Source organism: Camelina sativa, chromosome 3, assembly GCF_030686135.1.
Source record: "Camelina sativa cultivar CO46 ecotype springtype chromosome 3, ASM3068613v1".
NCBI lineage: Eukaryota > Viridiplantae > Streptophyta > Magnoliopsida > Brassicales > Brassicaceae > Camelina > Camelina sativa.
This window is the reverse complement of record NC_141882.1, coordinates 13,068,795-13,138,101: the sequence shown is the minus strand read 5'-3', so window position 1 is coordinate 13,138,101 and position 69,307 is coordinate 13,068,795. Positions and strand designations below refer to the sequence as shown.

The window sequence follows — 69,307 nt, the reverse complement described above, 5'->3', positions numbered from 1 at the left end:
TTCTAGGAACAATAATCCTGGACTTACCTGACCAGAACTAAGCACAAGGATCTTGTCGCAGTCGATGATGGTATTCAATCTGTGAGCGATAACAAGCATTGTGCAAGACTTAAATTCCTCACGGATGGTCCTCTGTATCAGAGAATCTGTTCTGACATCAACAGATGCAGTTGCTTCATCGAGAACAAGGATCTTAGATCTTCTTAACAATGCACGCGCTAGACTTAGCAGTTGCCTTTGCCCCACGCTGAAGTTCTCACCTCCCTCAGAGACCTTTACAGAACAGTTTCATCAATAATCTTTATAACAAGTCAAAACATTCTTCTACCTAATGTATGTCACTTAAGGTAAACTTCACCTCTGCATCTAGGCCAAAAGGATTCCTGTTGATGACATCTTTTATATGCGCCCTTTGTAGAGCCTCCCAGAGTTCAGCATCATTGTGCTCACTAAATGGATCGATATTGAATCTCACCGTCCCTAACAAGAAGAATTGTTTCTCAGAAAGCAGGATCATACTTACAATATCATCTTAAAATTACACACACGAACCTGAGAAAAGAACTGGTGACTGGGGTATGATACTTAGGGCCCTGCGCAAATCTGTCAGTCCAAACTTTGACACATCATAATCATCAATTATGATTCTTCCCTTTTCCAATTCCACAATACGATATAATGCATTCAGCATGGAGGACTTCCCTGTCCCAGTTCTTCCAACCACTCCTACTTTCTCACTGGGAGAAACAGAAAAGGTCAGTCCATGCAATACTGGAGGAAGCCCGGGTCTGTACCGCAGGTGAACGTCTTCAAACTCAATGGATCCTCTTGAAGGCCAGCCAGATACTGGACGATTGTTCTCGATTATCTCTGAAGCCTCAGAAGCAAGATCAATGTAGTTACCAACACGCTCAACAGAATTTAAGCTGTTCTCTGCCTTGCTAGCTTGCCTTAGAACACCACTTAAAAGAGTAGTGATATTCAGAGTGTAACTAAGAAGGAGACCCATCGTAGATGCAAAAACAGCTTGGTTCTCTACATTCCCATATCGCATTACCGCAAAAGTTGCAGTTAACCAAATCATGACACCCCCAAGAGTCTCTGATCTTATAGTGAGCCAACGATTTGAGCTAGTATTTGCAAGAGTGAACCTTATGTTGTTGTCCATGGATTTTCCAAAAATCTTGGCAATCCGCTCATAGGCTTTGTAGGCTCGGATGCTTGGCAAACCATTCAAAGCTTCTCCAAATTGTGCATAAATAGGTGATCTAGTAACGGAATCCAAACGTCTAACTTCGCGGGATGTGCTCTACAAATTATAAAAGTGATATTAATTCCAAGTGGATCATACAGTTTGATATACATTTTGCAGTGTTTTTTGCATAGAACAATCAAATAGAAGCACACACAGACATGAAATAGAAAATTACCTGATAGTAGATATATGTTGCATAAAACATTATTAGGAGTGGCAATATTGCCCACAATGAAATTGTACTGACAGTACCTATCAGTGCAAATGTCGAGAGGAGTTGCCACAGCTGGTTCATGAACATGTTCATTAGGTTGGCCACGTTTCTATCTATATCACCAATATCCTTAGAAAATCTGTTTATTACACGTCCAGTTGGGTTTGTTTCGAAGAAGAGCATAGGAGCTCTTAGGATAGAATTCAGCATCGTGTCATGGAGTCTTTTGGCGGCATGTAAACTTGACATCAGCAGCCAAAAAGAGTTGGTAAACGTGACAGCCACCTGATAAAATGACCATTAAAATCGTTAATTTCGTGTAATATGTCAGAAGTACAGATCTCAGTCTTTTATGGACACAAACCTGACCAAATCCGAGAAGAGCATATACGACAATGTAGAAACCGGAACTATGACTCTTTGACGTTATTTGATCAGTCCAAATACTTAACCACGTGCTACTTAAAACTCTGAGAACTTCAGTTGTTAAATAGCATGCAAAGAGAATCATAACTACCCATACGCCGCCTACTGCCTTTTTATACCTGAAAATTTGGAAAGTACCTTAGCCATTTGTTTGTATTAAACATAAAGCAATGTACATCTAAAGATATAAAGCAAGTGATGCCAGTTTTATTTTTCATTTGGAATGACTATATCTGGTAAATTTCTAGCCGTAGAAAGATGTTGAGCTAAGTACCTCATCAGAACATCCCAACTAATGATGCCAGTTTCCCGCTCTTCTCGCTTTACAAGCATGGATCTTCCCTGTTTCCCTAGCTTGGTCCTGTCTAGATATCCTTCATTCACATCAATTGTGACAGTAGGATCCGGCTTCAAGCTTTTGTCGTCTTTTTTATTCCCCGCTTGCGTTGCATCCATTTTACCAGAATTCTCCATTAGTGTCTGGAACAAACTCCCATTTTTTGACAGCTCTGCAAAGGTTCCCTCCTCCTTAATCGTTCCTTCGGAGACTAAAATTATTCTATCCATCAAAGGAAGAAAATGTAGCTGATTTGTGATAAGAACCCTCGTCTTCCCCTTCAGCTCATCCTTCATGCAGCGATCAAAGACCTGTTACATGATTCAGGGAAGCCTGTCGTTAGATGTACCAAAAAGGAGTACTGAGAAATTAAATATTAAATCATGTAAATGTCTGAACACTCATTATTTATCATACAATTTATGCCAGCCTTATGAATTTCTCAGTTATGTAATGGATCAACCATAAGAATACCTGGTGAGCAACATGAGCATCTAAAGCACTCAAGGGATCATCGAATATGTAAACATCTGTACTTGAGTAGACTGCCCTAGCCATTGAAACTCTCTGCTTCTGCCCTCCACTAATATTCACCCCACGTTCTCCAATCTCAGTAAGATCACCGCCCTGAATAATTGAAATTTTTAAGAAGTTACTAAGTAATGTTATCAACTTATATGTTATTAACTTGTGTAAGCCTGTCATTCCACTTAACTGGAAGCAAATCAAGATCGTGTTGTAAGGCAGTCACATCAATAGCCCTCCTATATCTCTCAGACTCAAAATCTGACCCAAATAAAATGTTTTCACGTACCTGCAATACATAGACACTTGTATTGGGGAACTTCTTGCATAACTAATTAACCAAATGAAAATAAAGCTACCGAAAGTTATAATACAGTTTAGGTTCCCAGAGCAAGCGAGAAGTAAAAGGCGACTCACAGTGGCATTGAAGATCCATGAAACTTGAGGAACATAAGCTCAGCCTCTAATAACAACGCTAGAGGTTTCCGCATGAGATAACTCCCCCAGCATTGCCGAAATAAGTGATGTCTTACCTTCTCCAGTTCCACCTACAATGGCAATCATGCTGCCCATTGGTATTTCCAAATTCATATTGGATAATGTGGGCTTTGTTGCCTGGGAAATTTCGAGCAAAACACAGTGTATATTGCAGAAAGTTATAAAATGTGCATCGTAGAAGCTAATATTGCATCTTTTGAGGATTCACCTTTGAATCCCATGAAAAATATCCATTCTTAATAGAAATGGCTGGAGCTCCTGGTTGAAGAGGTGGGTTTTGTGCTAGAATTCTCTCTTCACTTAAAAGTAGTTCCTCAATGCGTTGCAGTGAAACATTTGCGTTAACAGCCTAAGTAGAATAATAGCAAACAGAAGATAACTAAATATGAATCTATTTGCAAATGAGAGACCAAATATAACTGAGGAGGGGATAACTGTTAAAATAACCTGACTTATAAGATTTGGTAGCATGTTGAGAGGAGATCTTAGCACTGCGAATAGAGAAAGAGATGTAAATGCCCTTGCTGGTGTCAAATCTCCTCCAAGCAGAACGAAAACCCCAAATGAAACCACGGTCACAACTACTGGAATGCTGTTTAGTATAAAACTATTGAACTGGAAGAGGGAAAACGTTTATAGGGAAGAAATGTTAAGCATTTAAGCAAAACTAGTTTATCCTTATTTAAGGACTAAGTAATATATGGAACTAAGGGCAAACAGGATGAAACCATGAGATTAAAGGTTTCCCTCAAAATGTCAGGCATTAAAAAATCGAAGATAAGGATTCATACTGCCGATAGTAACTGTGCTTTACGAAACCATGAGAGCTCTTCATTTCTAATTCCTTGAATTCGAGACTCGAAGCTCTTCTCCCATGCATAACATCTAACAAAGTTGGAGAATGCCAAGAGAATATATTATATGAAGAATAAATGGTTTAAGAATGTACCGTTCATAAAAGCTAAAAGAGAAGTAATTAAGATTATCATACTTTACAATATCCATAGATGCCAAAATCTCATTTATGATACTGACTCTTTTGTCAGTCCACTGGAGTCCTTCTTTAGTCAGTTCCCGCATTCTTCTTACAATCAGAGTCTATTTATCAAGAAACAGAATAGGCGGACTTGTATGTAAACAGATGCAATTACCACAACTTGTACAATTGAAAACTAGTCAAAAGCACATAACGAAGCTGGATACCTGGAGAGGAATAAGGAGAAACAGAATCAATGAGCCCAAAATTGAAGCAACTCCTAGTTGTTGATAGAGAAGAATCATAGACAAAATGATGCGAAAGGGAGCTGACCATAAACCATGGAGCTGTTCTGCTAATAGCTGAAAACTCAGGAGACTATGTTAGCAGTTACAAATCCATAGTTGTGCAAAAGTAGAGTTTTGAACAAACTGAGAAAGAAGATGGTTCCATTTTAACTAAACCTAATTATACCTGAAGTGCATTAGCATCAGTCGTTATCATGTTTATGATCTTCCCAGATGCAAAATTCTTGCGAGCTTCATGAGTTAGTCTTATTGATTTGTGGAATATAGCTGCAACCTACAAGGAAATGAGCACAATTAGTTGGAGAATATAAACATGACAAAAGTGATCATAGAAGTCGGAGAGAAATGGATGTTTTACAAATTTTACCAAAGTTGACCTCAACCGAAATCCCACTCGCCCAACATGTTGAAAGTACTGAGATTGACAGAGCACTCCAAGTGTCTGAAACAAAATCGAAACAGAATAGCTTTTCAGAGGTTCCAACAAGAAAGACAACACTGGTGAATTATTTTTGTGTGTATTCACTGAGGAAGAGTAGAAAAACACGACAGAAAATGTAAGTGACAAATAGTATTTTAGAGATCAGAGACGAATTTTGTGATACATACCACCCCAACGAAAATTAAGAAAGCATAGACATAGCCAACCCAAGCTGGCTCACCTTCTAGCATTGACTACATAAAATGATCAAAGATTTGTATAAGTTAGATCAATAAATATTGTCTGGATGTAAGGTCAGAGAGATCCCTGATATAGAGACAACAGAATGTTCATAAATTATCTGTCATTTAAAAATGTGAGAGAAGAATCAGGGAAATCTGCAGAGTGAAGCAGCTTTTAAATATAGCTCATCAACACATGTATGAGAAATATGTCGCTGCTACGTTGTTTTCTCAAATTTTTAAAAAGCTATTATGTAGATGTAAAACCTCCGAAAAGATGTGTAGTGACCATTGAGTACGTGAGAGACATAAATCATGGGTCAGAAAGAAAGCTTACCTGCAGTAGATGGCTCAATATAACCGGTCCAACAAATTGAGAAAGATCATGTCCAACCTACAACACGCTAAAGAACATGTATCAATTGCTTGAGAGTTTTCAATTACAGGACTGAACATTACTGTCGATGCAGGTCAGACCTGATGCACGAGAAAATAACAATCAAGAGCATTTTAGGATCTATTTAAGTAACCAACAGAGAGACAGAACACAAGTTTAAGCAACCATGATTTGAAGACCACAGAATGTAAACAAGATGATCTTTACCTTGAAAATACCACCAAACCAGAATCTACAAAAACGGGAAAGAAAAAATTAGTGCCATTATTTATGATGTGTGGCTTTAAGGAAAAGTACAGTGGAATAGACAGTTTTTAATGAAATCATCAGCTTTTACCTTCGACCAAGGCTACTATTTAGTGCTCGGAGTAGCCATGGCTTAGGCCTCCGTGATTCTTCAGTCCAGCACCTTTGGAATCTGTCAAATAACTTATCCAATGAATAAGAATGTTACTTGATTCCAGACAAAACAATTAACATATATATAAAAGAAGGCAGAAGCAAAGCAGCACTACTTCTAGACCTTTTTATCAGAGTTTCTGTTTGGTCCCATTTGTCTAATTGCCAAACATCCTTCTCGGTTATAGGCTTTCTGTAGCCTAACTGCAGAAGCGGCGTCATCCAGCTAAAGTATATTCCTTTGGTTTCTCAGAAGTAAACAAGAAATCCAAATTAGTGGAACAAAAAGAAACCATGGCGATTATATATATTTGCCTAAATTTCGATAAATTTCGTTTATCAATTCAAGGGCTACCTACCGGATAATATGCTGGCATATCGCTCTGGACATATGTGATCTCCCCTAGGAAGTGCAGTATATTCAACATTCTCTAACGGTTCATTGTTTAGAATATGGTAACCTGGATAAGGATCCAGTTCAGGAATGTAAACAAGGAGAAGAGCTCCGAAGAGTGTCTGCAACAGACAACAAATGAAAGTCTGAAGCTTTGTTCTGAGAACAATGAACTACAAGCTTAAACATAAGGATCTTGTTCTGACAAACCTGGCAACATATTGAACTGATACATAGATATAGAGCAGTTCTGCAAGGGCAAATAAAGGAAAATTTAATGCTACAGTTATCAATTCCCAAAAAAAATTTCAGAAAATTGTAAGAAATGCGAACAAACTCTTAAGATTTCAATGTCAAATCACCCAATTGAGTTTGAAATATACAGTAACTAACCTATCAAGTGAGTTCTTGAGAGGCAACACAAGGTCCAGCAGGACAGCATCAGCAACCAAAACATAAACAACACCAAATCTCACATACCATCGAAACTCTTTGACGTATTGTTTGGTTTCAAGTCCAATCAAAACAAGCATGGAGAACCAAGCGAATGCCTCAACCATTAAGGATGCAAACTGCCATTGAATAACACCAGATTCATACTTTGATTTCAGAATTTTTTTGAAAGAAGCATATGAATTTAGTCTCCCATATGATTAAGAATCAGAGTCACTCTTTCAAAGTCACCTCAAAGGGAGGAAGATCAGTCTCTTTTCACCCACGTCAAAAAGAGAAATCCTCATGACCAATCTCAGAACAGGCTCAATGAAAGAGTAACAAGCCAAAATCCCAAGCACACAATGATAGTACACGTTCCTCGAAACATAAACCTGAGCTGCTTTGGCATTGTCCAAGGTGATCCATATCCGGTAGAAACAGAGACTCAGTAGCACTAGGTGAGAAGCAATCATCACTAGTGAGTCAATAGCACACGGCGTGTAGGCACCAAACGCACCATCCGGTGCTTTCTCCCAAAATCCTTGTGCGATTGGCTTGCAGTACCAATCCAAGGCAAGATCAAAACCCATCTTCTTCTTTTCTTCAATCAAAACTTGAATGAATACTCAAACTGGGAAAAAAAAAACAAACGGCATTAGCTTAATACTTTCACCAAGGCAACCATCGTAAGGGGAAAGCATCAATCATCGAACTCATTTCCCAAAAGCTAAAACCTTTACGAAAGCCCATTAGCAGACCCAAATCGTTGACCAAACAAAAACAAAGCTTTACCCTTTTGCTATTGTTCCTAAAATATCCAAAAAAAAAAATCGGAGCTTTGCCGATGATCTCTTCTTTGTAATAACATAATGAGACGTTTTACAAACATTTCTACTTCTTCTTCTTCTATAAAGAAGATTACATAAGGGAGATTTGCATCAATTCATAGCTTTCATAGATTGTACAAAGGAAAATTTGCATACTACTACTAGAATAACAAAAGACAGCATATAATTCTTGACAAGCATATCTCCCAAAATCTAAAACCTTTACGAAAGTCCATTAGCTATACAAGTGATCCTAAAAGACCCAAATCGTTGACCAACCAAAAAAAAAAAAAAAGCTTTGGAGGAAGAAGAAAACGGGAGAGAAAGAGAGAGAGAGCGAGAGATCGATGCATGATTTGGACTTGGAAAAAGCTTTACCTTTTGCTTGCTTGCTTCGTGATTGTTCTCAACAAAAATAGGAGCTTTGCCGATGATCTCTTCTCTGAGTAATAACATAATTCAAGTTTCTTTTTATCCATTTAGTCTCTTAATGCGCCTCTAGAAAGACGACTAGCTCTCTTAACTCTTAAGTCTTAACAAAACAAAATGTTGTGTTATTATTATTCTTTTTTTGGAATGTGTTTTACATAATGTTTTTAAGTACATATATTTTTATAATCCAGTTATAGTTCTATGATTTTGGAAATAGTATATTTTTTGGACGCCCACGTTATCTAAATGTCGATATATATTATATTTGTCTTGAATTAATGATAACTTTACATTTGTATGTACTAATGTACATTGTAATATAGAGAATTCATTATTTATATTAAAGAAAAATAGCTATCCCCAACCAAAAGAGGGAACCCTAAATTTAATACCGGCGAATGTTTTCAGTGAGTAGATTGCCTGCCAAGTTCCTGATGAAGGAGGACGATGAGAAAGACAGAAGACAAGTTCCTCTTGACCTAGAGATTGAGATACTCACTAGACTACCTGCCAAGTCTCTTATGAAGTTCCAATGCGTATCGAAGATTTGGTCTTCCATCATCCGAAGCCAAAGTTTCGTCAGTTCTCACTACGCTATGTCCTCCACGATCCGATCATCGCGGTTTCTAATCGCTTTGGGTGCATCAGACAGGTGTACGTTGGTCTTCTCCTCTTCCTACGAATGTGAGAAATCTTCTTCTTTGGCAACCAACCTCGATAATGACAATACCAGTGAACTTTACCGCGGGCGCCTACTATGCTTCCGTCCATGGCTTAATCGGGTTTACTAAGAGTCGTACGTTCATTCTCTGTAACCCCAGCACCAACAAATACACTAATCCTACCATGTGCCGGGCCACGCACATTCTGGGGATACGATCCTGTTGGAGATCAATTCAAAGCATTGACCATGGTGTCTCATCCTTACTGGCCTCCTGATTTTCTCCGGCACGAGGTTTTAACACTTGGAGGAGGGGGAGGGCCTTCTTCATGGACACGCACTAAGGTTACCAGCCCGCCTTATTTCGCTGTTACCAAATCAGTATGCATCAACGGTATTGTGTATTATGGTGCTTGGTCCCCAAGAAATAGAAAGGATCCGGTGATTATGTGTTTTGATGTCAGATTTGAGACGATCAGTTTTATCAAAGCGCCTTTGCCTGTTGTTTGCTGGGAGGGCGAATCAATTCTCATCGAATACAAAGGGAAGCTAGCTTCCGTTGCAAGAAACCCTTATGCTGATTTCCGTAGTTTTGATTTATGGATACTAGAGGATGTGACGACACATGATTGGTCCAAGCAAACGTCTGAGCTTCCTTTCTCTTTGGGGCCAGGTAGGTGTATGACTTCCCCGGGCACCAACAAGGCTGGTGAAATCATTTTCGCACCAAAAACCCTCTCAGCTTATGTTGAACCATTTTACATTTACTATTACAATGTTGGCAGAAAAGACATCAGAAGCGTTAGGCTCCTAGGAATTGCTGACGATGAAGAGTTTAGGCGCCGTTACGGAATCACAGGGGAATGTTACGTCTCCATCTCACCCCAACACGTCGAAAGTATTGCTTCTCCGTAATTTGGTTTATGTATCCCTTTCTTCAAGGATCTCAATTTTTAATTTCTCCATCGCAGCATCTACCCAAAAGTTGTTGGTCATATGTACACAAGAGTATTAAAAGACGTGTTCTTCATGCTAGCACATCTTTTAGGTTTACCTCTATATTATTTAGCATAAGACTATCTCCTTGTAACTTTGGCACTCTGGTAAATGCTAATGATGCGTATTCCATCATCATGAAAAGTGACTATTGCAACTTCCATTGTCGTTTGTCACAAACCGAACTTATATACTCATTTTGGAAGGCTGGTGACCATTTTATCCACACAGACTCATTCCAGTCCCTCTCTTTTCAAACACCAAGTTGCAAAGGTACTGAGCATTTGCTTGTCCGGTGCTATGAACCATCCTGAAGAAGGCACTTGTATCTCTTGATAGCAATTCTTGTGGACTATCATATTCCAAAACCTAAAAAAATATTGACATTTCCCATAGTTTTTATTATGTAACGAATCCCTTTATCCATATTTGGACGAGAAGATATAATAAAGTGAGTTCCATGAATTGTAATCCTGGCATTACCTGACCGGAGCTAAGCACAAGGATTTTGTCACAGTCGACGATGGTATTCAATCTGTGAGCGATAACAAGCATTGTGCAAAGCTTGAACTCCTCGCGGATGGTCCTCTGTATCAGAGAATCTGTTCTGACATCAACAGATGCAGTTGCTTCATCGAGAACAAGGATCTTAGATCTTCTTAGCAATGCACGTGCTAGACTTAGCAGTTGCCTTTGCCCCACGCTGAAATTCTCACCTCCCTCAGAGACCTTCACAGAGTGATGAGCGTTTGGTCAATAATCTCAATCATAACAAAACTAACACAAACAATGCTAATAAAAGCCCTGATTGAACTACACCTCTGCATCAAGGCTGCTGATGACATATTTTATATGGGCCCTTTGTAGAGCCTCCCAGAGGTCAGCATCATTGTGCTCACTAAATGGATCGATATTGAATCTCACCGTCCCTAAATTAAAGAAATGATTCTCATAATGAATACCAGAATGCAGGAATATACTTACAAGTTACAATGTTGTCTTAAATTAAACATGAACCTGAGAAAAGAACTGGTGATTGTGGTATGATACTTAGGACCCTGCGTAAATCAGTCAGTCCGAACTTAGCCACATCACTATCATCAATCATAATTCTTCCCTTTTCTATTTCCACGATCCGAAATAATGCGTTCAGCATGGAAGATTTTCCTGCACCAGTTCTTCCTACCACTCCTACTTTCTCACCTGGAGAAACAAAAAAGGACAGTCCATGCAATACTAGAGGAAGCCCGGGTCTGTACCGCAGGTGAACGTCTTCAAACTCAATGGATCCTCTTGAAGGCCAGCCAGATACTGGACGATTGTTCTCGATTATCTCTGAAGCCTCAGAAGCAAGATCAATGTAGTTACCGACACGCTCAACAGAATTCAAGCTGTTCTCTGCTCTGCTAGCTTGCCTTAAAACACCACTTAACAGAGTAGTGATATTCAAAGTGTAACTAAGCAGGAGTCCCATCGTAGATGCAAAAGCAGCTTGGTTCTCTGCATTCCCATTTTGCAGAACCGCAAACGTTGCAGTCAACCAAATCATGATACCCCCAAGAGTCTCCAATCTTATAGTGAGCCAACGATTTGAGCTCGTATTTGCAAGAGTGAACCTTATGTTGTTGTCCATGGATCTTCCATTAATCTTTGCCATCCGGTCATAGGCTTTATAGGCTCGAATGCTTGACAAACCATTCAAAGCTTCTCCAAACTGAGCATAAATAGGTGATCTAGTAATGGAATCCAAACGTCTAACTTCGCGGGATGTGCTCTACAAATCACAAAATGATGTCAAGTCCAAGAGGATCATATGGTTTAACAGCAATTCTCCATGTATTTGAAGAAGGAAGTACCTGATAGTAGAGATATGCTGCATAGAACAGTATTAGGAGTGGCATTATTGCCCACAATGAAATTGTACTGACAGTCCCTATTAGTGCAAATGTTGAGAGGAGTTGCCATAGCTGGTTCATGAACATATTCATTAGGTTGGCCACGTTTCTATCTATATCACCAATATCCTTAGAAAATCTGTTTATTACACGTCCAATTGGATTAGTGTGGAAGAAGAGCATAGGAGCTCGAAGAATAGAACTCAGCATCGCGTCATGGAGTGTTTTGGCGGCACGTAAACTTGATGTGATCAGCCAAAAGGAGATGGTAAACGTGACAGCCACCTGAAACAATGACCATAAAAGTCGTCAACTTCGTGTGATTTGTCAAAATTAAATATCTCAGTCTTTTACAGAAACAAACCTGACCAAATCCGAGAAGTGCATATACGACAATGTAGAAACCGGGACTATAACTCTTTGACGTGCTTTGTTCTGTCCAAAAACTTAACCATGTGCTACTTGAAACTCGGAGAACTTCAGTAGATAAATAGCATGCCAATAGAATCATAACTACCCATAAGCCACCTACTGCTTCTTTATACCTGAAAGTTAAAAAGCATCTTATAATCATCTGTGTGTATAAAGAATAAAGAAATGTTATATATTTCGAGTCGGATGAATGTTGAGTTAAGTACCTCATCAGAACATTCCAACTAACGATGCCAGTTTCCCGTTCTTCTTGCTTGACAAGCACGGATCTTCTCCGTTTCCCTTGCTTGGTACTGCCCTGATTTCTTTCACTCACATCAATCGTGACAGTAGGACTCGGCTTCAAAATGTTCTCGTCATTTGTATTGACCTCTTGGGCATCCATTTTTCCAGCATTTTCCATTAGTTTCTTGAACAAACTCCCACTTTTTGACAGCTCTGCAAAGGTTCCTTCCTCTTTAATCATTCCTTCGGAGACTAAAATTATTCTATCCATTAAAGGAAGAAAATGTAGCTGATTTGTGACAAGAACCCTCGTTTTCTCCTTCAGCTCATTCTTCATACAGCTATCAAAGACCTGTTAGTTGATTCAGTTAAGCCTGTCCTTAGATGCACCTTAAATAATTACTCAGAAATAAAATACTGTATCTGTTAGCTTGAGGAGATTATGATTTATATAATGGATCAACCATATGAATACCTGGTGAGCAACTTGAGCATCTAAAGCACTCAAGGGATCATCGAATATGTATACATCTGAATTTGAGTAGACTGCCCTAGCCATTGAAACTCTCTGCTTTTGCCCTCCACTAATATTCACCCCACGTTCTCCAATCTCAGTAAAATCACGGCCCTGATTATAAGCAAAATTCAGGAAGTTACTAAGAAATGTTATATAAACTCAGGCTGTGTAAGTTTTTCTTCCACTTAACTGAAAGCAAATCAAGATCTTGTTGTAAGGCAGTCGCATCAATAGCCCTCCAATATCTTTCAGACTCAAAATCTGACCCAAATAAAATGTTGTCACGCACCTGCAATATATTAACACATGCATCGGGTACAATTCCAGCCAAACGAACTGACCAAATGGAAAAGAAAGGCGACTCACAGTGGCATTGAAGATCCATGAAACTTGAGGAACATAAGCTACAGAGCCTCTAATAACAACGGTTGAGGTTTCAGCATGAGATAACTCCCCCAGCATTGCCGAAATAAGTGATGTCTTACCTTCTCCAGTTCCACCGACAATTGCAACCAAGCTGCCCACCGGTATCTCCAAATTTATATCGGCTAATGTGGGCTTGGTTGCCTGAATATTCGAGCAAATGTTGTGGTCAGAATGTCATGTATACTGTGCATTGCAGAAGCTAGTATTGCATCTCAACATAATTTCAAAAAGAGAGGAATATTTTGAGGATTCACCTTTGTATCCCATGAAAAATATCCATTCTTAATAGAAATGGCTGGAGCTCCAGGTTGAAGAGGTGGGTTTTGTGCTAAAATTCTCTCTTCACTTAAAAGTAGTTCCTCAATGCGTTGTAGTGAAACATTTGCGTTGACAACCTAAGTAGAGAAGTAGAAAAGATAATTGAATATGAAGAGTGATCCATGGGCATATGATGGATCAAATGCAGACTAGTAAATTAATAGTTAAAATATAACTGAGGTATATGAAACAGCTGAGGAGGGTATGATTGTTAAAATAACCTGACTTAGTAGATTTGGTAGCATGTTAAGAGGAAATCTTAGAACTGCGAATAGAGAAAGAGATGTGAATGCCCTTGCTGGTGTCAAATCTCCTCCAAGCAGAACAAAAACCCCAAATGAAACCACAGTCACAACTACGGGGATGCTGTTCAGTATAAAACTGTTGAACTGGAAGAGCAAAACACGTTTGGGGATTAAGTTATTTAATGTGGAAGACATATCCCTAAATGTAAGTCATATACGGAAGTTAGTGCATACAAGATACGTAAATCCTGTCGAAATGTGTTAGAGAAATGGCAGGTAGTATAAAAACAAAGATAAGGAGTCATACAGCTGATAGTAACTGCGCCTTTACGAAACCATGAGAGCTCTTCGTTTCTAATTTCTTGAATCCGAGACTCAAAGCTCTTCTCCCATGCATAGCATCTAACAAAGTTGGAAAATTCCAACGGAAAATAGTAGAATAACTAGTTTAATAATGTATCATTCAAAAAAGCTGAAACAGAAGTAATGAAGATTATCAATCATACTTTACAGTATCCATTGATGCCAAAATCTCATTTGTGATACCGACTCTTTTGTCAGTCCACTGGAGTCCTTCTTTAGTCAGTTTCCTCATTTTGCTTATAATCAGAGTCTGTTTATCAAGAAATAGAATATGTGGACTTGTTGTATGTGAAACATATGCATTTACCACAAAACTTGTACAATATTAAAACAGGGTTATCAACAGAATGAAGCTAAATACCTGGAGAGGAATTAAGAGAAACAGAATCAGCGAACCAAAAAGTGAAGCAACTCCTAGTTGTTGATAGAGAAGAATCATAGACACAATGATGCGAAATGGAGCAGACCACAAGCCGTGTAGCTGTTGCGATAGTTGCTGAAATAATCAGGAGACTACGTTAGCAGTTACAAATCCACAGTTGTTCAAAAGTAGTATATATCAGATTAAGAAAGTTAGACGGGACGTTTAACTGAACCTAAGTATACCTGAAGTGAATTAGCATCCGTTGTTATCATGTTTGTGACCTTCCCTGAAGCAAAATTCTTGCGAGCTTCGTGAGTTAGTCTTAGAGATTTGTGGAATATAGCTGCAACCTACAAAGTAACTAGCATAATATTAGTTGGAGAATAAACATGACTAAAGTGATCATACAAGTCGCAAACATTTACCAGAGTTGATCTCAACCGAAATCCCACCCGCCAAACATTCTGAAAATATTGGGCTTCACAAAGCACTCCAAATGTCTGAAATGAAATTGAAATGGAGACAAAATTATGGTAGAAAACCAAACATGACAGTTTGGAGAAAAGGTAATGAGCCAATATAATTTTAGAAATCAGTAACAAATTTTGTGATACATACCACCCCAATGAATATTATGAAAGCATAGACATATCCAACCCAAGCTGGATCACCTTCTTGCATTGACTACATAAAATGATCAAAGATTTCTATAAGTTAGATTCAATAAACGAAGGAGGTCTGCAGAGTACAAGCAGCCTATTAAATAGAGCTCATCACTCATGTATGAGAACTATATGTCACTGCGTTATTTACTCATTTTTATATATGTAAAACCTTAAAAAACAATGAGTAATGACCGTTGAGTACATCATGTACATGTTACACATAAGTCAGAGGCCAGAAACAACTATGCAATATTTTTTTTAGTAAAAATTAAGCAGAAAGAGACCTTACCCGCAATAGATGGCTCAGTATCACTGGTCCAACAAATTGAGAAAGATCATTTCCAATCTACAACACGCTAAACAATGCATAAATTGCTTGAGGGTTGTCAAATACAGAATTGAACATAACTGTGGATGCAGGTAAAACCTGATGCACAGGAAAATAACAATCAAAAGCTTTTCTGGAATCTCTTTTAGCCAGCCGAGATGCAAGATCACAAGTTTAAGCAACCATCATTCAAACAGCACGACAACTAAACCACAGTATCCTTACCTTGAAAATACCAGCCAACCAGAACCTACAAAGATGGAAAAGAGAAACTTAATGCCAGTGTCGATAATGTGTGGCTTTAAGTAAAAACTACATGGAATACACGGTTTTTAGAAAAACCGTCAGCTTTTACCTTCCACCAAGGCTACTATTTAGTGCTCGGAGAAGCCATGGCTTAAGTCTCCGTGATTCTTCAGTCCAGCACCTTTGGAATCTGTCAAAGCACTCATCCAGTGAATACGAATGTTCTTGATTCTAAACGAAATCTTCTATCATGTATATAAAGAAGATATATACTGCAGAAAGCAAAAGCCAAGCAGCAACACTTCTGTACCTTGTGATCAGAGTTTCTGTTTGGTCCCATTTGTCTAATTGCCAAACATCCTTCTCAGTTATTGGCTTTCTGTAGCCTAACTGCATAAGCGGCGTGATCCAACCAAAGTATATTCCTAAGACAAGAAATCCAAATCAGTAGAATAATAGACTGAGCATTAAATAATTTTTTTTCATCATTTCCGGGGATACCTACTGGAAAATATGCTGGCATGTCGCTCAGGACAAATGTGATCTCCCTCGCGAAGTGCATCATATTCAACATTGTCTAATGGTTCATCGTTTAGAATATGGTAACCCGGATAAGGATCAAGATCAGGAATGTATATAAAAAGAAGAGTTCCAAAAAGAGCCTGAAACAGAAACCATATGAAACAAGACCTAGATTGTTAGCACATGGCTCGCCTCCTCTAAAAGCGAGCTATCTATAAGGTAGATATTTCTGTAAGTTTGAAGATTTTGGATGTGATTTCTGAGAACAATAAACTGCAAACTTATACATAAGGAAGTTGTTCTAACAAACCTGGGAGCATCTAGAACTGATACAGAGATATAGAGCAGTTCTGCAATAGCAAACAGAGGAAATCCTATTATGAAATTCAGGGCTATCCACCAAATCGAGTTCATTTCTATGAAATATACAATAACAAACCTATTGATTGAGTTCTTGAGAGGCAACACAAGGTCCAGCAGGACAGCATCAGCAACCAAAACATAAACAACACCGAATCTCAGGTACCATCGGAACTCTTTGACATATTGTTTAGTTTCAAGCCCAACCAAAACAAGCATGGAGAGCCAAGCGAATGCCTCTACCATCAACGATGCAACCTGCCAATGAATAACACCAGAATCCTATTTTATTTCTTTCCTACAACTTTCATATCAACAAGAAGGGCTTATGAAGTTAATCTCCACACAACCATATGATTACAAATCAAAGTTACTCATTGAAAGTCACCTCAAAGGGAGGAAGACCACGAGTCTCTTCATCGATGTCAAATAGTGAAATCCCCATGACCAATCTCAGAATAGGCTCAATAACACAGTAACACGCCAATATTCCAAGCACACAGTTATAGTATTTCTTCCTCAAAAGATATATCTGAGCTTTGGTATTGTAGAAGATGATCCATATCCGGTAGAGACACAAACCCAGAAGAACAAAGTGAGAAACAAGCATCACTAGTGAGTCAATGGCACACGGCGTGTAAGCTCTAAAGGCACCATCCACTGCTTTTCCCCAAATTCCATCTGCAACTGGCTTGCAGTACCAATTCAAAGCTTCAAACCCCATCTTTTTTCAATCAAACCTTCATTATACAAAGTGGAAGAAAACAAAAAAAAAAAAGGCATTTCCTTAATACTATACAAAAAGGCTAATACAACAACACACACACACACAGTTTCATGCCCAAATTTAAAACCTTAACCAAGGCAACTGTCATAGATTATTACAAGCAAGAATTGACACCAGTAGAATAACAAAGTGGCGTTTTTTTTTTTTTGACAAGCCACTTAATGTTAAGGTTCCAAAAGCAAAAAAGTTAATTGTAAACCTTTACGAAAGTCCATTAGCAGTAGTACCCAAACCAACTTGAACGCTACTAATACAGAGAGATGAATTAGGGAGAAGAAGAAAAGTATTACACTTTTTGGCTTCGTGATATTTTCCAAGAAGACCCAAAAAATTGAAGCTTTTGCCAATAGTGAGAAGACTAATGTGTAGGAAAAGCCAACCCAACCCGAAAAGCACTCTAAAAGCAGCGTAACGACGAACCAGTCAGTGGTTAGTGGAGGGAGTGTTTGGTTCTTCTTCATAACTAATCCAAACCCACTTTAAAAAGAAGAAAAAAAGGATTCTCTTAGATAAGACGCATTGCGAATTCCGATCTCTACATGTGTCTGTTAGTGTAACTCTGTATTCACGTGTGTGATTGATTTATGAGAAAAAAAAAAACATTTATTTATTAGTCACACCACCATTGACGTTTGTCAGAAATGGGAGATTAGGTATGGAGACGAAAATTAATCATTAAGCAATGTGAAATATTTAATTAAACAAATTTTTTTCAATTGGATTTTCTTGTTTTATAAGTCATGGCTTACGTGCACAAACCCCAATCAAATCAACTTTTATGTATATTTTGGCTATATGCATATGTAAACTACAAGGTAGTATCGCATGCGCGGGGATAATACTTTCTTCTTTTTAGAAAAAAAAAAAAAACAAATTATTTGTAATTCTATTTTTGTTTGTTTTCACAATTTTCCAAATCCTTTTGGATTTTATATATAATTTTTGTGGAAAATGCCATTGACAAAACATGGTCCTGTATTTTTCCAATTAACATTGGCTCGTTTGAGTTACTTTGTATCGAGAAATTATGTCCAATGGTTGGTTAGCAACTTAGCCATGAGTTCAAACCAATGTTTTTTTTTTCTTTTCAAATTTGCGTTAAAGATGAATTCCAACTGTGTCTATATCATCCAATCCTCGGGTAACTAAACACTCTTTCTCAAAGAAGCGTAGCCTAAATATATATAGTTACACCACAACAAAATGGGCATTTTTGTTTCGTGTATCCAAAGCAACACAAATCAAAGTTCATCAAAATGGGACTTTTTAAGGTCCAAGTAAATTGTAAGCCTTTCATCGTTTGTTTACATCTCGACATTGTCCCAGTCAAACGATTTCCCTTCTAAATTGTAATCTGGGTGTTGCATTCGGTTCTTCGCCAATCTGCTCATCACCGCAAGCCCTGATAGTATATTACACAAAATTATTAGATCAAGATACTTTCAACATTTCGTAATAGCCGAATCTTAAGAATAACGTTTACCTTCGACCATTTTGTAAAGTGATGGCCACCACCGCTCTCTAGAGATGTCACTTTGGTTAAGAGAGTCTTCAATCTCTTTATCATGCTTCCCTTCAAGAACACTGCGTAGAGTGACGACGGCGTCCTTTGTTCTCTTCAAAACACTGCTACCATCTTCTATAATAAGGCTCTCAAGGTCGTTGTGAGATGAAGTCAGGCTCACAGACAAAGCAAACTCAGCAGCTGCAGCCCAACGAGAAGAAGCTTGCCATTTCCTCTGACCTTCTAAAGGTTGTGATGATTCATCTCTTGTCCGTTTGTTCTCAAGTACTATACTACGCAAGTACTCAGCATTTGCAGCTCCTGTGCTTTGAACCATCTTCGAGAAAGAACTTTCTCCGTTTGAAAGAAGATTCTCTGGTGTACTGAATTCCTGAACCTGAGGTGTTAAGAAATTTCAATTTATATTAGTTGAAGACATAAAAGCAGATCTCAAAAGTAGGGTTTGATTGATGCAAATAGTGTAGGACGATGAAGTCTGCGTACTTTTCCAGAATCAAGGACGAGAACTTTGTCGCAGTCGATGATAGTATTGAGACGATGAGCGATAATTAGCATCGTGCATGACTTGAATTCTTCTCGGATGGTCTTTTGGATGAGAACATCAGTTCTAACGTCAACAGCAGCAGTTGCTTCATCAAGAACAAGTATCTTAGATCTTCGCAACAATGCACGTGCAAGACTCAACAACTGTCTCTGTCCAACACTGAAATTCTCTCCTGCCTCAGATACCTGATCAAAACATACTATGTTATTACCGAACACAATAGACATGCTAAAAAGAAAATGTTTAACTGAAGTACCTCAGCATCAAGACCAAGAGGATTTCTGCGTATAGTATCTTTCAAGTGTGCCCTCTCAAGCGATTCCCAAAGATCAGCATCATTGTGTTCACTAAATGGGTCAAGATTGAATCTCACAGTACCTAGATACAAATGACATTAAGAAAGATAAAACATCAGAAGCAGAAGTTTTAATAAAGAAATACCAGAAGCAATGGGAGACGTACCTGAGAAAAGAACTGGCGCTTGTGGTATAATTCCGAGCACTTTACGTAGGTCCATCAGTCCAAATCTGCCAATGTCACATTCATCGATCAAGATCCTTCCTTTTTCCAGCTCCACAATCCGGAATAAGGCATTCAAGAGGCTTGATTTCCCAGCGCCTGTCCTTCCAACAATTCCCACCTTATCCATTGGAGAAATCAAGAACGAAACCCCATGAAGAACAGGAGGTAACTCAGGGCGGTAACGAAGAATAACATCCTCAAATTTTATGGATCCAGATGATGGCCATCCGGGAGGTGGACGATTGTTTTCAATGACCAATGGAGCCTCTGATGGTATCTCGATATAATTTCCAACACGCTCAACCGAGTTTAAACTATTCTCAGCTAGACTCGCAAGTCTCAGTACAGCTGTTAAGGAGCTGGTGATACTTAAAGCATAACTGAGAAGCAAACCCATTGTAGATGCAAATGCTTGTTGGTTCTCTGCTCTTCCATTCTGCATGACGGCTAATGACGCAGTCAACCAAACCATGAGACCTCCCAAAACTTCTAAACGGATTCCCAGCCACCGATTTGCAGCCATGTTTACAAGTGTGAATCTAATGTTATTATCCATTGATCTTCCATTAATTTCAGCCATCCTATCATAAGCTTTATAAGCTCGGATACTAGATAGTCCATTCAATGCCTCTCCAAATTGAGCATAAACCGGTGATCTTGTAGTAGAATCCATACGTTTAATTTCACGAGATGTGTTCTGCAAAAAGGAAAAAAACAGGGTTAACACACAACAGATATGATTGGACTTTTTTTGCTGACAGTTGAGATTAAAGGACCGATGTACCAAAGACAGGCAAACTTTTATAATCATGAAAACTCAAGTCTAATGTGGAAAACGCAGCCTATAATAGAAGACTTGACACTATCAGTGTTCTTTTTGGTCTCAGTTTTCGATGTCTCAATCTGTATTCTTTGAAAGGTTTATGAATTGAGAAATCATTGCGTCTAAAAGGTATTTTACCTGGTAATAAAGATAAGCTCCATAGAACACAATCAACAGTGGCATGATGGCCCACAGGGACAGAGTGCTGACAATGCCAATCAAGATAACAGTTGAAAGAAGCTGTGCGATTGAACCCATAAACATGTTTACAAAGACTGCCACAGTTCGATCAATATCACCCATATCTTTTGCGAATCGATTGATTATCCTTCCTAATGGATTGGTTTGAAAGAAGACCATTGGAGCCCTTAGTATGGAACCAAGCATAGCATCATGCATCTTTTTAGCTGCATATAGACTGGACATAATCAACCAATATGAATTGATCAATGTCACAGAGACCTGAAAACAAAAAGAAACAAGTATTAGCACAAACATTCTGCTCTATGTATCCTTTTCTTCTCCATTTTGTTTTTCCGATACTTTGGCGCAGAAGAAGCATGGTGTACATTTTTCTTAACTAATCTGCTTTCTAATGTTCAGTTATATATTGTTTTGCGATCATGAGTCGTTAAGATAACGACTCAAACATTTACCAAATGCAGCTCATACCTGTCCAAAAGAAAGAAGCGCATAGACAATATTATAGAATAGGGGTCCATGAGTCTTTTGAGTTCCTGCATCAGTCCACTCACTCAACCAAGTGCTGCTTGAAACCCGAAATACTTGAGTCAAGACGTAACATATAAGGAGCATCATCACTACCCATGCACCTCCAAGTGCATTCTGGTACCTGGAAAAAAATCACTACTCATTAATATGGCCTTTAATTACGAAGCTTAGCAAGGAAACATGACTAGGAGGTGTCAAACAATTTATAGAAAAAAAAGACACCACAGATAAATTGACATATTGCTGAACCAATAAGAATGCGTCATATTTACTGATATTTCCACTTGGATAAACAATAAATAGAAAGAAAAACCGCAGTAACACAAAAAGAAAGAGCAAAATTCCAAAGGCCAACTAACCTCTCCAGGACTTTCCAACTCACAACTCCAGTTTCACGTTCTTCCCGCTTAACAAGCACAGAGTTTCCTTCTTTGGATTTCTTTGTCTCGCTTCCATCCTTCTGCACATTATTAGTGTTTCCATTCTCAACTGGTCTTACAGACGTTTGATCTGCTTCAGCTTCTCCACTTTCTTCTGAATATTCTTCAACCTTCCCAGCATTTTCCATTAACCTTTGGAACAATGGGCCACTATTGCATAATTCTTCATATGTTCCTTCCTCTTTTATAGTTCCCTCATGGACAAGTAGAATTTTATCCACTTGTGATAGGAAGTGGAGCTGGTTTGTAACAAGTACTCTCGTTTTCTGTCCTAGTTCTCTTTTTATGCATTTTTCAAAAACCTATACATAACAGCCAGTTCTAAATATCAGGTGGCAAACAATAAGAATATTCATGCAGATTGGAAACAAACGTTATAGAATTCGAGATTTAAAGATAACAAAGTATTGTTCTATCTGAAAGAGTCTTTGGCTAGTTTACCTGCTGACCAACATGCGCATCAAGGGCACTCAATGGGTCATCTAAGATGCACACATCGGAATTTGAGTAAACGGCCCTAGCCATAGAAACCCTCTGCTTTTGTCCCCCACTGATGTTAACACCTCTTTCTCCAATCTCCGTGAGATCACCACCCTATAAATTAAGAGAAAGAATAGGAAATATACTTAGATACCTGAGAACTAGAAAAGAGAAGTCAATGCTATCAATGGATCTGATGCAATTCTCAATTTGTTTCGATTTACATCGCACCAACAAATGTTAAGTTTCGTTTCACATAAGGAATTTTTGATGCACATGGCAAAATTCTGCACAAAACTTACGGGAAGTAACTCGAGGTCATGTGTCAGTGCTGTCACATCAATCACCCTTTCATATTTTTCTTGGTCAAAAGGAGCCCCAAACAATATATTGTCACGTACCTACGGATGTAAATTACAATCATCAGCTCAAAATCACTTGAGATAAAACACTAGTAAAACCAACAATATATGAACTTACTGTTGCGTTAAAGATCCATGAAACTTGTGGAACATAAGCGACTGATCCTCTAAGAGTAACTGTAGCATCAGATCTTGCAGGAAGTTCCCCTAGCATAGCAGATATTAGGGAGGTTTTTCCTTCTCCGGTACTGCCAACTACCGCAACTAGGCTGCCAAGAGGTATGTCCAAGTTGATGTTTGACAAGGTTGGCCTATCCGCCTGTATATGTATACTTCTAGCTCACTTTTTGTCCTTCAACGACAATATGTAATAACGAAAACTAGAAGACGTAAGAAAATGGGATAAAATAAACAAAGAAGACCTTTGGATCCCAGGAGAAGTATCCATTTCTTATTGAGATAGCTGGCTGTCCAGGTACAATGGGAGGATTCGGTAAGAGAACTCTCTCTTCAGTCGATAGTACCTCCTCCAAACGGTTCAAGGATACATTAGCATTTACCATCTACAAAAGTAAAACTTGGTCAGCATCTGCGAAACAAAATTATGACAATGACTGGTCTAGAAAAAGAGGTAGAGGTTAAATATAAAAGAACAATTAGAAGCAATCATTACTACTGATGCCACACTATTCATACTGGACACGAATACATGGTTCAAAGGAAAATCACCTGAGTTATAATGTTCGGAAGCATAAATAAAGGAAACCGAAGCACAGAGAATAGAGAAAGTGACGTAAACGCTCTTGCAGGTGTCAGATCTCCTCCAAGCAATGAGAACACACCAAATGAAACAACAGTCACGAAGACAGGAATGCTGTTTAGTATGAACATATTGAACTGCAGAACAAATAGAAGACCAAAAATGAGTCAGAAATTAACATGAAAAGAGGAAATCGAAATACATTTAAGGCAATATATGTTATATAGAATGCTGCTACACATGGCCGATACAACTAAAACAATGTTCACTGAACTAGAAAAGTACATAAAATGCCCTCAACACATCTTGATTCTTGTGGATACCATTCTCAAAATGGTCAAAGTCATTTAACTAGACGAGCAGCTTGGATTTGTCTTTATATACAACCATACTGTTACGAGAACGACCAGTATATGACCAAGAAAACTATTGCACACTATGCATACAGTCTATAGAAGCAATTAATATAATACACTGCACTCAAGCCTTACCGCTGACAGGAGTTGTGCTTTTCGGAACCAAGATAATTCATCATCACGTACAGTTTGAACCTTGGACTGAAAACTGTTTTCCCAAGCATAACACCTACGTTATATGGGTTTAGTGAGTTAAAGAATTGCCTCAAACATCCAACTATGCAAAAAAGAAACACCAGGTTCCAGTGTTCTAAAGTATCGTACTTCACTGTATCCATTGCGGCTAAAACCTCATTCATTAGGCCAATTCTCTTGTCAGTACGCTGCAACCCTTCTTTTGTTAACTTCTGTGTTTTGCTTATAATAACAGTCTGGATCAAAAAAACAAGAAAATGAATCATAGTCGTTGATCTGAAAAAGAATTGAAGTGATGAGAGAGAAGCAGAGAAAATTAAGAAACAAATGAGCACTCAAAATCAAAATAAGATCATGAGGAATTATAAAGATATAAGAACCTGAATAGGGAACATCAGAACAAGAAACAATGCACCGATGATCGAGGCAACACCCAATTGTTGGTAGAGGAGAACCAGCGCTACAATTATACGGAATGGCGCTGACCACATGGTATGAAGTGATTGGCAGATTTGCTGTCACAAACAGGAGAAAATTTAGGAATAAGACCAGCTATCAGCTAGGTAAACACTTCGAATTCAAGCCGAAGCTTTGATAAAAGCATTACTCAAAGGTAACTTTTTGACTACATATCAAGCAAAATTAAAGGTTTATTGGCTAACAAAGGAAATTCCAACTCCTACAACCGCATTAAAAGAATCTTATAATTAGCTTTCAGAAACAGTGAATAACTTACAGGAAGAGGATTATCTTGGTAAACTGCATTTGAGACTCATATTTTGAGGTAGATTCACAACTATGCAGTAAAACTTAATACTGAAAAACAGACAAAGCCAAGAAAGGAAAAGGCAACAAAGATATATACCTGCAGCGACTCAGCATCAGTTGTCATTAAGTTTGTTATTTTTCCTGTTTGAAACTTCTTACGGCCCTCATTAGTTAGCCTCAATGACTTCCGGAACACAGCAGCAATCTATTAAGGGAGACAGTCATCAGCATAAATAAGCAATCTAAAAGCATCTGTTATAGTTTTCAACAAACAAATCAGTACAGGTTTTGAATGAAAACATGAGAAGCATAGCAACAACAGAAGAAACTAAGTAGCAAGGATAATTGATGTGTAACTTCATCTTACCAGTGCAGATCTTAGCCGGTAACCAACACGCATCACATTTTGGAAATATTGAGCTTCACATAGAACCCCCAATACCTGAAATTGTCAAAATCAACATCAAACACTTGCATAGATATATCCTTTGAAGTCCATGCAAGAGATAGAAAAAAAAGGAAGCGGAGAAAATGTAATTTGTTGCAAATTACATACCACTCCAACAAAGATTGAGATTGCATAGATGTAACCTATCCACGCTGGTTCATTAAGTTGCATTGACTGCAAAAAATTTTAAGACCACATTAAGAGAGATCGTCAGAACATAATATCCAAAGGATGATAGGATTGTGAATCTACCAAGAACGTTTAAACACTAATTTTAGCCGGTAGAAATATGAATCCATCTGAGCGATCCATGTGAATGGCCAAATTACATAGCATTGTGTTATATAGGGGGTGTATTGAAACAATGATTTTGGAGGATTTGATGGGATTTAAAAAATTTGGAATTTTGATAGATTTTAGGGGAGTTGTTATGATTTAGGGTAAAATTCTTTCAAATCCCACCTAAAACCATGAGATTTGTATTTCTGTATTTTTAACTAAACAAATCTTCCAAAATCCTCCAGAATCCCTAAAACTTATTAAAATCCAAATCCACAAACTGTTTTGAATAACAGTGGATTTCAAAGTAGATTTTTAAATCATCAGTTGAATAACAGTGGATTTCATGAGACTTTTTAAAATCTATGATTGAATAACATAGGATTTGTAACTTTTACACAAATCACTTAAAATGTCAAGTTCAAACACAATGTGAACTGGGAAAAAAAGAAAAGGGCAAAGGAACAAACCTTTAGGAGCTCATTCAGTAGAAGAGGCCCCACGAATTGTGAACAGTCATTCCCAATCTGTGATACAATTAAGATTAAAAGGTCAAAACACTTGATTAACTAATTACAAAGCACATCATTTAGGAAATATAAGACCTCCGAAGCCATCAATATTATTAAATAGACAAAGAAAAAGACTGTTACTAAATAATGTAAAAAAAAAACACACACACACAAGCAAGAGAAACAAAAGTACCTTCCAGAACCCACCCCACCAAAACCTACAAAATGCAGAAACAGGTTTCCATAAGACAAACAGTTCATAAGGATGATAAATATACTTAAACTCACAGCCATAAGATAAGAGGTTTATCAGTTTCTAGTTGTTCATAATGCATTAACAATTACAACTAAATGCTTCCATTTGAAAATTACATATCATGACAAAGCCCAAACAATCAATTCATATTCCAAAGATACGAGAACACATGACTGCAAAGATGATTCTCTTTACCTTCCCCCAAGGCTGCTATTCAGTGCTCTCAAGAGCCACGGTTTGGGCTTTTGTAGTTCCTTATCCCAGGACATCTGGAAGCTAAAAAAGAGATGAAATTTTATCACGCAACCATGCCAGTCATAGACAGGATTATAACAAATATGATTTATAAAATAAAATAAAAAAACCTCCTCATGAGAGTTTCAGTTTTATCCCAAGTGTCCAGATGCCATACATCCTTCTCCGTGAGAGGCCGTTTCGATCCCAGAGTCATCAACGGATTCAACCATGAAAAGAAGATTCCTATGGGGTAAAAATATATTGGTAAGGTACGTAATAGTCAAAGTTCAACAAATGTTGAAGAATTTACTATACAAAATGTTGCGGCTTAGTCAAAGTGATGATCACTAAGCAAAAACTTCGGTCTCACAGTCACATTCCACTGTTCCTAACTTCATTTCTATAAAGAACGGAAGCAGAAGTTAAAAAGAAACTGAAAATACTATAGACAACTCGCTGTTTAAATGTGAAAACATTTATAATGACCGGTTACAACTATTAGCACTCCATTAGAAATTTCTAGATTCAGGGAAATATTTAAGCTCAGAAGAAATTCCAACTTAGATAGGTAGTAAGTGAAAAGAGATCAGAGATGTTGTGGTGTTCTCACAATAAAATAGAAATGCATATAGATAACTAAATTCAAACGGTGGGAATGAGAAATGTAGAGTGACATACTGTCAAATAAATTTGCATGCCGCTCAGGACATATATTTTCTCCTCCAGGAAGCTCTTCATACTCAGAATCCTCCGAATTTTCAGTCGCCACTGGTGTATAACCAGGGTGGGGATCCAAATTAGGGAAATACACAAACAAGAGAATTCCAAATGCAACCTGGATCCAAAAGCCACCCTCAAGGTCATTATCAAAAGACAGCTGTATCATCTATAGCCTGATTTAGACACAGCAGATGGTACCGAGCAGTTAAGAGAATGCAAAAAGAAAAGAGTCTAAATGTGCAAACCTGAACTGCCACCTCGCTTATGTAAAGATACAGTTTAAAACTGCAAAAAAAAAACAAAACGTGACATTATACACTATAAGTTCATCTTGCAGACCAAATGCAACGACTTTCCATAAACCACATAGATTGCAAACTTTACCAACCTGCTATAGTACTCCTTGACTGAAAGAACAAGATTTAACAACACCATGTCTCCCACAAGAGCGTAAATGACAGCAAATCTGACATACCAACGGAGTTCATGGATATACGTTTTAGTTTCCACAACAGTCATAACCAATGCAGAACCCCAAGCAAAAGCTTCAAGGACCAACATGAACGCCTATCAAAGAAAGCACAAAAAAACAGCATATCTTTTAGACAAAACGTACAGAACAACAACAACAAAAAAAAAAAAAAAAAAAAAAAAGCAAAGGAAGTGATTACACGAACCTCATACGTAGGGAAACCAGCTCCATCCAGATCTAAGACAGAGATCCTCATAACCAATCTAAACAAAGGCTCACCAGTACCATAAGCAGCCAAAAGAGCAAGAAAATAGTTATACCATTTAGACCTCAAGCAGAACTTGACAACTTTGTGATCCTTGGAAGTGAGCCATAAGCGATAAAGACACAGAATCAAGAGAACAAGATGAGAGATGCCAAGCACGAAAGAGTCAATAGCACAAGGAGTGTATCCACCAAATGCATAATCCACTGTTTTTGTCCACACACCATTCTGCACCGGCTTACAATACCAATCCAACGGCTCAAACCCCATCTTCTTCTTCCTCAATACACAATTAAAAATCCCTCTGCTTTCAAAGATTATTATCCTCTCAAAACACTACACATCACAAGTAACTAACAATCCTCCAATCTGCAATTTAAAAAAAAAAAAGAATATAGAAATCAATGATTTTGTGGTTATGAACTCAATGAATACAAATGGCGAGAAATAAAGTTGGGAAAAAAAGCTTCACTGGTTATCATATAATAAGTGGAGATAGAAAACTTTAATCCCAAAAAAGGAAGAACAGAGACAAGCACCACGCAAAAGTAAGCAGTTTTAAGCATAGATTCTCATAAAACTCTTGAGAATTAACAAAAACAAAGTCATCAAATAGAAGATGATAACATCCAAGTTTCTATCACCAGAAACTAAAAAAAAAAAAATCTACAAAAAGTCAGATGGCTCCCTCTCTCTCTCTATCCATGAACAGTATTGTATCGTAATCGATTCGTTTTATGATTCACTGTTACAACAGACTTTATCAATCGATAATACGCAAGCGAAATGGAGAAAAACGAAAACATCGAGAGTGCAATCTCGCCGCCGGAGATTTGGAAAAAAAATATCAATCAGGAAAGACGTAAACGGAAGAACCTCATTTTTGGCCGGAGAAAAGGTGACTCTCTCTCTCTCTCTCTCTCTGGCGTAAGCTCTCCTTTGGCAGATTCTGAGAGAAATGAGATTTTACAGAGAAGATGAAAGAAAAAAAAAATGAATGCGTCACTGCTTACACTAACAGAGATCCATCCATATATATTTGGAGATTTTTGCCCGAAAAGTCAAAAAAGCTTCATGAGTAAAACAATCACCACCTTTTTTCTGCTTATTTTTTTTTTAATTTTCTTACACTCATTTAAAATAAAATATATATAGATATATTAATAATGATGATATTACTCCAGATGACTTTATGTATATATATAATGATTTTATCCAATTTTTAGTATATTTTGAAAATGACAAAGTATTAGTACTAATTGTTTTGCCCAAAAAAGAGTACTAATATAGTGAGTAATTATAATTCATTTAATATGAATACCCAATATAAAAAATGTAGATGTTGTAGAGTAACGAGACCAATTGGTTGATGGTCCAAGTGTACAAACAATTTCACTCGACAAATGATAGTATTAGATTTACTTGTTAAGTCATAATCCAAATCCAACGAACAATTTTGACGATTAGTGTGTTTCTTAAATCTTACTTAGCTATCAAATGAAATCAATCATATTCTTATAAGAAACAAATAATGACTGAGAATACTTTTCCTAATCAATAAGGTCATAAAATAATGGCAGCGCATGTAAACAAAGTCGAAAGCACGACTTCTCTCTAGCTTTACAAGTACTACTAGACCAAAAATATTTCAACTCTCTGTCCCAAACACAAGACAATTAAAATAATTGTATTTTTTCCTTTTTCAAAACAAATGATCAGAAAACTAATAGAAATTCTCTTCCGAAATCAAAGTAGATATAGTGCACACGAGCAGATGTACCTTTTATATCAACGTTTCTATAGTGTAGTTGGCCAACAAGAGACGAAATCAACTCGAATGTTTTATCAAATTGTCACTAACCTATCATTTCAGTTATATTAATTACTTAAGTTAATTATTAATATCTTTTCGTAAAGAAGATCGATATGCCATTAAACAACTTAACAGCCCACGAAGTAAATTTTCTTTGAAAACATACGTTACTGTTCTTTTAGATTATATGGCGATTAAAATATAGATATACCAAAAAAATTACAACATAAATAAAATTTCTTAAAAAAACATATATAGACCACTCTAATTTGCAAATTTAACATAATTAGTGCTTAAAAACAAATCGCTGATGAAAATATAAGTTAGTTAGCCATTTCTGTCAGTGTGTAAATGATGTATATATACTATCTTTAACGAAAAGACAATATAATGATAACTCCAACTATGCAATATGCATCATTGGCTCATAACAGTGGTCGGTGGATAAGTAAAAGATCTCCAAAGGTGAATATGCAAATGGTCCACACGGAAGATGATGTCTCGCAATGAATGAGAGAAGGAAAGATCGGAGAACACAAGTGCAACTATCATTTTCATCATTTTTTTTTGTCATTTGAATTTATATTAGAAACTGAACAGATTATATCTGTTCAATACAAAAAGATGAAGACATCAAAATCACCTAAGACTAAGTCCAAACAAGCAAAGCATAAATTAACAAGTTACACACTTCCAGAGCCATAAGCCGGCAATATACACACTTCCGAAAATAAAAATACAAAAACTAACAACCTAGAAACATAGGTCACTAGGGAATAAACAAAAACCAAAACACTAAAACTGCCCAGCTGATCAAGAAAGAAACTCACTAATCCTTCCCATAGAACCTGTAAACGCCGGAGAGTACCAATTAGACCGGAAATGCTATAAACCATTATATCACACCGTCGACAAACCGACAATAATGTGGATTTTGAAATCTAAAAACAAATCATTAAATGAATAAAATGAGATTTTAACAAATATTTTTAAAATCATATAACCAATAACATATAATTTTAATAAGTATTTTCAAATCAATGATTGAATAACACATGTTTTTTGTTTGGATTTCCAAATCCATTAAAATCATACAAACAATAACTAATCTTACTTAGCTATCAAATGATATCATATATATTCTTAAAAGAAACAAACAATGACTGAGTAGACTTTTCCTAATCCATACGATCATAAAATAATGGCAGTGCATGTAACAAAGTTGAAAGTACGACTTCTCTAGCTTACCACTTTACCAGTAGTAGACCAAGATATTTCAACTCTCTGTCCCAAGGTTTCCAAGATATATGGTCACACGAAAATTAAAAGAATTGTCTATTTATTTTTTTTGAATAAAATGTAAAATTTATTCGAAAAAGCGTTTTACATCAGCAGTAATTCAAAATAAGTTTTACATCAAAATTGTTTTTTTTTTTCTTTTTTTCCTTAACAAATCAGAAAACTAATAAAAATTCTCTTCGGAAACAAAGTACACGAGCAGAGAGCTCCTTTTAAATCAATGTTTCTGTAGTATTTAGTTATTCTGGCCAACAAGTGACGAAATCAACTCGAATGTTTTATGAAATTGTCACTAACCTATTCTTTCAATTATATTGGTTACTAAGTGAACTATTTTATTTTTTCGTAAAGAAGATCGACGATGACATTCAACAACTTAACAGCCCATGAAGTAAATTATCTTTGAAAACATACAAATATGTTAGTGTTTCTTAGATTATATATATGGCGATTAAAATAGATATATCAAAAATTTACTACTGAATGAAATAATTTAAAAAAAAAAAAACGCATATGTAGACCACTCTACATATTTTGCAATTTAACATGATTAGTGCTTAAAAACATACCGCTGTTTATAAGTTTAGTTAGTGATTTAACATAATTTTGCTGCTCATTTTGTTTAGAAATTTTGTATTGTATATAAAATTTTAATTGTCAATATATTATCTTCAACTAAAAGGAAAATTACCAAAAGACAATAATAACTCAAATATGCAATATGCATCATTGGCTCATAACAGTTGTCAGTGGATAAAATTAAAGATCTCCAAAGGTGAATACGCAAATGGTCCACACGGAAGATGATGTCTCGCAATGAATGAGAGAAGGAAGGATCATAGAACACAAGTGCAACTATCTTTTTAATCATCTTCGCTTTCTCTTTTTGGCAATTGCCTTTTTCCATTTGAATGCCTCAAACTCACACAATTTTTGTCTTTTTCCCCCTTAAATTTTACTCTCTCCGTTTCATAATATAATATGTTTTCAACTTTTTAAGTAATTTTTAGATTATTTTTCTATTTTTTATTATTTATTTTATACAGTTTTGTTTATGATTTGTTGAACTTTTTAAAAATGATTATTTCTTAATCTGCGTGCTTTCACTCAAAATATCTTATATTTTGAAATAGAGAGAGTATAACACTATTTATTACAAAAAAAAATTTAAAAATAAAATTGTCGGATTCAATTTACTACTTGACTTTATTCTCTGAGTTCAAGTACCAATTTATAAATGCATTGCTTCTCATTTTTTTCAGTTACAAAATATATTACGAGTTGGCCAATAGTTTTTAGGGATTCTTGTTCAGATCTTTTAAAACGCCTCGACGCTAGATCCGACTTTGACTCAACATATGCTTTGTTTGCACATGCACTATACTAACTAAAATCACTGAATAACAAAAAAAAAAGTATGTAATAGTAGTACTCATGATTTACTCATCACACATACGACCTCGACATCGATGATCGATTGCGTACAATAAAGTCTTTTTCCAAATTTATTTATCTATTTGTTTCAAATTATATATCTTTACCGGAAGTATCCAACTAATTCAAGTTTAAGCAGAATATGTATACACTAAAAGGTCAAACTGGTAACTGTAAATTGTATACTTTTTAGTTTCAAGATCCAATACCAAGGTGCCACCACGCGAGCATGTTGTCTTTTGGCAAGTTTCTTATGGAAATTTTGGTTGATTTTATCTACGACATGAGAACTGAGAAGTTTACTACAAATAAAAATGTATGGGCCTAGCCTTAATTATGATTGGGTCGAAGTCGAATTTTAAAGCTACAATATTAATTCGATACAAATAATAAACAAGAAAATGGAAAATAGATGTGAAAACCAAGTCGAATATTTGATGAATGTTAATTGTAATTAATCTGAATATCATACAATAATCATCCAAGTAAATTGGCATTCAAATGTACTCCATTAGAGGCGACCTAGGAATAATATCTTTGTGGCTCACGAAGGATCTTCCAATGTAGACTCCTTTGCCATCGCCTTGATTACAAGTTGACACTTCCCTAACTGCAAGTTCTAGGGATTCATGAGGATATTCACTGATATTCTCAAACAGGAAACGGTTATGTGCTTTGCAGACATACTAAAGTATCTATGAAAAAATGTCCTCGCCTATTCGCAAATTTGTCATTTCCCGAATAAGTTAAAATTACAGAAGAGGAAATGTCTAGAGAAGATAGTCCCTGAATAATGGAAAAGCCAAGTGTGTAACTCGTTAAAGTTAACTATATACAGTATGTTATATACTACATTAGTCACCTAGGCGGCTTATTTAACATAGGATTCTAAAACTATAGCTTCAACAAATCTTTTAAAAGCCAAAATAAACGAAGTAACCTTATAAGTTAACGACTCTTGTAAGTAAAATTATTATTATTAAGTCTGTAATTTTTATAATCTTTGAATATGGAAACAAGTGGAGCGCTAGAGTACTAAAAACTAATGATGGAGGAGACACAAGAAAGCAATAGTAGTATGATACTACTAGTATCGTTTGACTATGTTATAGGGGAACCTCATTTTCCTATTGCCGAAACGACTACTGTAAGTATGTAACAGTAACCATCAATTCGAACTATAACACAATGCAGATTTAATGCCTAACAAAATGAAAACAATTAAGCATAAGAATAGCTCAAAAAACTTTGAAAAACTAAAGTGAACTCTAGTTTTAGGCTTTTGGCGACACTTAACCGAACACATTTATCAACTTTGTTGGAAGATTATCTCCAGACTCCATCATCCGTTATCAGATGACAAACAAATTAAACATGGATCAACAAGCCAAAAAAAAAATCTGAAAACCTTCGTGAAACCCTTTTTCTTCATGATTTGTAAAATGCTAGACCCTCAAAATATTATATGACACTGGATTGCAATGTTTATATCTTGTTGGTGTTCCAAGGAGAGTATTAGACTATATGAAATTCAGCTTTCTCTTTGCAAAATGACACTATGCATCAAATCCTCTGACAAGAAAATTCCTTGAAACAAAAGCTTCAAGATCTAACTAAGACATATACTAGCTAGCTAGGGTTCGAAGAAAAACAAACACATCAATTAAAGAGAATGAAATGCGATCCAAACATTATAAACATAAAGACTTGCAACTCTCATTAGACCTCCCTCCGGTTCATGAGAACATTTGTTATAAAAATCTACAAATTTTACATATTCATCAAATAAAAGAGCTTCAACAAATTTTAGATAGCACCAATGTTTTTGAGGCCGAGCACGACTCCAACGCCGATAACATGACCAACGGTACCACAAGCCAATGTGTCGGCGAGGGTGAACCCGGCCGGGTCACCTGTCTGTAGACCCGAGTCACGTGCCTCCAGCCTAAGTCCAGCTGTCGCCTTTCTATTGGCTGATGGCGCTAGTCCGAACCTCCCGGCGAACAGCATCAGCGTCGTCGATGTTACCATTATCTAATCAAAACATAATTAGTCATTGCTTAAAACTTAACTACTGTCCATTTTATTTTGTTTTATCTCTTTCGTTACCAGATTTGTTGATGAACCAATGAAGTCACACTTGGCACCCAAAGCTCCATTACCCTTGCGTCTCATGGGCTGAACACTTGCCTAGTAGCGTTTAAAACAAAACAAAAACATTTCATATAATTAACCATTTCATATAATATCAGCATCTAAAGATTGAATCAAGAAAAAAATGAAAATTACTAACCAGGCCTTGAACAGGAGCTGCGGAGATTTTAGTGGCTCGAAGACCATTGAACTGTGGCAATGTAGTCATCATAGTGCTCGTCATACTCTTAAGTTGAATCTCAAACTCTTTTTATTTTCTTGTGCACTCAGATTTTTGTATTTCTTGTTTTTTCGCAGTTTTGTTCTTCTTACAGTCTTTAAAATGATTTAGGCAGGAATCATCGTGTGGCCTTGGCGATCACAGAAATGGATTCTGTTTAGGTTACTTCTTGCTGACTCGTCGACTGTCTATTGGCGGATTTTAACTCTGGATAAGGGTGTCTCATCGTCTTCTTTCAGAAAGATCCTTTCTTATATGGGCTTCACATGCAGGCCCATTTATTACTTAATTAAATCTAAGCACATATACTTGAACTTTGCATTACCTTGTGGGACTTCAACTTCAAGTGGACCGTGGTCTCAAGTCTCAACAACTGAACAACACATGAGTGGTGGCAATGGGAAAGAGACTAGTGTCTACTGTAGGGTTTAGTGGTATTTTTATAATTGTTTCAAGAGAAGAAGGGTAAGACTGAGAATAGGAAGGATGTCTTATCGTTGACGTGCGGACGAACTTGCCTTGAAGGACACTTTCGAGTTTGGTCAATTCATTACCCTATTGTTTGTGAATTAAGTTTTTTCAAACCAATCATCGTACATGAACTATTTTGTTTTGGTCAAATCCATACCTTCTAACATTAATATAACTTAGAAATTCTTATCTACAACTATCATCAACCTTAATAAGCCACTTGAAGTCCACAAGATTTTCATACAGAATCATCAACTTATCCACAATATTATTTTAAGATAGTATAACTATAAACTAGCATAATCATGATTAATCTTTCGAAAAGATGATTATGCTAGTTTTAACTTATAGTAAGCCAATAGTAACATTTTTATAAACTAGCATAATCCTTTTTAAAAAATATTAATTTCTCACCGAATTTTAAATTGATCAACTATGTTAAACCAGTTGGTCGGAAATGGACGTCAATTTACATGCATTTATTTATACAATGAGATATGTTTGTTTCTTTATTTTCATCTAGTCAGCCAGGAACATTTTTTATTTTATTTTTTTGAACAAAGTAAGCCAATAACATTTTTTTGTTGGATTTTATTGGATTTTCTGTAACGTATCCAGTAGCAAGCCAACAGCAATAATTCTAAATCATAAATAAGTGGACCCGTTTATTAGAAGGAAAATGAAGTTATATAACCTAACACAAAAGCCGACACAGTAGACTCTTCTAAGAGTTGATTTGTCCTTAACACATAATCATTAATCAACTCCATAATTCTATGTAAATATAGCAGCCGCAGTTGTTTAAGTCCTTAAGCTGCCAAAGAATAAATTGTAGAAAACTAACATCATGGCGTATTTTTATTACTTTGACCAACTAAATCATTTTTGAGAAAATGAAATGTGTTTTGACTTAATTAAACCGTTCTAAGAGAGGAAATTTAGAAAATTATATCATCGACCTAGAGCTTTTGGATCTGGTCAGTTTACCTGAACCGGGGATCTGATTCTATTAGCAACCAACCACTTTGCTTACTTGCCCGCTAAACCGAAGATATTATACCGGGTCAAACATTTATTCTTCGTCTAATCTGAGTATCTTCCTAGAAGTAACATATATGCGCGTGTGAGTTTATATGTTTCTTCATTTATATAACACATAGAGATCATTTGTAAAGCACATCGAACACACATCAATTCTTTTATCATCATCTTCATCATAACCTGAAATATATACTCATATAAATGGAGAACGCATTGGTCAAAACACCATTGAGAAAGCTAAGGAGAAGAAGAACAAAACGGGTCTGGAGATTGAAGTTGAAGCTGAAATTGGCATGGAAGTCTATCAAGATCCGGGTCAAGTCACATCTCCCAGGTTTCTTGGTTACCAAGAAACACCTCTTGCACATTAAATCACGAAAGGAAGAACAAGATTTGTCTCAAGTGGCCCGGAGGATCTGCAAAATCTCCAACGACTCGACCAAATCGCTAGCGTTTTTACTTCAGCTTCCTAAATACTCAGCCGCGGATTTCTTAGACCGCGGAGATTTGATGACTCCGGCTGCGTCTCCAAGGGAGAACATATCCAAAATGTGGCGTGAGCTTCACGGTAGCAACAATTGGGAGAATCTTCTCAATCCTCTGCATCCATGGCTTAGGAGAGAAGTAACCAAATATGGAGAATTTGTTGAATCCGTCTACGATTCACTCGATTTCGATCCTTTATCCGAGTTCTGCGGAAGCTCTAGATTCAACAGGAACAAACTCTTCGAAGAGCTTGGTTTGACCAAACATGGTTACAAGGTAACCAAATTCATCTACGCGATGTCTCATGTCGATGTTCCTCAGTGGTTCTTAAGCTCATCTATGGGAGAGACATGGAGCAAAGATTCGAACTGGATGGGGTTTTTAGCTGTGAGTGGAGACAGAGAGTCGTTAAGGATCGGTCGGAGAGATATTGTTGTGGCGTGGCGTGGAACTGTGACTCCCACGGAATGGTTCATGGATCTTAGAACAAGTAAAGAGCCGTTCGATTGCAAGGAAGAACATGGCAAGAACGTGGTCAAGGTCCAAAGTGGGTTTTTTAGTATCTATAACTCCAAAAGCGAACTCACACGATACAATAAAGAGAGCGCATCTGAGCAGACGATGGAGGAAGTGAAGCGGCTAGTGAAGTTTTTTAAGGATAGAGGCGAAGAAGTGAGCCTAACCGTGACCGGTCATAGCCTTGGAGGCGCCCTGGCGCTTATGAATGCTTATGAAGCGGCTAGAGATGTTCCGGGTTTATCTGGTAACGTTTCTGTGTTCTCGTTTGGTGCGCCAAGAGTAGGTAACTTGGCGTTCAAGGAAAGGCTAAACAGTTTAGGTGTCAAGGTGTTACGTGTGGTGAACAAGCAAGATATTGTCCCTAAGCTTCCTGGTATCGTGTTCAACAAAGTACTAAACAAAATTAACCCGATAACTTCAAGGCTCAATTGGGTCTACAGGCACGTCGGAACACAGCTTAAGCTCGATGTATTCAGTTCGCCTTACGTAAAACGCGATTCGGACTTAGCGAGGTCTCATAATCTCGAGGTTTATCTCCATGTTTTGGATGGCTTCCACAGCAAGAAATCAGGGTTTAGGGTTAACGCGAGGAGAGACGTTGCTTCAGTGAACAAGAGCACAGATATGTTGTTGGATCATCTAAGAATACCTGAGTGTTGGTACCAAGTGGCACATAAGGGTTTGATCCTCAACAAACAGACCGGCAGGTGGGTGAAGCCCGTCCGTGCGTCAGAAGATATCCCCTCTCCGTTATCGACCGGCCCAAAACCGATTCATAGCTTATGAGAAATAAATCAGTTTGCATTCCATTTATTTGTTTAATTCTTGAATCGTTTTGTCTTTGTGAGTTTTGGTTAGAACATTTCTACTCCATCAACATAGATCAAACTGTGACAATAATGTATATATGTTTGAAGCTATATTAAATACAATTTGCAACAGAACGTGTCAGTGAGACAGATTAAACCTTAGTTACAGTCTTACTCTAAACCAACAAAACAATCTAACAACAACGACAATATTTTACGGATTCAACCATGGGAATGATCTTTAACACTCTCTCTTGAATTCAAAAGTCAAATTTTTTTCAAAAACTTTCAACCATGATATGAAGATCACATATCTCAATATAAAAATACGTTTGAAGAAGTGGGCGCCTATTTTGGTAAATTTCCGGAAAAAGAAATGCTAAATTGCTTTAAGAATTGTCTGTCTTATACTGATGTGATGAACCAACCAGATTCGATCTTTATCTTTTTTATAAAAATATCAATAGCAGTAGAAGAATCATGATCATGATGATGAAAATCAAGTTGATGTTTAAAAGTAGCTTACAAAGTTACATGTTACAACAACCCAAGAACACATACAAAGAAGAATCCTAAGCAAACCCTAAAATTCACACACACAACAACAATAAAGAGCTTCTAGAAAAAACCAACAACAAATCAAATCTATGAGATAATTTGGGGTTGCCTCTTCAAATTTTTTAAGCGGCTGATATTGCATTGAAGTCTTGATAACGAGACATTGCGCCTTTGAACTCGTGTTCGTCTGGTTTGTGAGTGCTCAAGCTATGAGGAATGTATGCTCTGAAAATCTCCTCCAGGTCTGGACTCTGCTTCAGCTCACGGCAAGCCACCTCAAGAGCTGTGTGTTCGAACCCTCCGTAAAACTTCTGGCGGCACACGTAACCGAAGATGAGAGAGATGATGATCAGAGGGATCACGAGGGCCGTGTAGAAGAATGTCTTGGCTCCTAAGTAACCAAACATAACTACTTGGAATAGAAACAAAGCTGCTAGTATGCGCTGGTGAATATGCGGCCACATTCTTCCATAGCTCTCATATGATGGGACGTACACTTTCAACGCCTGTCATACATAAGCCCAAATAAAATCGTTTAAGATCACATTTTTAAACCCTAAGTTTTTATGGGTATAGTAATTAAGGAGAGAGTCTGACCTGATTCCTAAGGACGAGCCAGCCTAAACCGAAGTAGGTGACGCCGAATACGAGGATAAGAGGAGCAATAACGGAATAGCAGAACGTGATTGTGAGGATGAGCAAGTCTCCTGGAACCCTAGTCGCATAGCTCAAGTCTCCCGGGTACCAAGCTTCTTTCACCTCTGCTTCAGTTTTGCAGAGAAACTTCTTTTTCAAATGGAAGATTATCAAAGGTATGATCCGAGACAGCTCAAGGCCATAACCGATAAAGAACCTGAAAACAACATAAGAGTTAGAGAACAAACGAACAATGTATATACTGTTTAAGTTAAAAGGAGCAAAAAAAAAAAATCTCACTTGAGAGCAACATAGGTCAAGAAGAAAGTCGCACTCTTAGGGAGGCTAGTAGCCAAAAGGTTAATGACCATGTCGAGTTTGGGATTTTTCGCGATATCCTTCACTGTGTTAAACAAAGTACCAGCAAGGGTAACTCCGATGAAGACATTAAAGACCGAGAAGTAAAAGTACTTCCCCGAAGCAGCCCTAATGGCATGGCTCTGCGAAGGAATCCCCTCAGCTTTGGAAAGAAACAAGAGAAGCTTAGGCAACATCGCCAAGAAAACGAGGAGAGCAATCTGAGGAAGGAAAGACTCCAAAACAGTTCTTACGGAGGTTAACTCCACAATTGGCTTTATGAATGGAATAATCTTCTGAAGATTCTTAAGAGTGGTGATAGCAGAGACGAACGCAATTGGGATCATGTAAAACAGAATGGTGACTGCAACAAACAAGTAGATGAAGTACTGCCTGATTATTCTACCGAAGAGCTTGATATTGAGATTCTTCCATATGAGCTGGCGAGGCTCAGGAGCTTCCATCACAGTCCATTTATCAACCATCTGGCAATGCAAAGACTGAGCGGCTGATGCAGCAGTAATCCTATTGTTGAAGAAAACAATTGCTGCAGTTTGCTGCTTTTCAGCAAGAACAGCTTTCTGCTCTGTTTCTAGCTTGGCTACAGACTCGTTGATTAGCTCGGTGTAATACTCAATGCTGTCTACTTGTTTACCAACTAGTCCACACATGCCGGTTTTATTCGTGGGTCGGTTATTAGTGGCTTCATTTATCGCTTCTGCACGCGCAAGTTTCTTCTTGTACCCTTCCAACTTTTCCCATATCTTATTAACCTACAAATCAAACGAAGAGCAAAGATTAAAATTGTTTTAACAATATGATGCATAAAACATTAGTGCAGAACAAACAGATAGATACCTTGCTGTTTTCTGTTACGACAAGGGATCTGTAGAATGTCTCAGGGTATATTTCTCTGAAATAAGAGTCAATGAACTCTTTCTGTGTCTGTCCGTCAGGCGGATGAGGCATATCCCTAACAAGAATAGCGAACTGCTCGGGTTTTACATCAGTGGACATGAGAGCTTGAGCTCTTAATGTAGAGACATGCTTATAAGCTTTCCACAAGAAGAAATAAGTGACCAAAGATATCCAGTAAACAGCTCCTAGGAACGCCCAAAGCCTCGGACTTTTTTTCTGTTCAGTTGAAAGGATACACATTTTTTGCTTTAGAAGATCAAAACCGCAATATCTGAAAATGAAGTCTTTGTTTGTGATTGTGATTACTTACTGTGATGTTAGCCATTGATAGATTATCAATTTGGCTAAATGTTCCTTTGCTTGTGGTATCTGTGGCGTTCTTTGAACGGGTCTTTAAATTGTGGTCTGTTGCGGCTATAGGTAGTAGAGTCGGTAAGAGAAGAAGACCGGAACAAGCAAATATCCCAAGAGCTGCGTCAAACAAAAAAAGCCAGTTTCAAGACATCAGAAACACTTTGTCATGTTCTTGTGAACATCAACTGAAGTACTGAACCATATCAACATGACAACATCTACAAGAAAAGGTACTTAATTTAAGGAGAGATACAAACATAACACAGCATAGCAAAACAGAATCGTCAGAGACAACAACAAAAACATCATTTTGAAACTTTTCTCCCCAAATTGTCCCCAAAGATTGAAACTTTCTTAGGTTAAATCTCAAACCCAAATCAAAACCAACAGAAATTAGCAGATATCCACAAGATCCTTCAATAGTAACCACTCTATGAACAAACTAAAGTTGCCCAGAGAGAGAGAGGGAGAGAGAGATCGAACCAGTGCTCAAGAAGACAAAGTGGACGGCAGTGTCGACACCGGAAACGTTAACAATATCTTGTTCAGAAGAAGTGAAAGCTTCACGCATCCAAGCCAAAGGGTTTCGAGTCAAGGAGGTGCCTTCCCAAGGTTCCAACCCTTTAATGATCCGATTCGGGTAGTAAATCGTAACATTACCGGGTTTTCGAGAAAGCCAAGTGAAGAGAAGCATGAGAACGACGAAGATAGCCGCGGATGTCCCTAAGGACACAAGAAAAGATCCGAATTCCATCTGGGTTTTGCCAGATGCAAGCTCTCTGTTTTCTTTCTAAAATCCTCTCAAAGTAGCAGTTTTTAAAAGAACAAAAGAAGGAAAGTAACCGTTTTTAAGAGAAAGAGAGGAAGTGTGTAATGTTGTTGTTCTTGCTTCTTCGGGTAATTACCAGCCTTACAGGTGAGAGAGGACAGGCTTTTTTTCTTCCTTTGTCCTTTTATCTTTGATGTATCATTTCACAGAAAAGAAAAAGAAAGAAGATATTTTTTCTAATAATTGTTTAATCTTGTGTAATTGGGTTTGTTTATGGAGGAATCAAAAAAATTGTGAGTAGATTAAGAGATTAAATGGTGGGGAGAGGGAGAGGTGTGAGAAGAGAGTGAAGAGCGTGTTTAAGTGAGAAGGCCGACAGGTGTTGACGAAAGAGACACCAAAGGAGCTGGATTCAACCCTACTTCAGGGCACCCCTCTCTCTCTTTCTTTACCCATCCATTTTGTTCCTTTTTTTTTCTTTCACAAATTTTCCTCTTTTTGTACTTTTGAAGTTTCTATTCCCTTCTATTTTCTATTGTTGTTGTCTTGAAAGTTGAAACCTATTTTTACTTGTAAAATCCTTGGTTATTACTATTACTTTCTAGTTGTGAATTTACTCATATGTTTTTCTTTTATTTTTCTCCATGTGGAAGTTCAGAAAAAACTCTTTAAATGCTAGTTTGGTATAAATTTCCATTTTGTTCTTTTCTTTTTAACTTTTATTTTTTCAAAGGTGAATTAGCTGTATGACCAAAATTAAAAATTATAGAAAAATATAGCATACTATTTAAAAAAATTAAGAAAATAACATAAAAGGTAATTAAAATTACCATTTTAGTGTTAGGTTTGGTGATAGTAATGATAATGGGGTGGTGGCTGGCTGGAGGTAGGGTGGTTGGAGATGTGCAGTGGTGGTGGTCGGAGGTGGAGTGGAGGCCAGAGGTTGGGCGGTGGTGGTGGCCGGAGGTTGGCCGGATGTTGGCCGGAAGTCGGCCGAATGTTGGCTGGAGGTCGGCCAGAAGTTGGTCGGATGTCGGTCGGAGGTTGGCCAGAAGTGGTGGTGGCCGGAAGTCAAAAGTAGCTAGAGATGGTGGAGGGGATGATAGTGGTTAAAAATAAAAAATAAAATAATTAGAAAGGGCAAAAACTGTCATTAATACATAAGTACAAAAAATATAATTGATTTATAGTTAGAATGGTTAGTTTGGGAATTATAATTTTTTTTTTGTTATACAACTCAATTCGCCTTTTCTCAATAGTAAATTATTCTTAGGATTTTCCTCTTTTTGTACTTTTAAAGTCTATACTCCCTTATATTTTCTAGTGTTGATTCGAGAAAACGTTTTTAACGTTTTTTACTTGTATAATTACTTACTAGTCTTACTCATAAATTAGCTATCACTTACTACCAAAACATGTTTTACATATCCCTTAGATAGTTTAAAATACATATAGTAGCGAATATACATTTATTTTGTAAAATTTAAAGATTATGAATTTTTGTAATAAAAAGTTAAAAACACATAATCATATATATAAAAGTAAGGTTTTGGTCTCTCCTTATTGGTTGATTTGCATTAATTACTATTTTTTTCTTTTCTTTTTACTCATTTATAATAATTACAAATTTATATATAATGATAATTAGATGTGATGGTGATTAAGTTTACAAATTTAATCAATAGTCAATAAATTGTCCCCCAATACATATCTGATAACTCCACAATTTCCATTTATATTTTTTCCTTTGTCATAACTCTAAACTCCACTATTTGCTTTTAATTTTCTCTTTTGTAACTCCAAAAATATTCATATCTTTTCTAAAAAACGTAACTCCTTATATGGATAGTCAACCACCTCTCTTTAGTGTGATTCAATTTATGTATAGTTACAAAAACGTAACTTCTTCTACATTCCCAAAATTCAACAATAAATTAGAATTAACTATCACACTTTTTTATTTAATTATAACTCCTATAATTTTTAATCCTATAAATACTCATTCTTTCATTCTTTCATTCTCTCATTTTCTCATTTTCTCATTTTTCTCATTTTCTCATATTGTATTTTTGTGCTTTTTGTTGTTGTATGTGTTAGAAAACCAAATTAAATATCATTGTAAAATTTTAATTCTAAATTTTAATTTTAGAGACTATATGATATGTATCTTATATTGTTTTTGATTTTTTGAAGATCGATATATGTTGTATGTTTTAGTTCCATCATCTTATAAGTAATCATTCTTTCATCATCTTCTACTATATTCATGTACAGTAGAACCTCTATAAATTAATATTCGGTAAATTAATAACCTCTATAAATTAATAAATTTCTCCAGTCCCAAGTTGGGACTAGTGTAATTTTGGACATTATTCGATAAAATAATAAATTAATAACTTTTTAAAAAATCCCATGTAAAAATATGGTCCCATCAATATCATAAATTAATAATCAAATAAACTAGTATATATATATATCTATATATATATATATATATCTAAGAATATCTAGTGAAATATGAATCTATTGTTGTTTGTTTGTTTTTGAATTTGCATTCTTGTTGGAGAGCATCTCTAATCTTTCTGACTGCATCAAAAACTTCTGGTGTTGTCTTCTTAAATCGCATCCAAAAATTGTAGAGAGTTCTTGACGCGATAATTGCTTCCTTACGTGTAACTGGTTCTAAAGATATCGTCATATCTTCTTCAACTTCATCATCACCTTGAAAAATAGTAGCAGCAATTTCTTCTAAACTCTGAATTTCTGATCATTGCACAACAAGAGAACTAAGTTGGAAAGATCTATCTCCATTATTTATTTTTGATCTTTGAATATTTTCTAACATTTTCATGCGTGTTTTATTTTCTTTTTTAATTATGCAATATTTAATGAAATAATTTATTGTAATACATTTGTCAGCTATTTTTTCTTATCTCGAATAAATTTTTGTAATTCATTTTAATATATAAATTATATAAAGATCGTTATAATGTTTTTCAGAAACAAAAAGAATTTGGTTAAAAGAATTTGGTTCTTAAGATTACATAATAAAATCATATGTTTCATGAAAGTTAAATTTAGTTAGAGTATAGAATTATAATGAAACCTAGCACTAGCTCATACTTATATGAAGTAAAAAGAATTAAAATAAAAATCTTATTAAATCATAGAAATATGAAACCATTAGTATGAAATCTAGCACTATAATTTAAATTGATGAGTAAACGTTTTTTTTAAAAGATAGAAGTTATCCTTAGGAGGTTTCAAAAAAAAATCTTTAGATTGAAGTTCATATAATTTTCTAAAAAAACAAATTTTGCTATAAAATAATATAAATGAGCTATTATTTGTGAGTTTGTATCAACAAACAAACAAATTATGTGTGAGTGTATATCAACAAAATACTTTGTAAAAGTAATATATAGCATATATTTATTAATGTATGCGTACATAAATAAAATAATTAAGTCAAAACTACTAAATTATGAGCAAATGCAAGATATTAAATCTTAAAAGTCTTTTAAATTGTTTCTAATCATATTTCTATTAGAAAACAATTTCCGTGGGGTAGTGCGGCTTTTTTATCTAGTTATGGGAAAAACGGAAACATATATATTTCTAAAAAATCAAATGGAAATACATAACGCATTTTCTCATAGTAATTTAAATGAACATAACTTCCAGAGTTTTAAACAAACGAAGTTAACACGACTTAATATGTCTATATTAATTTCCTTGCCGTAAGTTTGTCATACTGTACATTTCAATGCTTCTTAGTTCTTATATGCATTGATTCACTAAATCTCCCTCTCACGTTACTGGTATCTTTATCAAAGTTGTTTTTTCAAGTAATGTACACTTCAATTCAAGCTACACATGATATATATGTTTATTTTAACAGCTATTTCGCATTGAAAATCACATATGTAGTTTGTTCTCACACTGAAAATCAGTTTGTATAACTTTTAAACATCTGATAGTTTGCTCTTCCGTTGAGACAAAATGTGCTTAAAATGCATCATCGGTGACATGTGTCATTATATTCCATTTAGACGCAAATCCGTTCTTGACATGTTTACAAATTCACTATAGTTGATGGAAATATTTTTATCGATTGTTCAAATTGGCGCATTATAGTTTATATTGTCACTTTTAGAATTAGTTTCATAAGTGATAGTAATTCATTTGTATCATTCGATAACCAATAAGTGATGATATTTTTGTAGAAAATAGATAATTATATTTTCTCTCTTTATTTCTTTTTTTTGAATAAGCTAGTTAGGTACTACTAGTCACCTTATACACTATACACTAGGTACTCTATAAATTAATACTCTTTAAATTATTATTCGCTATAAATTTGTCCGGTTCCGAGTTGGGCCGGTGTAAAAAATAAAATTATTTGATAAAATAATAAGATAATAATTTTTTGAAAATCCTATGTAAAAATATGGTCCCAACAATATCATAAATTAATAATGATATACACTAAATATATATATATATATATATAAGAAAATTTAGTGAAATATGACTTTATTATTGTTTGTCTATTCTTATATCTGCATTATAGTTGGAACTCATATATAATCTTTTTCATTGTATTAAAAAGTTTTGATGTTGTCTTCTCAAATCACATCAAAAAATTGAGTAGAGTCCTAGATTCGATAATTGTCTTTTTACATGTAATTGTTTCTAAAAGCACCGCAATATGTTTTTCGACTTCGTCATTACCATGGAAGATAACACCAACAATTTCTTCTAAAGCTTAAACTTCTAACATTTATCATTTTCACCTAGACAATTAAGTAAACTATTAACATCAATCCTATTACGATAGTCAATATTATAAATTAAAAAAATTCTATAAAAATGTGTATCATAACAAAAGTATCTTATTTTGTAATATAAAGTTTTCAAAATTATATATATAAAAAATCTCTTCATAAGTTAATATTTTATTAATTTATCGATAATTAAATTTTTTTATAAATTAATAAAAATTTCATAGTCCCGACCTTATTAATTTATAGAGGTTTTACTGTATATCATTTATTTAAGAAAATCATACACAAATTTGTCGAATCTGTTAGTAGATCTATGACCATATGGGTTGAGTGTGACTAGAAGACATAAAAATAGATAAAGCTTTTAATTTCTCTATTATTCGTCCATTCATCTGAAGATGTATTGGATGGTTGAAGTAGTGTATGTGTGATTCAAGACATGATACAAGATTGTTGTTGTTTTAGGTGAGTGAGAAGTTTCTAGAAGGTTTGAGAAGGCAATATTGAAGGAAGATTTGATGATGAATTTAAGAGGAAAATTACTATTTCTTTGGTTGATTAAATTGAAATTTTACAAATAAAAGGAAAATAGCAAAAAGGAAAAAATCCTTTTCTTATGGAATTTGGAAATCTTCTCCTATGGTGATTAGGAAGTATTGATGGATATATAAGGAGGTTTTGGGCATGTCCAAGAGAAGGAAGAGAGCTGAGGCATAAAGATAAATCCTAGGGAGCTTTCTGTGTTTGTGTGCGGCTTAGTTTCGCGGTTTGGTGCTTGTGTTGTTCAAGCTTCTTTGTTTGTCGGTGTGACGTGTGTGTGAAGGTTGCTCAAGAGAGTTGAAGATCTGAAGTCTAGACTCAGGGGGAGTTTAGCCCAACTTTAGGTTATCTTGGTTTGAATCTAGGCTCGGTGTGAGTTTAATTAAGGGTAGAGATTTATTCTTAAGATTTCATGTTATAGAACAGAGCGGTGAATTAAGAGGGTTGTGTTTGATTTACGCGTTTGCGAATATGTTGTATTTGCTTTCATGTTCTAGTGAAATCGAAATCTGGCCGTAGTCCCGGGGAGTAGGAAAAACCGAACCTCGTTAACAAAGTTCTTATATTATTTACTTTCTGCACTTTATTATTGCCTCATCCGCATATACATCATCAACAACAAAAATAACAAACTATTCAGAAACAACACATTTTTTCTTCCTTTTTCCTTCAGTTTTGTTAGATAGCTGTGGAATACCCCCTAATCATTAAATTTAATTTTCTTCATTTTAGATTCGTCTCTCTTCTTATTTGTTACTCTAAAAGTCTATCACATTATATACCATCCACCATCCACCATCTTATTTGATACCCAAAAAAAAAAGAAACATATACCATCATACCTTGTGTGTGTGTGTAATCTACGTAAGAAATTAATGTCTTGTACGTTTGCACAATAAATACGAGACAGAGAGACAAAGAAATCGTTAATGCAGTTTCAAAAGGTTTCGAAGATAAACGGATAAAAATCGAAAGACGTCCACGACATACTTAAAAGATAAAGAGTTAAGGTGACTGACAACGATCTCGTAACCAATAACTATGTCTAAAAAAAAAAAAAAAAAAAAAAAACTATGTTTATGTGTCGAGAGGGGACTGTCTTTAAATTGGTTATGATTTAAGCCATGGGGAGTTTTAAGACAGATGCTTATTTTTTTCTTTTTAGTTTGTGTGTGCCATGAAAGTGATAGTTTTGTTTGTTATTTTCCATGACCAGTAGCTAGTAGTATCATCACTACCACCGGTCCTTCCTTTTTATGTCGATTGGGTAAAATCCACACTAGATAGATGTAAAATAGATGTTATTCTTTTGGCATCTAACTGAATTAAAAAGATAACAAATTCACTGGACAAAAACAGTGGGTTTCACTAAGACAGGCCATTAATATAGATAAGCGAATAAAAATCACTATATATTTTTTTTTTTATCAAAAAAAAAAAAATCACTATATCTATATATAAATTTATGGGAATTTGATAAAGTTTGTGTTACTCACAAGACAAAAAGGACCCAATGAAAAAAAAATAGTCGTTGTGGTCCAGTTGTTGCCACGTTGACGTAAACTTCATTGCTGCCGACATCGAAAAAAACTTGAAAATGTCCCCCAAACTAGCCCTGAGACTTACTATCCGGGATCCGGTATCCGATCCGGCATCCACCATGCTCCGCTCCGGAAAATAGGATATCCGGTATAGGCGGATCCAGATCCGGATATTGGTTTTACGGATCCGGCCAGATCCGGATCTGGATCCGGATAGCTAAAATAACTAGAACCGGATATCCGGATATCCGAAGTAGTTGTGTATTTATGTTTATATTACATGTGGGCTTGGTCAATAGTTTATAAACAACAACGTCCAACGATTTTTATTAGAGCCCATAAGGCATAAGCCCAAAAAAACACATGTCATCGTTTTTCCATCACTTATCAACAATTTTTTTTTTAATTAACTAAAGTAACAAAAGCTCGTGGAGATTGGAGAGTGGAGACATTAGGTCAAGCCGCTGTCCTAGAAAAAAAAAATTACGCCATTGTTGTTGTCTGCTTGCGATTTTGCAAAAGAGAATAAAGAGCGATCAAAACTTGCGGCTTGCTTCTTCTACTACAGATCATTCTTTGGAGCTTCTTGAAAGGTAAGCAAAATCTCTCACCATTCATGGTTTCAAATCAAGTATCAACAGATTAACTTGATTGTGTTCATTTTAATCAAGTATCAACAGATCCTTTTCTTAAAACAACTCTGGTATATGTTCATTTTAATCTCGACCCTTATTAGAGTATATCAACAGATTAACTTGATTGTGCTTGACATGAACGTGTTGTTGACAGGAATGTGTGCTTTTATTTTTCTGTATAGATGGAAGACGAAACTACAATATCCACAGACAATTGTGGCAATGCGGATGAGAGTGTTGAACCTGAGTTGCATGAGAACACTGAAGAGACAAATTTTTCAACAGCTTCTGGGTCTGAAGTATCAAAGAAGAAGTCGATAGTCTGGTTGCATTTTGTGGAGTCTGAAGTATATGGTAAGGCTAAGTGTATGCATTGTTCTGGACTGATTAGTTGTAGAACTAAGGATGGTGTCACAACTAGTGCAATGGGAGGTCACCTTAAAACATGCAAAATGATGCCTCGGGAAGAACTTGATGGTGAAAGGGATGGGAAAAAAATGAAACAGTCAACCTTGTTTCATCAGAATCAAGGAGATGGTAAAGCTGGTAGTAAAGTGTCGTCTTTAGTAGCATTTAGTCCGTCTGCAAGTCGCAAAGCATTGGTAGAAATGATTATCATGGATGAGTTACATTTCAGATTTGTTGAACATAAGGGGTTCATACGTTTCATGCAGATATCTCAACCACTTTTTGTAATGCCTTGTCGCAAAACTGTGACTAGAGATGCATTAGAGATTTTTGAAGATGAAAGGAGCAAGCTTAGAAAGTTTTTTAGAAACTATAAAGGTAGTATCTCTTTGACTACAGACTGCTGGACATCTATACAAAATATGAGCTACATGTGTCTAACTGCTCACTATGTAGATGATGCTTGGAGGCTACACAAAAGAATCATCAATTTCTGCATTGTTGATAATCATGCTGGTGAAACCATAGGTAGAATGATTGAAAAATGCTTGGTTTTTTGGGGAATTACTAAAGTGTTCACCATTACAGTTGATAATGCAAGTTCTAACGATCTTGCATTAAAATACTTGAAAAGGAAGTTGACTTCATGGGGAACAACTGTCTTGAATGGAGACTTTCTTCACATGAGATGTAGCGCTCATATTTTGGGTTTAATTGTGAGAGATGGTCTTCAAGAGGTACATGGTGCAATCTTAAGGATCCGATCAGCTGTTAGGTATGTTAGATCTTCACCAAGTAGGCTGAAAACGTTTAGGGAATGTTTAAAGCATCAAAAGGTTGAGACAAAGGCTGGTCTTTGCATAGATGTTGAGACAAGATGGAACTCAACATTTTTAATGCTACAATCTGATGTGGCTCTCAAGAAAGGGTTTGATATGTTGGAGCTAGAAGATGAGAAGTATGTTGTAGAGCTTACTAAGATCCGCAAGGCTGAACCAAATGATAGTGATTGGGCTTATGCTACTGCTTTATCACCTATCTTGCAATATTTTTATGATGCAACTGTGAATATTTCTGGATCTAAATATGTAACTAGCAATACATATATGAAAGAAATATTCGGTGTGGGCTGGATGATTATGAAGATGGACACAATGGGGGGATGAATACAAGAAAGCTATGGCTGAAAAAATGAAGCTCAAATTTTATAAGTATTTGGGCAATTTTGACAATACAAACATGATGATCTATGTTGCTGCAGTTCTTGATCCGCGATACAAAATGAGATGGGTAAAGTGGATGATTCAAGGTACTTATCCTAACTCTGAGGCTAGTTGTTTGATTACCAAGATCACAAACGCTTTAGACAGATTATTTGAATATTATACATCTTTGCAATTACAAGAATCAGTGGGATCCGAAGGTAATGTAAATTCAGGGTTAGATCGTTCTAAGGACAGAACACAGAGACATGTAATGATGGATGAGATGTTTGATGATGAGGAAAGTGTAGAGGCTGATTCAACAAAGTCAGAGCTGGAGTATTATTTGGATGATATTCGAGAGGATCGAAAGAATCCTGATTTTGACATATTGCATTGGTGGAAGACAACTGGATCTAAATATAAGGTTTTGTCCCTGATGGCAAGAGATATGCTGGCCATACTTGTGTCAACGGTCGCATCAGAATCTGCATTTAGTGCAGGTAGTCGAGTAATAGATCGCTTTCGTAGTTCGTTCACACCAAGAGTTGTGGAAGCTTTGATTTGTACCCAAGATTGGTACCATGACAATGATGAAGATTTAAGAGTAGAAGAAATGGTTGCTGAGCTTGAGTATATTGAATCTGGTAATATGTCTTTTTTTTTGTTATATATCTTCTAGGTTTGTGAATTTTTATAGCTTTTCAAGTACTAATGATTGCTACTTATTATTTACAGAAGTGAAGACTTCAAATTTACAGCCATGACCAACGCTTAATGGGTGTGTGAGGATGAGGTAATATTAGATTCTTTACCCTCTAAAATCATAATAGTTAGGCCTGGGCATTTTAACCGAATCCGAAACCCGAACCCGAACCCAACCCAAACGCAACCCGAAATAAGCAGTTTGGTTCGGATTCGGATAGTATTAAGTACCCGATTGGATTTAGTTTATTTGAAATTCGGATACCTGATCGGGTTCGGGTATTACCCGATATCCGAAGTAGATCCGAATCAACCCAAAATAAATACAAAAATGCATCTAAGTGGATTTGAACCCAATACTTTAGACATTAATTGATGCATCATAAACCATTTTGCTACCTTAATTATTCTGTCATAGAATAAAAACATTAAGTATTTATATATATTCATATATTCTAAAATTGACTTATTTTTTTCTTTCTCAATCAACATCAACATAATCGATAATTTTTTTATCTTTTTCCAGACCCCAGATCAATTTTACTAGAAACATGACAAACAAATCTAAAAAAAAAAATAGTGATATTTTGTGGGGTTTGAGGAGTAAGTGAGTGAGGTTGGAAGATAAATATAAATCATAACATATAATTTGCTATAGATATTGTTAGATTTGGTAGAGAAAGTAAATGATTTGATTATTGAAGTGTTGGCAATGGATAAACAAAATTAGGGGTTTTGGTTGAAGTAAAGGGAGACGAAGAAGAAGGAAACAAGTAGAGGGAGGTAGAAAGTTTTTTTTTTTTTTTTTTTTCACGACAGGAAAAAAAAAGATTTTTTTTTTTTAATGAATTCGGGTATACCCGAAATTACCCGAACCCGAAGCCAAATTACCCGAATCCGACCCGATATCATAAAATACCCGATTGGGTTTTATATCTCTACATCCGAAAACCCGAACATCCGAACCCGAATCCGATCGGATACCCGAATGCCCAGGGCTAATAATAGTCTTTCTAGATGTTATTATGAATTTCATATATGTAACACATATGTTTCTCTCTTTTTCAGATATCAAGGAAGAGGGACATCAAGATACATCAATCTTTTGAACTTTTTGCTTTTTTTTTTTGTTGAACTGTTGGTAATTTGATGTATCAAACATAAATCTTATGTATTTGGTATCCCTAGTATTGTTTCTTTTATTAAAACAGGTAGTATTCATAATAATCAAAAAATTTGACTAACCGATCGGATCTAGATATCCTAAATTTTAACGGATATCCGAATGTTCGGATATCCGGTTTTCCAGAATCGGAAACGGATAATAGAATTGCGTATCCTCCGAATACGGATACGGATACAGAGACCCTCAATTTGGCCGAATATTCGGCTCCGGGCCACCCCAAACCTTATCTACAAATAATTTCAGTTTTGTATTTGTTAATTGAAAGTAACGCGGTTCACAGATTTGGTTAGGTGGCTATTGATCGGGTCCAAACTCCTTTTGCTGATATTTATTATTTTTCTCTTTTTCACGTCGACATGTACATAAACCAAGACCCACCACCTCATCAAGTTTCTTCTTCTACTTACGGGTATGAACAATGATCAAATGATATTTCAAATATCTATTAGATGGGTCTGCGTATTTTAATCAAGTTGTATTAGCAAAAAGTTAATATAGAATTATTATGTCAAGACTGAAAATATCTAGAATTAAAGTGTTAGCATACAATGCGATATGCCGTTAATACCACTGGATAAATGAATATACATATCTAATAAGAAACTTTTACTTTTAGATAAAAAATTATTTAAACTTTGTTTTACAACCCCATTGTATGATGCTGATATTGATGATATTTATGCAGATTACCCCCACTTTACAACTTCTATATCAAAAGAGACAAAACAAATGGTTTTCATATGTTGTAGGTAGTTCATTACCAAAAAAATAAGTTGTAGGTATTTGAAATCATAGGCATTCTTATGTACTCTAAACAAAATCTAGACTAATCTTCGAATTTAGATCATTATCGAAATAGGAAGAGATTCGTGAGAAGCAAATTTGGTAGATTAATTTCATTGTGTAAGCTTCGTTGCTTTCACGATCGATGATATATGTACATTTGCCCATAGACTTGTAATTTGCTTGGGAAAATATTGCAAGTAATTGGTTGTAAGAATATTGACTTCTACGAGACTACGACTTAGAATCTTAAGGATTTAAAATGTCTGGAAACCGAACCTACTGATTAATTTTTATTTTATTATATAGGCTATTTGATAGAATACAACGACCAATTTAAATTGCGCAACACCATAGTATAATTGTGTGATATGTGGACTATACAAAACGAATCAAAACATAAGGATTTTCAAACTAAGTTTATTTCATAATCATTGTATGGGAGACGTGACTCCTACTAGTAAAAAATACAGTTTGAATTATTCTGCATGACTTGCAATCAAAGGCAATATTCAATCACACAGAACAAAGTATCATTACTATTATTCCAAAACTGAATATCAGGTTACTATAATTTACCATATTTCTGGTGTTGTCGCTATGCAACGAATCAGTCACATGTAATGTATAGCATTTTGGTGACAATATGACAAAAGAAAATTAATTAAATGGTACGTGTACCTCCGGCCAAAATAAGTTATTTATACTTGACTTGCATATGCCTGAGCAAGCTATACCATATTATATATCTCCAGATTACCATATACTTATTCTAAGAAGAAAACTTATTAAAACCTTACACATCTACTTTATGTTGACACCTATAATCCCCCATTTGGTCAATACACTATAACATCGCTGATCGTTTTCATTGTTTAGCTGACTAATATGATGGGCCGTTAATATGCACGGCCCAAACAATTTCTTTTACGAGACTCCAACAGAACAAGGAAAAAAATGGGAGAATTGTGCAACTATGAAATATTTTAGTTCGTATTTTGACGTAAGCCTGCAACTATGTTTTAAAACTGGATCCTGCCCAATACCTAGACTTTGGAGCGATGTTCATATATATGATGACCTACCAGGGTCTAACTTTCTCTAATCTTTAAATATTTCTTAATTACACTGATAAGATAGATCCCAAACTTGTTCGGCTATTACTAACATTTACATATAGAGGCCAAATTCAAACTAACACTGTAACACATGGACAGTACAAGCAGTGCGGCCACTCTATCTAATTAAGAGAGGAAGAGCATTGTTCAAAAAGGTATTTCTATAAACATTTAAATTCAAATGATGAAAATATAAACTCATTTAAAGTTCGGACTATTCTCCCTATCTATAAAACATATATTTTCACATTAAATATATGGTCCATTACATTATTATATATAACTAGGAGATTTCTTAGGAAGATCAAAATCCAACTAAAAATTAATTTACTAAATCCAAATCTTATGTCATGTAGTTCTTTATGTCCTCAATGTTATATAGCCTACCAGGTTCTATGTGTCACTGTTAGACAATAATAGTACAAAGTTCAACAAGGATCAATCATGGAGCAAGAACCTAGTTAGTTGGTACCAAGCAAACTGGTAGGAGATAGCCAAGAAGAAAGGCTAATGTAAAACATTGAGGAAATGTTTGACATGTAAATATGTATTTTTTTTACAGTCATTTTGCAAAATAAAAACTTAAAACTTATAATGATATTTTGCAAAATAAATACTTCTATTTAAATATGTAATTATAATGACATTTTGCAAAATAAAAACTTAAAAATGACATTTCCTTTAAAAATCTCTTGTAGATTGCATTATCTGCATGTGTGTCACACCTTCTCATCTTTCACACGCATACATAAAATTCATACATGTAATGCAAATACTTATATACTTATAAGTCTATTGATAACTTATACGTATACTCTGTAGCTCACATCTATGTTGTGACTCATGCATAGATATTTGCACACACCTAGTTCAATTCAAGCATCAACATCTTCAAGAAAATGGATTCTATCGTAATAACAATTTCACTTCTCTTTGCAATTTTCGCTTCTCCTCTTGTAGAGTCTGCTTATAATCGTAGTAATGGTTACACCCTCGCGAAGATATCACTAAATCCAATTGATGCTTGCTGGCGAAGAAACCCTAAATGGGCGACTAGCCGTCAAGCTCTTGCACATTGCGCGGTAGGGTACGGAAAAGCTGCGTTGGGGGGCAAAAACGGTCCCATCTACGTGGTTACAGACCCATCAGACGACCCTGTAAAACCTAAACCTGGAACGCTAAGATATGCAGTGGTCCAACCAAAACCGCTATGGATCACATTCGCACGTGACATGGTGATAGTGTTGAAAAGCGAGCTCTATGTGAACAGCTACAAGACGATAGACGGGAGAGGGGCAAAAGTTGAAATAGGCAACGGGCCGTGCATAAGGATGAAACTTGTGAAACATGTCATTATACATGGGATAAGTATCCATGATTGTAAACCAGGTCCGAAGGAAAAATTGGATGGTGACGGTATCCGCGTTTTCCAATCTTCACATATTTGGATCGATCATTGTTTCTTGTCTCGGAGCCAAGATGGTTTGATCGATGTGATTTTTTTGTCTACGGCTGTCACTATCTCTAATAACTATTTCACCCAGCATGATAAAGTACGTAAGAGTTTATCATATTTCCTAAACAGTACCAAAAATAATATTTAAGCTAGTATTTGATGAAAAAATTGGTGTGTTATTGTGAAGGTGATGTTACTCGGACATGATGACAAGTTTATGGGAGATAAGATCATGAGAGTTACAATTGCATTCAACTATTTTGGACCAGGTCTCATTGAGAGAATGCCTAGGTAAGTATATATATAGAGTTCAATTTAACTGGATTAGATTAGAAAATGCTGACATAGATCGATATGTGATCAGGGTAAGGAGAGGGTATGCGCATGTAGCAAACAATAGATACGAGAAATGGCAAATGTATGCGATCGGAGGAAGTGCCGATCCAATTATCTATAGTGAAGGCAACTACTTCGTTGCTCCCGACAAGCGTAGCAGTAAACAGGTATCGATCTTCATTTTAGATATTATCATGCAATAAGATTTAATTTAACGATGACATATTCTCACGTTAAAATAACATATTACATGATGCACTCGGGTTTATATAGATATTGACTTTGAGTAGCTCTAATAAATGTGTATTTGTTCGAGTACAACGTTGTGTATACATATATGTAGGTGACGAAGAGAATGACAACTGCAGCTGATTCTAAAAAATGGAAATGGAGTACGACTAAAGACGTTTTCATGAATGGAGCTTTCTTCGTGCCGTCTGGTGGAGCAGTCAAGCCGTTGTACAAAGGAGGAGAGGCGTTTCCGGTGGCCCACGGCTCTCTCGTCCCTTCTCTTACTTCCTCCGCCGGTCCTCTCCGTTGCTACGCCGGTAGAATTTGCTAGTCAATTACTCACCTCGTTTTTATTAGAAGATCACACAAAAAAAAAAGTCAATTTCTTCATTAAACGATATGTAATTTTAATTTTTGGTTATTGCCTCACAGTTCGTTAATATTAACAGAAAATTAACTCCCTTAACTTCTATTTTAATATGTACTCTCTTAGTATAAAATGTATATAATATCGCATTGAATCCTGTAAATATATGGTGTTAGAGTATAGTAATAGACTTTTAGTTACATCGCATACGAGTTATAGTGGCATTGAATTGACCTCTCGCTTTTGCCTTCTATATAATGTTAGATTGTTCTATGATTTCATTGGTGGTTTTTCTTTATGAGAAATGAGTGTGATGATTCAGAATGTTTTAGCTTCTTCTTGAACTTAATTAGGAACTAGATCTATGGTTTTCTCATGGAAGTGTCAATTGTTTTACATTTTATTGTTATTCGATATAGAACATGCCAATCTAAACCCCTCACAAAATCTTCACCAAGGACCCACATTCCAATCTTATGTGAACCTTACATGGGCCTTTGAGACCTCCTAAAACAGATCGTTGGATGGTTCTCGATAAGGTATCTCATCTCGGCTTTGATGGGCCTTGTTTTTGGGGTCTAGGTTTGTTCAAAGCTGAGTGAAGAAATCAACTTTCATGAGATTACTTACAATAATTATTTCTAAAGGCTATTTTGGTTTCACTTCAGTTGGAGAGTGATACACTGACAATTCAAACTTCTTAATTATGATATCAAACTCATGCATACAGATATTGAAAACTACATCTCGTATCCTTTTTTAAAAGGATTTATTTTTGTAAAACAAATATAAAATGAAGGAAGATGAAACAGTGTCTCCCATTAGGAAAGCATGTTGCAAAAAATTGAGCTGAATAATTACTAATAGCTTTTTTATCACATACATTACTTTTTAAATATATCAATATTTTGTTATCTTTCGCTTTTTACGTGTGTTAAAAGATGTACCGAAAAGTAAAAGGCATATATAATCAGCATTCGAATGGATTTTTTCTTTGGTAAAAGGTTTAAAAACAATAATAATTAAATCATCCAGTTTCAAAGCCGTTTAGAATTCGTATTTATAAAGAAAACTTGACATAATAATAGACTAATACATCCACCAATTCCAATTGTGAAGAAGATTATCATTACGAAGAATCATAACTCATAAGTATAATATAAGTGAGTGTGTACATTACAACAAAAAAAAATTGTCCAAATTACTATATTTAAACGTGAACAGAATATAAATATATTCAAAAAGAATTTATCTTGTGAAGTGCATATATAGATCCAAAATATATGGTACATATGAGTTATTGATTATTTTATTATTTATAACTTTATTAAAATTTGTGATGAGCTGTATGATTATTCATCATTTTGTTATAAATTATCAATAACTGATCCATTGTACCTAATAATTTTATACAAGAAGGAAAATCCGACTTAGATAACCCGTATTTATGTGATGAGCTGTAAGCAATATCTTTGTCAAATTATTATCATATACATATCTTAGTCACAATTTATCAAAATATCTTGATGAGAAATTTTTGTTAGATCCCCCACCAAATTAGAATATATTTTAGGATTGATTATTAGACTGCACAGATATGAAACCAGATATATATAACTTTATTTTTTATTCTTTCATGGCCTACATCATCGATATGATTCGCACTACTAGATCTTAAAAGTGCATGCTCATGTTTATTTATACATCGTGAAACCAAATTATGTCACTTTCTTCTTTCATTTCTTCGCACATCCCTATCATTTACCGATTTGTTTTTATTTTATTTATGTATTGACATTGTTACATTACTTTCTTAGATCCATAAACGTTCTGAAGATAATACTTTTAGGCGTTTACAGTGTAACATTAAAATTTCAGGTTTACGGCCGTTTAGTGCATCCCTATATTTCTTACGTATTTTTCAAGTTCCAACATATCTAGGATTCCGATTACATGTTATAAAATTAGTGTTGAAGTTTGTCATAGTATCAAGTGGAATGTACTACAGTACTAGCTTAAAATTGCTTAGAGAGAAATAAAATTCTAAATAAAAATGCATTTTAAGTGTAGTAGGTATGAGACATGATAAACCGGGCCACCCTTAGTTCAATGCAACTTTTTCCCTAGCACATTGCATTTGACTCTTTCTTGGATTTCACATTTTCCTCAAGTATATCAATTATGACTAGCTAGATACCACCTTATAATATACACTTTTTCTATGATAAAGAGTTTTTGTTTTGATATTTGTTAAATTTAGTTAAAAGTAACCTCATAGTTTTCCAAATTGATGGATTTCCTAAAGTAAAGAAGAAAAAATTCCAGAAATACTAAGGTTAACACATTACTTTATAAACCAACTTAGATTAATATTCACAAAATTTTACTCCTATTTCTAACAATGACGAATTGTATACTTCAAAAAAAAAAAAAAAAAAAAAAGAGTATAACTGATTTAGTACTTTAGGGTTATAAAAAATTGGTAATCACAAAAATAATGCATTTATAGTCAAATCCTAAAATATATGATGTACACAAGAACCATTAACCGTTCACAGATCACAGTGCGTAGATTAGATCATGTCCACACAAAAATTATCAACTTCTACCGTAGTAAATAATGTCACTTAGAACTATCTATCATCCCTCGTAGTCGTAGACCAAATTAAATTAGATATATAATTCGTGTGAAAAATATTTGGTTTGTGATAGAACGTAGATAGTTCTCGTTGGTAATATTTGGTCTATGATAGACAATTGCTAGTATCTTAGAGTAATTTTGATTTTTTTTTTTTTTTAATGTGTTCAGATTGTGTGTTCAGAAGTAAAAACGTTTACTTCTCTCCAAAACCTAACTCTATAACTTTTATTATTATTAGCATTTTTTTCCAAGAGACTTGCCTAAACGATACTACAATTATTGAAATGATCGACCGAACATACACTTCGGCTTTTGCCATAATCTAATCCGTGAAAATTAAGTAGAAAAATAAGGATTTTGGGAATACAAACATGCAAGTCCATGTGACAACTATCTTTGGCAACAGAATAAACACTTAACTATAAATTTATACCAAAAATTGTAAGTACATACAAAATTTATAAGTAATTCGATTCTTCTCATAGTTTACCGTATATATGGTTCTTTCGTAGTTAGGGCAACCAGCAAAAGGAAAACAACTTTCTGACTCTCATTGTAGAATGAGACAACGTGGTTGGTCAAAATATTGAGAAAACAGAAATAGCAGAACTACATATATCTCCCATAACAATCTGTAGGGAGGCGAGTTAAGACGCTAGGATCCATTTGGTATAGTGGTTTTTTGGAGGACAGAATTAATAGTTTATTTGAATATTGATTCCAAATTTCCAATTTAAGGTTCTTTCTAGCTATATGGCACGGTTTATTCATGGATGGAAACCACCCTAATAAAAATCTTGTGATTCGTTTTCTTCTTATTATAAGAACTAACCAATATGATACCAAAAAAGGGAACTAACCAATATAACCCTCAATTCAGGTTTTAGCATGCTTTCTTTTTCTATTATTATTTTTAGAAAAAGAAAAATAAAAAAAAATCACAGCAGATTAAAAAAAAAACAGTGACATCTCAACAATAGTATTTTTTTTTCTTTTAAATGGCTCATTAATTTTATAAAAGAAAGATACTATGACAGATACATAGTTACCTTGTGAAGTGCTTTTATATTCTATTTAAAATTATAATAATTTTAATGCTGACTTTATATTTATAATTTTTTGTATACCCTAAAAGAGAGAAATATATAACTTGGTAAAGTCTATATTTTAAATTTAAGATTTTTATGTATATATATATATATATATATATATATATTTTTTGTAAATTTGTGAATTTTCATTTAAGAAACTCAATTGTAATAATTACAATAGCTTTTAAGACATGAGATAGTAGATGCCACAAAAAAAAATTAAAAGACAAACATGTATCTGGTACTAATAACTTAAGCCAAGCAGAATTATTCAAATCTCAACCAATCTTGTAGCAACCTTCTGAATTTCTTGCGGTGGGCTTTGCTATAATGGCATCACGTATCAGCCTATCTAAGTGTTAGGTCAAAATATGCAGTGGAGTTGCCACGTTGTTATACAGCCGCGCATTCCTCTTAATCCAGATTGTATAGACGGTAGCTTGTGCCACTAGCCGTCGGAGTGTCTGGGTGAAGGTCGTGTCAGACATGTCTAGCCAACTTGAGAAAGCATTCCATGTGTGAAACACAAAAGGTCTGTATCATAGTCTCCTGGTTGCCTCCAGCCACAACTCTTCACTAAGCTCACATTGAAGTAGGAGATGTTCACGGGTTTCAGGGTGAGTGCCACAAATACAACAGGCAGTCTCAATCTGCATTCCCCAGTTTGCCATTCTTGATCTCGTGGGGAGCCTATTGAGGTGTGTGATCCACAACATAAAAGCGTGTCTCGGTATTGCACCCTTGAACCAAACCTATATTGTCCATTGAAGTGATGCTTGTCGATGCCTAATGATCTCCCAAGTCTTCTTTGAGTTAAACTGATCCAATTCATCATTTTCTATCTTCCAAAGGTAGATATCGAGATCTGAGCACAGAGTGGGAATCTTCATTGTTGTGAGAAGGATTTGCAGCGATTAAACTTGAGGGGATCGTGCAGGTCTGAGAAGTCATCCCCAGGTTGAGCAAGCTTGAGATATTGTTGCTGTTAAAAGAATGCCTAGTTGGTTTGGTCCCGATTGTCCCAGGAAATGTATAAGAGGGCTGGAGTCCACCAGTCAAACCAAAAGCTTGCATTTGCGCCATTACCTACCACACATCTGATAAATTAGGCCGCAAGAGCACGAAGGTGGAGAAGGGATCTCCACGTCCACGAAGTATGTCTCTTCTCATCAATATGCCAAAACACCCCATCCTTGATTTTATTATTTCGAATCCAATCAGTCCAGAGAGAGTCTCTAGCAGTTAGTAGCCTCCAGATGAGCTTTAGACACAGAGTACGTTTCATTTAGCAAAGCATTTGAAACCTAGTCCGCCTTCCTCTTTTGGTAAACAGAGCGATTGCCAAGCAACTTTTGCGTTTGGTTTTTTGGATATGTCCCCAAACCATAAGAATATTGAACACATACTCTCAATGCTTTTTATACACCCTTTTGGCAGGATAAATTTTGAGGCCCAGAATTTGACAGTTCCATATATAACCGTCGAAAATAATTCTCTTCGGCCAGCATAAGAGAGTGCACACACAGACCAAGAAGAGAATCTAAGAGCAATCTTGTCTAACAGAGGCTTATAATCGGAGACCCGCAACTTCCTGTGCATCAAGGGCAAGCCAAGATACCGGATGGGGAGTGAACCAATTCTGAATCCAAGGGAAGTATACCCAGAAGTTTCATCTTGGTTCACCCCAGCTAAAAATAGGTCTGTCTTGTCTCTGTTCATTGGTAGATCTGAGAGTTCTTCAAAATTATGAAGTACCTTGGTAAAATTCTCCAGAGATTCCTTCTTGCCATCAAAGAAAACCATTATGTCATCTGCGAAAGCAAGATGAGTTACTTGAGGGTTCATGGCTGATGGGTGATGCCCTATGAGGTTGCTGTTGTTACTAGTGTTGAGCATTTGGGTGAACACTTCCATAGCTATAGTGAACAAGTACAGGGAAATAGAGTCTCCTTGCCGTAAGCCCTTTGCTCCCTTGAAGTATCCACACGATTCACCGTTCATTGAGACACTGAAGCGCGGGGTCGTGATACACTCTTTAATAAGTGTCACAAAGTGGTTTGGGAAGTTCATTGCTTTAAGGACGTTGATGATGAATCCCCATTGCACAGAATCAAAAGCTTTTTTCAAATCTATCTTTAACATACCTCTCTCTGTGATGTGCTTATGATTATAGCCTTGGACAAGTTCTGTTGCAAGAAGCACATTTTCAATGAGCAACCTTCCCGGTATAAAAGCAGATCGTGAGTTTACAATAATGTCTGGCAGCACTTCCTTAAGACGATTGGCAAGAAGCTTCGACACAAATTTGTAGATGGTGTTGCAGCAGGCAAGGGGTCTAAACTCCGTCATCCTGGAAGCATTTGGAGTTTTTGGGATCAGAGTTAAAAAAGTAAAATTCCATTGCTTCAGGATCTGGCCAGAATAGTTAAATTCCATGACCGCTTCTATCAAATCTGGTCCCACCGTGCTCCACTGAGCCATAAAAAACTCCACACAATATCCATCAGGCCCCGATGCTTTATTGTTTGGCAAGGAGAAGAGGGCATTCTTAATCTCCTGAGGTGTGAAAGGAGTACACAGTACATGTATAGCTGATGCAGAACATCGTTGGGGCACAATTGCTGTTATCTCATCAATCAAAGGATTGTATGATTAGCCTTTGTTACCGAGCAGGTTTTGATAAAATTCAACAACAAGCTGCTGATCTTCGTTATCAAGGAGAAACAGAATTTGATTTTGATTTAGCCGAGACATAACAACCCTGTGGAAGAACTTTGAACATTTATCCCCCTCCTCGAGCCAATAGATGCTTGATTTTTGCATGAGGAAGGACTCCTCTGCATTTGCTAGAATACACCATTTTGTGTGAGCTTCTCTTTCCAACAGTGCCGCTTGAGCAGACGGTGATGAAAGCATGACATGTTGGCTTGAAGGTCCACAAAAGCTTCGGTTACCCTCTTCTCTAAGTTTGAATAGTTATCCTTACTAAAGTCCTTTATCACTCTTTTTAGGGCCATGAGCTTCTTAGATATCTTCAGCATCTTTGAACCATCAAAAGATAGCGCACTCCACCACATGTTGATCAAAGGTGCAAAATCAGGGTTCTTATTAAGCAAAGCTAAGAACTTGAATGGCGAGCAGATCCTGGGTTTGGTAGTTTCTAAGTAAATACAGCAAGGGCTATGGTCAAAGAAACCTGGTTCGCCAAAAACTCCTAAGGAAGTAAGGAAAGCTGACATCCACTCGTCATTCACCAGAATTCTATCAAGCTTCTTCGCAATGGGATCAGTGGTGTGCTTGTTAGACCAGGTGAAGGTGTTTCCGCAATAAGGAAGGTCCGCGAGATGGGCATTGGAAATAAACTGGCAGAACTCCCTCATTCCTCTTGTAATAGTGTTTGAAAGTGGCAGGGAATGCTCTTGAGGGTCAAAATTTGGTTGAAGTCCCCAGTTACTAGACACGGCTTGTTCCCAATAAAAGGTGAAGATGCTTGATCTTGAATATAATGCCACAATATTTTTCTCTCCTCACTGCTAGTAGAGGAAGTGTAAACGGTATATACAATAATTTTTGTATCAACAAATGGAAGCTTTATCAGGCAAGTAATCATCTGAAGGGACTTAAAAAGGATTGTAACCTTTACAGATGGGTGCCAAACGACCTAAATCTTCCCAAGCTCCGAGAACTCGTAGTTATCTGCCAAAAACCATCCTGGAAAAACACGAGATAGTATATTTTGTGCATTATCAGGATTTACGTGGGTCTCTATAATTCCGCCAAAAGAAGGTCTATAGACCTTGACCAATTTCCTAAAACTTCTCCGCTTTACTGGATCATTAAATCCTCATATGTTACGACAAAAAATATCCATTAAAATATATGAGTTTAGAGGATTTGAGGGCCTCTAGCCATGACTCTCACGTCCTTCTTCTTTGCTAATCGTTTGGACATAACTCTCAAGAAACGATCAAATTCAGCATCAGGGTTGTCATCTTCTTCTGATAAGCTATCCGGTTCCGACTCAGAAGACTGTGCCCCTTCTGAAGCCACTATACGGATAAGTGAGTAAAGAGAGTTTCAGTCAGTTCAACGCACAGATTGTGAAACGACCTGACCCGTTTTTTTTTAAATAATAAATAATAAATATAATATAATAATAAACTACAACTAGTGGTCCCATACCCACTAGCCACCTAGCCACAATCACAATCAACAGCGGAAATACCAATATCAATATCCAATAAATAACCAGTAATAATTCAATAACCAACATTAATTCCAAATCATAAACTAATGATCCAAACAACATAAACCAGAGAATCAGCAATCCTAAACAACATTCTAGGACTCAACTCCAGCAACCTAACAGAAGCTAGACAACCAAGCAAACCACTAGAACATCCTCCTCTTCATTGCCTTGATTTCACGATCACACTTTGCCTTTACCTGCACCACAAACACATATTACAATGCATGAGTATTTAATAAACACTCAGTAAGGCAATCCTCCCATCTACTTGGCTATACACACAAGCAATAGAGTCATCTCTAACCATCAAACAACAATCAACAATCAACAAATAACAAACAAGGACTCAGCATCGACCGACACCAACATGCATCGAACGACACCAGTTGGAGGTTGCGTCGACCGACGCAAGATCTGCATCGACCGATGCAAGGTTAACTTGCATCGACCGATGCTCCCATTGCATCGACCGACGTATGCTCGACATAGCACGAAAACCCTAGATTTTACGCGTCGTCCTCGCATCTGCATCGACCGACGCATAGTGTGCATCGACCGATGCAATGCCGAGCATCGTTTTCCCCTGAATCTTCTCGCCGGATTTTTGTTCCTGTAACCACAAAACACAATCCCAAGCCACAAGAAAGCTTCTAATCGTCCCAAAATTACCAATCTAACAAGCCTAACAACACAAAACAAGCAAATTAGAGATTTCTCCAGCTTAGATAAGCCATGGTCATGCACTTACCTTTGCCAAGACGAAACTGAACCTCAAACAAGCAAAACAACGCTCCTAGGAAGCTCCTACAACGATCACAGCTACAGATCTCTACAGGAACAGACTCAAATCTTCAGAAAACACCAAGAACACTTAGGGAACTTTTCTCTCTTTTGTTTTCTCTCAAAAACGGCTGAACTCCCGAATGAGACAAAACACTCGAGTTAAGGGTTTTCCTAACCCAAAACGCAACGTTTAACTTAAGTCAAAACGCAGAGAACTGAACCTGCATTGACCGATGCACCTTCTGCTTCGATCGATGCAATCCCCAAACCGGGAATTTCGGTTCACGGATGTTACCATTAGCCGAAACCTGATACTCTGAGTCAACATCTTTTGAGGCATTCACCAGCCTCAAATCCGACTCCTGAGCCAACCGCACTCTGCTCAACAAATCTGCTCTATCAGCTGCAACCAAACCCAACGGCTCCTGAGAAATCGCACATAAGCTCAACGCACCAATCTCCCCTAACAGAGACTCCGTATCCTGCTCCTCAGCCGAAGCCGCCCGCTTCTGACTCAAAGCATCTGCAACCAAGTTAGCCTTACCAAGATGATATGCTATCTCTAGATCATAATCTACCACCAGCTCCATCCACTGCCTCTGCCTCAAGTTCAGCTCGGGCTGAGTGAATATATACTTCAGGCTTTTATGATCTGTAAACACCTGTTCTTTTGCACCATAAAGATAAGATCTCCAAATCTTCAGGGCAAAAACTACAGCATCCATCTCCAGGTCATGAGTACGATAGTTGTCATCATGCTTCCGCAACTGCCGCGAAGCATAGGCAATCACCTTCCCATGCTGCATCAACACACATCCCAAACCCACTCTAGATGCATCGGTATAAACCACATAGGGTTCTCCCTGCTCAGGCACAGCCAACACCGGAGCAGTAGTCAACATCTCCTTCAGGCTTGCAAAGCCCTCCTCACACTCCTGTGACCAGACAAAAGGAACATCCTTCCCCGTCAACTTAGTCATAGGACGTACTCTGCTCGCAAACCCCCTACACAAATCTCCTGTAATACCCTGCCAACCCGAGAAAACTCCTGGTCTCCGTGGCATTCTGCGGTCTAGGCCAATCCCTGATAGCCTGAATCTTCTCTAGATCTACAGAAACCCCATCTGCAGACACAATATGACCAAGAAAGCCCATCTCACGCTGCTAGAAACTACACTTGCTCAGCTTAGCAAACAACTTCTGCTCCCGCAGCTTCTCCAGAACTGCCCTCAAATGCACTGCGTGCTCTTCAGGACTCTTAGAATAAACCAGGATGTCATCGATGAAAATGATGACAGGCACGTCCATAAACTCCTGAAAGACGCTGTTCATTAATTTCATAAAAGCAGCTGGTGCGGTAGTCAACCCAAACGGCATCGCCACAAACTTTTAAACCCATACCTCATCCTTTCTACTTGACGCACCACACCGACGCTCCCCACGGTGAAGTGATAAGACGTAAGAATCCCCTTTTTCCTTACTCAACTCTTCTAGACTAATAATCAAGTATGCTGACATCAGTTCACCACCACCCGGATATCAACACCTCGTGTCCATCCAAGAAGCTCCAGTAACTTGTCTCTTAAGAAAACTTCCACAAGATAGCTTATTACAAAATTAGCTTCCCGCTTAGCAATTCTCCACAGCAAATCATCAATACGAGCGTAATAAAACAAACAAGTACCATACGTTCGCATATTCTGATTCACCGCATCGAATGCTTTGCAAGCCGCCAACTCAAACCACTTGCCTTGTTTTTCCTCAACCCTGAATCTAGCAACCCTGTCCATCTCCAATGAACGTAAACCAAAATCGTCGCAACGATTAGATTATCCTGCCATAAAGGCTTCTTGTGAACTTATGTATCTGGTAAACATGCTTTTTCCGGCTCAAACCTGCTGCAATTCCCCTTCCCGGGACTCCAGCACCACCGGCCTCATAATCCTGGCGCAACAGCCACACATTCATAACCGCTCCGGTCAATAAAACCCTAACCAATTGGTCAACACATCTAAAACCCGAGATTAAACCACCGTCAATCTCTCGAGGTCTACATTCAATCGGTTTGTTTATACTCACGTCCTAGGTATTGCTTGCTCCACACTCCTCCACCTTTAGATCGCAACCTTCGAGCCATACCGATCTCACTCTCAGACCAGCGTCTTCGAGTTATACCGTCTCACTCTTGGAACACAATCCTCAAGATCTCGGTATCAGGGGAACTACTCATCCCCTCAGGAGAACATAATCCCCTCTGCCACTCTCGGAGTCCCTCGAGCTATCAGTATTCTGGGAAAACAACCATCCCTTCAGGAGCAACAATCCTTAACGACTATAAACAATCTTCTGACTAAAAGTATCTCCTGTGGTCCAAGTATAACATTGCAGTGTTACACCTGCCCACTCAACTTCTAACAACCAACTCGATTAACCACCAAACAGCAAAATATCTGCTCCAAAAACATAAGTCCACCTATCCGCCTCTCTAGGCTCGATACCTCTCGAGAAGAATCTCGCACCGGTCATCTACAACTGCTCAATTCTCCTAACAAAAGATGGATAGTCCTCAACATCCGCAGCCCTCGGTTGCACCCCGCCACATGCGGTACAACTGGAGCCTGCACTGGTACTCCTCTCGGTAACCGCTCCCACAGCACGCCAACAGATCCGCCAAGCGATCATCTCGACCCTGAGCTCCACCTGCTACAACCCCACACTTGGGTTCCCGGCACCCCCGGCACGCTCACCGGCTAACTCCTTCTGGTCACTCCTGATATGCTTGCGATCCTACGACGTACCTCCTCGTGGAACTCTGGACCACGCACTCGCTGGCCTCGGAAACCTGTCCGACCACGACCACGACAATGCCCACGTCCACGACCAACAACTCAAACACCTTTAACCACTGCACTTCCAAGAACATAGGCTAACAATCAATCTTAATATAACACAAAACCACAAAAACATAAACTCACCGTGGAATCACACTATAGGCTTGAAGAGGATGTTCTAGGACTTTATGGCACACACAATTGAGTAACTCACATAATCAATCAAGACATCCAATCCCAAACATCACAACAAAAACCTAGTGAATCCAAACCTAGAACCGTAATGGCTCTGATACCAAACTAAAACGACCTGACCCGTTTTTTTTTAAATAATAAATAATAAATATAATATAATAATAAACTACAACTAGTGGTCCCATACCCACTAGCCACCTAGCCACAATCACAATCAACAGTAGAAATACCAATATCAATATCCAATAAATA

The 69,307-nt window shown here is 36.5% G+C and overlaps 8 protein-coding genes and 2 pseudogenes across 27 annotated transcripts in view; 4 read left to right on the top strand and 6 right to left on the bottom strand.

Moving 5' to 3' along the window:
- LOC104778952 (ABC transporter C family member 11-like) overlaps window positions 1-2,790 on the bottom strand; it is a 3,013-nt gene extending 223 nt beyond the window's left edge. Inside the window, exons 1-7 of the mRNA XM_087507279.1 lie at window positions 2,707-2,790; window positions 2,170-2,543; window positions 1,834-2,014; window positions 1,431-1,754; window positions 553-1,309; window positions 359-480; window positions 28-273 (exon numbers count right to left, since the gene is read on the bottom strand). Coding sequence (XP_087363405.1) covers window positions 28-273; window positions 359-480; window positions 553-1,309; window positions 1,431-1,754; window positions 1,834-2,014; window positions 2,170-2,543; window positions 2,707-2,790 — 2,088 coding nt within the window. The remainder of the gene's footprint in view (window positions 1-27; window positions 274-358; window positions 481-552; window positions 1,310-1,430; window positions 1,755-1,833; window positions 2,015-2,169; window positions 2,544-2,706) is intronic.
- On the bottom strand, window positions 2,719-8,173 carry LOC147946878 (ABC transporter C family member 11-like; annotated as a pseudogene). The gene is made up of 20 exons (XR_015592254.1): window positions 8,033-8,173; window positions 7,077-7,458; window positions 6,786-6,964; window positions 6,603-6,642; window positions 6,358-6,514; window positions 6,123-6,237; window positions 5,937-6,017; window positions 5,807-5,831; window positions 5,540-5,596; window positions 5,149-5,214; window positions 4,907-4,981; window positions 4,706-4,813; window positions 4,459-4,593; window positions 4,247-4,353; window positions 4,047-4,140; window positions 3,703-3,870; window positions 3,464-3,604; window positions 3,175-3,305; window positions 2,948-3,046; window positions 2,719-2,859 (listed from the first exon to the last, which is right to left on the bottom strand). The product of XR_015592254.1 is annotated as an ABC transporter C family member 11-like (transcript).
- Window positions 8,174-8,324: 151 nt separating this feature from the next.
- Window positions 8,325-18,011, bottom strand: LOC104777066 (ABC transporter C family member 12). 17 transcript variants are annotated; one of them, XM_087503748.1, is made up of 28 exons: window positions 17,727-17,917; window positions 17,038-17,389; window positions 16,729-16,907; window positions 16,600-16,639; window positions 16,273-16,429; window positions 16,078-16,192; window positions 15,877-15,957; window positions 15,747-15,771; window positions 15,483-15,539; window positions 15,147-15,212; window positions 14,954-15,028; window positions 14,771-14,878; window positions 14,526-14,660; window positions 14,308-14,414; window positions 14,109-14,203; window positions 13,778-13,945; window positions 13,493-13,633; window positions 13,298-13,379; window positions 13,179-13,227; window positions 13,003-13,101; window positions 12,771-12,923; window positions 12,277-12,647; window positions 12,003-12,183; window positions 11,600-11,923; window positions 10,761-11,517; window positions 10,563-10,672; window positions 10,227-10,472; window positions 8,325-10,112 (listed from the first exon to the last, which is right to left on the bottom strand). In XM_087503748.1, the coding sequence occupies exons 17-28, from the start codon at window positions 13,503-13,505 to the stop codon at window positions 9,963-9,965; spliced, it is 2,535 nt and encodes an 844-aa protein (XP_087359874.1). In that variant the 5' UTR covers window positions 13,506-13,633; window positions 13,778-13,945; window positions 14,109-14,203; window positions 14,308-14,414; window positions 14,526-14,660; window positions 14,771-14,878; window positions 14,954-15,028; window positions 15,147-15,212; window positions 15,483-15,539; window positions 15,747-15,771; window positions 15,877-15,957; window positions 16,078-16,192; window positions 16,273-16,429; window positions 16,600-16,639; window positions 16,729-16,907; window positions 17,038-17,389; window positions 17,727-17,917; the 3' UTR covers window positions 8,325-9,962. The 17 variants fall into 17 exon arrangements, 16 of the variants coding, with proteins under 16 accessions (XP_087359874.1, XP_010499572.2, XP_087359868.1 ...); XM_010501270.3 differs by having other exon boundaries at window positions 13,179-13,379; window positions 17,727-18,011; XM_087503742.1 differs by lacking the exon at window positions 13,179-13,227 and having other exon boundaries at window positions 13,003-13,073; window positions 17,727-17,991.
- Window positions 8,521-9,959, top strand: LOC104778951 (F-box protein At1g30790 pseudogene; annotated as a pseudogene). Its single transcript, XR_015592253.1, has one exon. The product of XR_015592253.1 is annotated as an F-box protein At1g30790 pseudogene (transcript).
- A 580-nt stretch (window positions 18,012-18,591) lies between the features above and the next one.
- LOC104777065 (ABC transporter C family member 1) lies at window positions 18,592-29,303 on the bottom strand. 2 transcript variants are annotated; one of them, XM_087503703.1, is made up of 28 exons: window positions 29,009-29,303; window positions 28,073-28,501; window positions 27,784-27,962; window positions 27,641-27,680; window positions 27,354-27,510; window positions 26,804-26,918; window positions 26,634-26,714; window positions 26,376-26,400; window positions 26,141-26,197; window positions 25,500-25,565; window positions 25,311-25,385; window positions 25,041-25,148; window positions 24,556-24,690; window positions 24,305-24,411; window positions 24,116-24,209; window positions 23,594-23,761; window positions 23,287-23,427; window positions 22,983-23,183; window positions 22,805-22,903; window positions 22,464-22,616; window positions 21,942-22,324; window positions 21,523-21,703; window positions 20,989-21,312; window positions 19,968-20,724; window positions 19,762-19,883; window positions 19,445-19,690; window positions 18,920-19,337; window positions 18,592-18,838 (listed from the first exon to the last, which is right to left on the bottom strand). In XM_087503703.1, the coding sequence occupies exons 2-28, from the start codon at window positions 28,400-28,402 to the stop codon at window positions 18,741-18,743; spliced, it is 4,860 nt and encodes a 1,619-aa protein (XP_087359829.1). In that variant the 5' UTR covers window positions 28,403-28,501; window positions 29,009-29,303; the 3' UTR covers window positions 18,592-18,740. The 2 variants fall into 2 exon arrangements, with proteins under 2 accessions (XP_087359829.1, XP_087359831.1); XM_087503705.1 differs by lacking the exon at window positions 29,009-29,303 and adding an exon at window positions 28,605-28,994.
- A 5,014-nt stretch (window positions 29,304-34,317) lies between these two features.
- LOC104777064 (photosystem I reaction center subunit psaK, chloroplastic) lies at window positions 34,318-35,125 on the bottom strand. Its single transcript, XM_010501267.2, has 3 exons — window positions 34,972-35,125; window positions 34,788-34,868; window positions 34,318-34,712 (listed from the first exon to the last, which is right to left on the bottom strand). Exons 1-3 carry the CDS (start codon window positions 35,053-35,055, stop codon window positions 34,485-34,487), a joined length of 393 nt encoding a protein of 130 aa, XP_010499569.1. The 5' UTR covers window positions 35,056-35,125; the 3' UTR covers window positions 34,318-34,484.
- A 1,529-nt stretch (window positions 35,126-36,654) lies between these two features.
- Window positions 36,655-38,510, top strand: LOC104777063 (phospholipase A1-Igamma1, chloroplastic). Its single transcript, XM_010501266.2, has one exon. It carries the CDS (start codon window positions 36,766-36,768, stop codon window positions 38,353-38,355), a length of 1,590 nt encoding a protein of 529 aa, XP_010499568.1. The 5' UTR covers window positions 36,655-36,765; the 3' UTR covers window positions 38,356-38,510.
- A 355-nt stretch (window positions 38,511-38,865) lies between these two features.
- LOC104777062 (hyperosmolality-gated Ca2+ permeable channel 3.1) lies at window positions 38,866-42,506 on the bottom strand. The gene is made up of 6 exons (XM_087503694.1): window positions 41,685-42,506; window positions 41,158-41,318; window positions 40,788-41,063; window positions 39,873-40,702; window positions 39,534-39,789; window positions 38,866-39,442 (listed from the first exon to the last, which is right to left on the bottom strand). Exons 1-6 carry the CDS (start codon window positions 41,953-41,955, stop codon window positions 39,059-39,061), a joined length of 2,178 nt encoding a protein of 725 aa, XP_087359820.1. The 5' UTR covers window positions 41,956-42,506; the 3' UTR covers window positions 38,866-39,058.
- Window positions 42,507-51,120: 8,614 nt separating this feature from the next.
- On the top strand, window positions 51,121-51,850 carry LOC109130534 (zinc finger BED domain-containing protein RICESLEEPER 1-like). The gene is made up of 2 exons (XM_019240169.2): window positions 51,121-51,730; window positions 51,822-51,850. Exons 1-2 carry the CDS (start codon window positions 51,121-51,123, stop codon window positions 51,848-51,850), a joined length of 639 nt encoding a protein of 212 aa, XP_019095714.2.
- A 3,863-nt stretch (window positions 51,851-55,713) lies between these two features.
- Window positions 55,714-57,359, top strand: LOC104777061 (putative pectate lyase 4). Its single transcript, XM_010501264.2, has 4 exons — window positions 55,714-56,428; window positions 56,519-56,622; window positions 56,696-56,834; window positions 57,011-57,359. Exons 1-4 carry the CDS (start codon window positions 55,775-55,777, stop codon window positions 57,227-57,229), a joined length of 1,116 nt encoding a protein of 371 aa, XP_010499566.1. The 5' UTR covers window positions 55,714-55,774; the 3' UTR covers window positions 57,230-57,359.
- Window positions 57,360-69,307: the final 11,948 nt, after the last annotated feature.

Coding starts and splice junctions, on each gene's coding strand:
- LOC104777066 (XM_010501270.3), bottom strand. CDS start 14,198: ATGCATGGGAGAAGAGCTTTGAGTCTCGGATTCAAGAAATTAGAAACG. Junction 13,102..13,178: donor CATGGATCTTCAATGCCACT/GTGAGTCGCCTT, acceptor AATATATTGCAG/GTGCGTGACAACATTTTATT. Junction 12,184..12,276: donor AGTTGGAATGTTCTGATGAG/GTACTTAACTCA, acceptor TTTAACTTTCAG/GTATAAAGAAGCAGTAGGTG.
- LOC104777065 (XM_087503703.1), bottom strand. CDS start 28,402: ATGGGGTTTGAGCCGTTGGATTGGTATTGTAAGCCGGTGCAGAATGGT. Junction 27,511..27,640: donor TAAGCGAGGTGGCAGTTCAG/GTTTGCACATTT, acceptor TTTTGGATCCAG/GTTGCATTTGGAATTCTCTT. Junction 24,412..24,555: donor TTCTGATGTTCCCTATTCAG/GTTCTTATATCT, acceptor TTTTTGATCCAG/ACTGTTATTATAAGCAAAAC.
- LOC104777064 (XM_010501267.2), bottom strand. CDS start 35,055: ATGACGAGCACTATGATGACTACATTGCCACAGTTCAATGGTCTTCGA. Junction 34,869..34,971: donor CAGCTCCTGTTCAAGGCCTG/GTTAGTAATTTT, acceptor AAACGCTACTAG/GCAAGTGTTCAGCCCATGAG. Junction 34,713..34,787: donor TTGGTTCATCAACAAATCTG/GTAACGAAAGAG, acceptor TGTTTTGATTAG/ATAATGGTAACATCGACGAC.
- LOC104777063 (XM_010501266.2), top strand. CDS start 36,766: ATGGAGAACGCATTGGTCAAAACACCATTGAGAAAGCTAAGGAGAAGA.
- LOC104777062 (XM_087503694.1), bottom strand. CDS start 41,955: ATGGAATTCGGATCTTTTCTTGTGTCCTTAGGGACATCCGCGGCTATC. Junction 41,319..41,684: donor CTTTGTCTTCTTGAGCACTG/GTTCGATCTCTC, acceptor TGTTTGACGCAG/CTCTTGGGATATTTGCTTGT. Junction 41,064..41,157: donor TATCAATGGCTAACATCACA/GTAAGTAATCAC, acceptor TCAACTGAACAG/AAAAAAAGTCCGAGGCTTTG.
- LOC109130534 (XM_019240169.2), top strand. CDS start 51,121: ATGATGATCTATGTTGCTGCAGTTCTTGATCCGCGATACAAAATGAGA. Junction 51,731..51,821: donor GCTTGAGTATATTGAATCTG/GTAATATGTCTT, acceptor TATTATTTACAG/AAGTGAAGACTTCAAATTTA.
- LOC104777061 (XM_010501264.2), top strand. CDS start 55,775: ATGGATTCTATCGTAATAACAATTTCACTTCTCTTTGCAATTTTCGCT. Junction 56,623..56,695: donor CTCATTGAGAGAATGCCTAG/GTAAGTATATAT, acceptor ATATGTGATCAG/GGTAAGGAGAGGGTATGCGC. Junction 56,835..57,010: donor ACAAGCGTAGCAGTAAACAG/GTATCGATCTTC, acceptor ACATATATGTAG/GTGACGAAGAGAATGACAAC.